Here is a 72,089-nt window from a genome sequence, read left to right on the forward strand (position 1 = left end):
AGTCTGGCGAGGAAAGAGTTAAATCTGATGAATTCATTCTGACATGTTTCCAGTGAGAGTATTTTCTTAAGTAGTTACATTGATCAGGTTGTTTGTTCCTGTAGAGTTTGTCCATACTACCTGTCACGCACACTTAAACAACACGCTGATGTCATCTTCATGCCATACAACTACCTGCTTGACCCAAAGGTGAGACATTTATCCTGCTGATATCATCACTTTAAATACACTACTGTTCTCTTATACTAAACAAGACCTTGATCAAACTTGGCTTGCTGTGCATCGGCTTGAGCTCAGAGTTCAACCCCCCCATTACGGCGCTACATAGAGGGAGTATGACAGAATAAGGAGGAGATGGGGAGGTGGAGGGGTGCTGGAAGAATTGTCACTGTCTGTTTTATTCTAAATGGATTTTTGTTGATTCGCAGAGTCGAAGAGCACACAACATAGAGCTGAAAGGAGCTGTGGTTATTTTTGATGAGGCTCATAATGTTGTAAGTGTCTTAATGTTTTTTTGTTTGTTTTTTGAGACCTCAAAGTCATTCAGCATGTGAAATGATGCAGTTCTGTATTCTTGTTTTTTCATATTTATATTCTACTGTTTTTCTCCATCATCAGGAGAAGATGTGTGAAGAGTCCACCTCGTTTGACCTCACCCCATACGACCTGATTTCTGCCATTGAGGCTGTGGATCGACTGCTTCGGGAACAAGCCTCAGACATCAGCAAAGCAGATTCTGCTGAAGATTTTAATGTGGAATCACTGAACTCTGGTCAGTGTATATCTGTTAGGATTTTCTTTTACTTTTTTACATTTGTTTCTTTTCAAAGTATTGTTTGTGTTTTAAATATTATAAACAATTATTTATGTATGTTTACATTTTATATACACACACACACAAAGGTTATATACTGCTAATAATGAACTCCCTTGTTTTTATCCAATGTATTATTTTTCAGGATTGAAACTGGATATTACTACAATTGCAAAGATAAAACGTAAGGTTGCATTTTAAAAGTTAACTTAGTATTACAGAGTTGTTTGGAATCCTTTTTTCAGTATAAAGAAAAACATTTTCCTCAACACACAACTTAATAATCTTACAGAAGTTTTGATGGATCTGGAATCTTCCATAAACGGTTTTGAGATGCCAGCAAATAATCAAGGAATCACCAAACCCGGCAGGTCAGTGGAGTTCAGTGCTGCGAACGTGTGTCCGTGACCTTGATATATCGATGGTAAAAATACACACCAGCTAATATTCTGTCTCTCCTCTCTTAAAGTTTCATATATGAGCTTTTTCAAACAGCTCATGTGAACTCTGAAACTAAAACGGCTGTGGTGGAAGCCATGGAGCAGATCACTGGATATTTAGCAGGGAGTGAGTGTTTACAAATCCTCAATATAATCGACTTTTCCTGTTTATTAGCACAGCTTTGATGCACATATGTCATCTTTTGCAGGGCCTGGTGGTCTTTCTGAACACTAGCGGACTACAGAAAGTGGCGGATATAATCCAGGTCAGGAGTTTGTTCAAGAGATCAGATGACTGTTTCCTGTATTTTTTCCCTATATTTATTATGTTTGTTTCTTTATCCTTATTCAGCTGGTGTTTGGGGCTGAACCTCCAGAGGGCAGCAAGAAATCACAGATTGGAAACAGCATGAAGGAGTTTAAGGTTTGCTCCAATTGATTTTCAGCACATGAAGTTGTCAGAGCACATCAGGTTTTAGGTTTTCTCCAGTCAAGACCAATGGTACATTAATATCTCTGATTATTTTAGGAGTGGAAATGTTGGCCGGTTCAAGTTGTGGTTTTGTGCTGAGTTTTAATGGGAAATTCCATCATGCATCCATCCCATTCCATCCTTCTTTTGGAAAGAAATTAATTTTTTTTTTTTGGCAAGGATGAATTAAATTGATCAAAAGTAATAAAGGTATTTAGAATGTTACAAAAGATTTCAATTTCGAATAATTGAAAAAAAGCCAAGATAAAAACAAAATCCAAGCAGCCAAACTGTTCTCAATATTTATAGTAATCATAAATGTTTCTCGAGCAGCAAATTAGCATATAAGACTGATCGCTTCAGTTCATGTGACACTAAAGTTGAGTAATGATGCTGAAAATTCAGCTTTGCCTCACAAGAATAAATTATATTTGAAAGTATATTAAAATAAAAATCTTAAACTGTAATGATATTTTTCACGGTATTAAAGTTTCTGCTGTATTTATGATCCACGTTGAGCATAGTCATTGTGTTTCACTTCCAATCTCTGCTCCTGATTCTTGAATCTGTCTCATATCAGGTCCACATTCATCCAGACACCAGCAACTTCAAGAAGAAGCAGGTGACTGATGTATGGGCTTCCTCCTCTACCAAAAAACAAGGTATCATTCGGTCTCTGAGAAGCCTCACGTTTAATAAACGCTTTTTCAAAAGGAATTTGATATTCCTGAGTATATTAGGTATATTATATTCTGAGCTATAAAAGACTGAAAGTGTGTTTGTGTATTTTCTAGGGAATGTGCTGAGTTACTGGTGTTTTTTCGCCGGGGTTCAGCATGCAGGAGTTGCTCAGACAGGAAGTGCGCAGCATCATTCTGACCAGTGGAACTCTCTCGCCTCTCTCATCCTTCACCTGTGAAATGCAAATGTTAGTGCTGTTCTCCTCTAGCTGTCCTCACTGAGGTTTATGAGTTGATGCGGGTTGGGTGCTAATTCTCTGCTGATCTTTCTGCAGTCCTTTCCCTGTATCCTTGGAGAATCCTCACGTCATCCAGCGTGATCAGATCTTCGTCAGCGTCATTGAAAAAGGTCCGGATGGTGTGCAGTTGAGCACAGCCTTTAACAGGAGGTGAGTGTTTTATCAAGGGTTGTTGTGACACATTAACATCATGCTGAAGGGGAAGAAGTCTGGAGCTAGTAATTTAGTACATATATTTAGCAAAGACAAATTAAATTGATCTAAAGTGCCAGGAAAGAGATCTACAGAAACTAAAGATATCTGTTACAAATACTTTTCCTTTCAACATTGATAATAATAATAGGAAATGTTTCTTGAGAAGCAAATTTGGATTTTACAGTGATTTCTGAAGGATCGTGTGACACTGAAGACTGGAGTAATGATGGTGAAAATTCAGCTGCACATCACAGGAATAAATTAAATTTTAAATGTCCATGTTATTGAAGTTTTTTTTTTTTTTTTATTCTAAAATTTATTTCAACTAGTTGCCAAGGCAAAGTATCTTAATTTAGTTTAACATGATGTACTAAAATAAAAACAGATATATTAATAAAATATATATAGACATATAAAACTGCAAAAAATGACATGCACACAACAACCAAATTTTGGTACCAAAATTGTATATACAATAAAAATGTGTAATATAAAATTTATTTAATATTAATAAAAATATAATAGTGTCTGATACTGTTATTATTAGCTGAGATGTGATAATTATATTGACCATGGGCTGTTAAAACACAAAAAACACATTATAAAACAGGATTATTATAGTTAAATAAAATATATTTTTTTTATATCATTTTTGTTATTTTAAATAACTAATATTAAAATAAAAATTCAGGGACAAAATTTTTAGTTTAGCTGTGTATACTTAAATAACTAAAACTAAAACTGAAAAAAATATTTAAAAAAATATATATGGATATTAAAAACCTAATAAAAATGGCAAAAACTCAAAAAATTACTAAAAGTTTAATAAATAAAAAAAAGGTAAAAACAGAAGAAATATAACTATAGTAGTTTCTCACTGATCCTAAAATAACATTGCTGTAGAAGCAGCTCATGTGACATGTTTGCTACATTTCAAGTTTCTGAATCCATATGACTGGTGAAAATGTGTGAATATTTAGCATGTGAACATGGCTCTCTTTGGTTTTTGAAGGTTTGTTCCTGAAAACATGTCGTCCATGGGAAACACTCTGGGTGAGAGATCCTAGCACAGAACAGCAACTGATCTGATGATCCGCACGGTAATCAATCTAATGGTTATTATTGGCTTTGCAGTAAATCTGGCACGGGTGGTGCCTCATGGATTGCTGGTGTTCTTCCCCTCGTATCCAGTGATGGATAAGACTCTGGAGTTCTGGAGGGTGAGCTTGTATTCCCAAGACAAATATGTAGCTAATTCAGAAAGTCTACATTTCATAAAGTCATGCCATTTAAATGTTTCATGAAATGCACGTGTAGAGTGAAGATTTTAAATATTTTTTTGAGAAACTGAACACAGTGAAGTGAGTTTATATTTAAACCAAGAACAAATATCTATCAATCGCTTATTAAAACTTGTTTTCCCTTTGAATTAAGTAGATTCTTCTGAGCCCACTGGCAGATATTTGTTCTTGTTTTATTCATAAACCCAGCAACATTTTGATCCATTTGTCATTAGTCAAGACTTCTTTCTTATATTTGCCCTGAAAAGCAAAACAAAAATACTGAATGTCACCTGTTTGCAGCGTTATCAGAAAGTACAGTAAAAACGATTTGCCTAATAACGTTTGGCAAGTCTAAGTTTTAGTACTATGACTTAAAAAGTAATGAAGAAATGTTGACAGCTGTATCAAAAGGTGTCAGAAAGGTTATAAAAGTCTTAAATTAACCTTCATAAGACCTGCAGAAACCCTATTTATTGTGAAATAAATGAAAACAACTATTTTTTTTTATTTTGTGATTACCTTGTTCCTCTTTTGCCAACTGTAGCATTTAAGTGATTATACACCTCTCCCTTCACTCTCTCAGGCTAATGGACAAGCGGATCGCATTGAGCATGTGAAGCCCATGTTTGTAGAAACGAGGGGGAAAGGCACTTTTACAGAGGTAACCGCTGTCACTATCAGTCATATTATAACTGTTCACTCAGTATGAGTTGATAAAGATGCTAACACAGCTTAATCTGCACAAGCTGTCAGTCAGTGCCGCTCTGAAATTGGATTCTGTTGCAGGTGATTGATGGTTATTATGACAAGGTGAACGACCCAAACTCCAGCGGAGGCAGCTTCTTCGCCGTATGCAGAGGAAAGGTGAGTCTATAAATATTGAATGCAATAGAAAATAATTTATTGTGAACCAAGACCGGTAATATCAACACATTTTTTCTGTTTTCCAAGGCGAGTGAAGGGTTGGATTTTGCAGACACGTACGGTCGAGGGGTTGTGATCACTGGGCTTCCCTTCCCCCCCAGGATGGACCCCAGAGTGGTGCTAAAAATGCAGTATCTGGACGAGATGTGCAAGAATAAAATTAGTGGAGTGAAGGTACCTTTAATTGAATTAAAAATCAGTTTGTTATTCAAACCTATTATTTATATTTATTTTATATTCATATTTTATAAATGAATACTTATTTAACAATCATGCATTCAGTTGACCAAAAGTAATATGCAAATCAGCATATCAGAATGATTTCTGAAGGATCATGTGACACTGAGATTTGGATGCACAGAAGATAATTCATACATATAATGTAAATACATGCAATCTTTTTTTTATTTTTTATTATTTTATTCATTTTGATATTTGGGGCATAGCGTGAAAATATCAGGATGGTACACCTGTCCTTTATGATATCTTAATGAAGATAAATTCTTTAGTAAAAGGATCAAATTCTTTAAAAGTAGTTTGTTATTGAATATTATATTTATTATTATTTCTTAGGGAAAAAAACATGTCCTTTTGACCTTTAATGACGTGGAAAGGTTAGTTCAGGGTGTAAATATGTCATATAATATTGTGACCCTGGAGCACGAAATCAGTCATAAGCAGCACAGGTATATTTGTAGCAATAGTCAAAAATACATTGTATGGGTCAAAATTCTAAATTTTTCTTTTATGCCAAAAATCATTAGGATATTAAGTAAAGATCGTGTTCCATGAAGATATTTAGTACATTTCCTACCATAAACATTTCAAAACTGATTAGTAATATGCATTGCTAAGAACTTAATTTAGACAACTTTAAAGGGTGATTTTTCTCAATACTTAGATTATTCTTTTTCTTTTCTTTTTTGCACCCCCACAACTATTGAAAAATCTGAAACTCAGCCAAATATTGTCCTATCCTAACAAACCATAAATCAATGGAAAAATGGACACTTACGACTGGTTTTGTGGTCCAGGGTCACTTTTATGCATTAATAATTCACACTGTTTGTGAAATAAAACTGACCAATACCTTAAAATATTTGTAAAATATAATTTTATTTTATTTTAAATATTGTATTATTTAGTACATTTGTAATATTTTTATTTTCAATCTTTTTGGGAAATAATGATGATGGTGTGTACACTCATGTTGATGTATTCCGGGTGTAAAGCGAACATGCAGTGAACTGCACATGGTTCAGGTAGAGCTGTGTGTTCTTATGGTCTGTCTGGTTGTGTAGTATCTGTCTGGGCAGGAGTGGTACAGGCAGCAGGCCTCTCGAGCTGTCAATCAAGCCATTGGCAGAGTGATCCGGCACAGAGAAGACTACGGAGCTATCTTCCTCTGTGATCACAGGTCAGTGCTAATTACTACAACTGCAGTTCCCAGTCTGACTGGAGAGCAAGTACACAGATATTAATCTTTATTAATGTTAAATTCCAGGTTCAAAGGCACCGAAGCCCGTAATCAGCTTCCTTCATGGGTGAGGCCGTATGTTAAGATTTATGATGGCTTTGGGACCATGGTCCGTGATGTGGCTCATTTCTTTCGGACAGCGCAAAAAACTGTAAGTCCGTTTCTTGTTTCTGTTTTCCTGTTCCATGAACCTGTTTTTACTCTAATATGAGCACATTTCTTGCTCGATTTGTGTATCAGAGACCAGTTCCTGTTAGGAAAGACAAAGAGGCCTGTAAAAACCAGACAGACACCGGGCCGCTCCACACAGGTTCCAGCTGTCCTGCTAAGAGTGTCTGTCTCAGGGACACCTCTCAAAAGGCTAAAACACTAGACTCACACGTCCCCAGCCTAAAGAGGAGAAAATTAGGTGAGCTAACCTCTATGCCTCCTCTTTTTTTTTTTTTTTTTTTTTTTTTTTTTTGGGTCTTTTAATGAGGTCTGTGGCTCCTGGATGACTGTTCATTAAGACATATTTCACATCTTGGAGGTTTTTGCCTCTAACTCTTATTAAACTCCTGCTTGAATCTACTGTATTTTTTTTAAACAGTAATTGATTAAAAGACAAGCAATGAATTATAATTTTGTCTCATTCTGAGACTGATTTATAAAAAAAAAATCCCAGTTGGACCAATTAAACATTAACATCAGACAATGCTTTTTTTAAATGTTTTAAATTAAGATTTAAAATTTAAAGATTTTAAGATTTAAAAGATATTTTATGCTCACCAATGCTGCATTTATTTGCTCAAAAATACAGAAATAACACTAATTTGGTGAAATATTATTACAATTTAATAATTTAAAATCTAAAATGTTTTTTTTTGTAATATATTTTAAAATAGAAATGATTCCTGTGCTGCGCAGCTGAATTTTTAGCATAATTACTCCAGTCTTCAGTGTCACATGATCCTTCAGAAATCATTCTGATATTCAGATTTGAATTATTATTTTCAATGCTGAAAACGGTTGAGGTTCTTAATATATATACTGAAACCATGATTATACTTCCATTCAAATTGTTGGGGTTTGTGTGCATATTTTTAATAGAAATTAATGCTTTTATTTTACAGATATGCATTAAATAAATCAAAGACATTTATAATGTTTAAAAAAAATCTATTTGAAATAAATGCTGTCTGAACTTTGTTCATCAAAAAAATCCTGAAATTTTTTTTCATAAAATATTTAGCAGCAAAAATGTTTTTTAACACAGTCTTAAGTGCCATTATTAATAATTGACCACTAAATTAGCATATTACTATGATCTCCCAAGAATCATGTGACACTGAAGACTGGAGAAATGATGCTGAAGATTCAGCTTTTTATCACAGGAATAAATTACATTTCAAAATATATTCAAATAGTTATTTCAAATTGTAATATTTCACAATATCACTGTATTCAAATAATTGCAGCTTTGGTGAGCATGAGAGACTTCATAAAAAATATTTTACAAATCATTATGTTTTCAAACTTTTGTACATTCAATGCGAGTCAATTAAAATGGCCGTGATGTTTTAGACTCAGAAGAGCATTCTGGGAGGGATGGAGCGGCCAGACTTTGCATTCAATATGAGATGGAGATGACCAGTAACAGGAAACCAGTCAGCCTGCTGGATGCCCTGGATGACACAACCAACAAAGGAGGAAGGGAAGACTTCATGGCTGGGGAAGAAAGAGTGAGACAAGAATTAAATCAGCAGACAAATCCTTTAGTTGCTCTCTTTCCAAGTCAATTTTATTTTCTTTCTGCCATTTAGCACACAATGAGATGTAATGCAGAATGTCGGAGCAGCTGTTTTCCATATAATGAAATTGCATGGGGATGTATATGGCAATGGCCAAAAGTAGTCACATGCGACCTGTGCGCCCTTTTTCCAGGTCTTTTAAATTCATACGAAGGTGAAGGCAGTGATTTCACATTTCTCAGAGAAATTGGAAGTGAATAACCTAGAAAATGACTTTTTTGTTGAATAAATGAGAGATGAATGGTGAGAAAATAACCTCATAAATCATGATCAGGGTTTTGAATGACACCATGATCTCTTTTTATCTTTCTCAAATCTTTCTACTTTAATCAGTTAAGCTCTTTGTGCAGATCATGCCGTAAAATAACTGTGATCAAATCTTTTTGCTAATTTTCCCTTTCTCTCATTGGTCTTTGACCCTGCAGGCGAGTCGCTTGTCGACTCTTTCCCTCCAGCATGACAAACGTCTGGATGATGAATCGAGGGGAGGGAAACGGAAAATTAAAGTGGTTCAAGAGCGGGTGAGGGATCTTGATTGAATTTTTACGTGCTGTATGCTTTTGGTGCATGTAGACCTTATTCTGTTGATTACAAGACTATGCAAAAATGTATTCATGCAAAGCTTATCATCAGTGTTAAAAACAATGAAATCAGTGCTGATCTTTTTTTTTGAAGTTCTACAGCCTTTATTTGAATATTTGTAACATTAGTTAACCTGTCACATTTGGTAATTTAATGTGTCCTTGCTTAATAACTAAATACATTTCTTTAAAAAAAACAAAAAAACAATTGACAATTAAGCTATTCATAGGTTTCCTCAAAAACTGACATTATATTTGCAATTTAAAATTTGGTGACACAGAAATGACACACTTATAAATTTAGTGGATTACTAAAATGGATTTGTGCATCTCCTTTGTTCATTTGCATTAAATGTGTTTTATGTCTTCTGCTGGCTGTGCTTTAGAAAACAGTGGCTCCCTGTACTGAAAAAACAGGCAAAGCTTTCATGATGGAGCTGAGACGGTGCCTGAGTCACGAGAACTTCAAGCTCATCATGGAGGCGCTGCAGTCCTACAAGACATCCGATGACCTGAGTGACCTTCTTACTAATGTGACCGAACCGCTCATGCAAGACCCCAACACACACGGTCTGCTCAGAGGTGCAGAATCACGACACATTCTTCAAGCCGATTACATTTCCACTGCTAGTTCAACTAACATGCCTTCTAACATGTGAATTCCCTTCACTGATCTCCGATTGTCAAAACTGGCCGATAAAGAGCACCATCTTCTTTTTCTCAAGGTCTTTATCAGTTTATTCGACCACACCATAAGAAAGAGTTCGATGAGCGTTGTTTGGAGTTAACAGGTGAAGGCTGTGGCTATAAACAAGAGCATTCGCTGTCCAGGGAGGAGCGAGATGCTCTCAGGCAGAACACCGGTAACGTCTGACTTCTATATTAAATTAAATGTATGCATTTAGCAGACGCTTTTATCCAAAACGACTTAGTGCATTCAGGCTATACATTTTTACCTATCAAACCCCCAACCTTGCACTTCATAGCTCAATGCGTTACCACTTGAGCTACATATATATATATATATAGATATATATAGATAGATAGTGTGTAACCGTTACAGGAAACATTTAGAACCTATTTTTTTCTCTCCATAATAATAAACAACATTGTTTTATGTTTTCCTTTTCTAGCAAAAAGTGAGATGTCACCTGTGAATCCACCCAGTGAACAGCTGAACAAAGGTGGTTCTCACCTGCTCAGTGGTGGAGATGGTAAAATTGGAGGTATATTGGAGTTTATTGGTATTAACTGCAGTTAAAAAGGTTTTGTATAGGGTAGGGTGGCCATCCATCAAGTTTTAGATCAGACAGTCAAGTTATTAAACTACTGGATGCTGGAAACGCTCATTTATCCTCTTTATAAGACTACGGTTTTATATTTTATACAATGGCCTATATTATAAATAAATAGTTTTTTTTTTTTTTGTTCATGTTAAATTTAAGCTACACGCTGACTATCAGTATGGCTTTTTTGCTTCATTTTGCCAACATTGCATTTTCGATCAACACATTGTTGTGTATCTGAATGATTCAACGTTTTGGAGTCAGTGATGCAATAAGCCATTCATGAAGACAGCTGCTAAATTCAAAGGTCCGTACTAGTTTACCACTCTTACTATTTTAGCTTATCCTTCTATGTCAGAAATAGTAAAAGTAGTATGCAGGTCTGAAATCGAGGCTCTCTTTGAACGAATTGATTGAATGAGTGAATTAATGACTGCCTTAATATGACTTCTCGCACCTACTGATGGTTTTAGTTTCATATTTACATTTTCACAATTCTGTATTCAGTCCATTTTTACATTTAACACATTCATCTTCTAACAGTATTTATGAATTTTAGGTAAATGCATTTGTGGAATCAACATTGAAAACAGTCTGTGTAAATGCATCTAAATGTCACTTCAGATGCACTTTTGTGGTACAAAGATAATTTCGTTGATTTCGATGCCCTACTGTCTTATTATTCTGATGAAAGATGATGCATACATTTAATAAGATTAGAAAATTTGGCCTTGTAATGGTTAAAAATGTCCCTAAAAAAAAAAAGTAAGGGGGTAAATATGTAAAAAAAAAAAAAAAAAAAAATTGTTTTTATTCTGGCTTCAAATCCTGCATAGTGTCCTCCTTTTTGGTGTTATAGAAATTTCCACCATTGTAGACATTTGTACATTTGGAACGTGTTTCTTTTTTACAGTGAAGGTGAGAAGTGAAGTCCAAAAGCCAGAAACATCCATCAAAGAAGGTCTGTCGTGCTCCTCTTTGCTGTCGGACATTAAACAGGCCATCGGTGCAGAAAAAACCCGACAGATGTTTTTGGCCTTGCAGGCCTATAAAACATCTAACAATTATGAACAGATGGTGCCAACTGTTGTGAGTTTATTGACAGAGAGAGATGAAGACATTCCTCTACTAGAACGTTAGTCTGTTTCTTTTAGATTCATCATAACTTTTTACATTTTTATTTAACTGGGTATCTGTTGTGAAAGAGGCTGAATTTGTTGGGTCTGGTCTAGGGTTGTCTGTGCTCATTCGACCACAGCACAGGAAGCAGTTCGGTGAGCTGCTAAAATCCTTGACTGGAAATGATTCTGTTGCAAACCAGGGTTCAGACATGGGATCAAGTCAACTAAATCAAGGTATTTTTTGTAATAATTGTGTGTAAATATTGTATTCAGCTACAGGGATGGTAGATAAATATGCTAATCATTCTTATTATTTTTCATTGCAGCATCTCCGTTATCTGCAGGAAAGACTCAAAGCAAGATATCATCCTTCTTTTCATGAATGATGCTCTAAAATATTGCTTTAAGCTGCTCTAAGATATCAGTATCTTCATATTTTCTTTTTTACATATACCATGCATGAATAGATTTGAACAGGAGAATGTTGGAGGAAACAATTGCACAACTGATATGTATGTTGTTATATTTTGTCAAACACTTTACATTAATTTCTTTAATAAATAAATTAACTTTATACTTCTTTTAAATAGTGTTTTTTTTTTCAAGTTCTTTTATATTATTAATGTTAAAAAATTTACAGGAAAAATAGTATGAGTGATTTTGCATCTGAAAATTACCATCAAGTAGCACTATTTTAGTGTATGACTATATTTATTATTTTATTTATATTTTACGTTTTTATTTTCAGGATATAAAAGATTTATAAAAGGAATCCATACAAATCTGAGAAAATCGCCTTTGAAGTCCAAATAAATTCAAAGCAGTGCATATTACGAATCAAAAAATAAGGTGTGATATATTAACAGTAGGAAATTTACAACATATCTTCATGGAACATGATCTTCACTCAATATCCTAATGATTTTTGGCATAAAAGAAAAATCGATCATTTTGACCCATACCATTTTTTTTTTTTTTTCTGGCTATTGCTACAAATATACCCCAGCAACTTAAGACTGATTTTGTGTTCCCGGGTCACACACACACACACACACACACACACACACACATATATATATATATATATATATATACTTAAATATAAATGTGTCTTTTACAGTCTTTTCATGCAAGCTCAAGAACGTCCAGACTATAGGACGGCTTGGGAAAGGCTGCTAACTTTACAAGAAAAGTTAAGGAAAAAGGACATCGGCATGGGAATGGAATCTGCTTATCTTGGTCCGTTGCATTGTATCATCCCCTTTTAGACAGTTTTCAGCCAGTTAAATATAACATGACAAGCTCCACTGCTGCATATCTAACATCATCAGCTCTCTCACGTCTGGAGACTCAAGCAGACCAGCTCAGGTCATACCTGTGGGAGGACTCTTCCAGTATTACACCTCGTGTTTATCGACTGGCCTTCTTTCTCTATCTCAGAGGCTTTCTGCCAGCATTGATCAGACATGCAGCCCACATCCAACACAAGGATATCAGTCTTTATGGATAGAATTTTAAGGTAAATCTCAGTTTTTCCGAACACAAACGACAGATCCACCGGATGATTTGTTTGCTTGTTTGTCACCACATCCTTATCTAACTGGAGAAATGTATTGTGTAAAAGGTGCTTAACATGTAATTGGTAAATATTTAGCTCTTTACATGTCTAGAAATCTGAAATAGATTATTAAATAATTGTCACTATCGTTTGAAATATAGGTTGAACACATTAATGTTTTTTTCATTTTTGCCACGCTGTTCCTCCGATTTGCCATTATCAAAATAAAATAGCACAATTTATAAAATAAAAAGTTAACTGTGCCAGAATGTGTAGCAAAATAGTGAATTTTGCATAGATTATTTGGTAAGGGATAGCTGGTTTGGGACTAAATTAATTTTTAATAACTGATAAACTTTATATTTACCATGAATTTAAATAAAATTGTATTTTCTGATTTTTTCACAATGCCTTTAGTAAAGGGGTTGAACTGCAACTGAATCTAGCAACTTATACTAGAATAAATTCATGTCATTTTATAGTTATAGTTTCATATACCTAGACCTTTAGACTGAAGGCAGAAGGTCTGGACTCCATCGCAGCTTTCGTTGGCCAAGGACTGACCAAAGGGCCAAACCAATCACAGTTAGTCTTGTTCAGCGCCATGTTTAGGGGCATGAAAATGTAACGTTGATGCCATAATAGACACTATGCAACCAATAAATTCTTTATTCAAAAATGGCATGCAAGTTTACTACAAAAGAGTCTAAGCTGTGAACTTCACATACTTTAAAAAAATCTAGCATTTCGTTGATCCTGATCAGCGATTTTTGTCAATTGAAAACACGACAGCTTTCTTCTTCCATGAGGTGGACTTTGTTCTCAGAATGCAACGAACACCCACGTCTCCCAGAAATCCTGTAGAATTTTAAACTTTTGAAATGGTTCTATGGAGTCAATTTAATGCCGTATACGCAAAAAATTTACGTTTTGCAAAAGAAAATTAAGTTTTGCGAAAGCAATGATTTTGCAATAAATATTTTCCATGGTCACATCTATTAATTTATTTGCAGTGCTGCTTTTATTTTGCGTGTCAGTCTAGTTTGAGCTTGCGATACCATTTTTCCTTTGCGCTTCAATTTTCTGCACGTCTCTCTTTGTGGCACTGTTTTGACGTGGGGGCGGAGTCAATGTATGGGGGCGTGTACAACATGACTCCCTGGAAGTGACGTCATCAGCCCTAGATGCAGTTCACTGATCCAGGCAGGGGGGCAGGGTTTCATTTTTTTTTGAAGCACCCCTGGGCGCCGCCATTGGCTAGTGGACCCCCACCTGCTGTTAGCTTTCCATTGACTCCCATTCATTTTGGCATCAGTTTGACAGTGAATAACTTGGCTCCATTCGTCCATTAATTACTTCTAAAGAAACACGAAAATGTATAAAAGGCTCCATTACCTTGTATCTTACTTTATGTTCCTGTAGAAGCAGTTTTTGTAAAAAATAGGCTAACGATTGCGTCATAACCTGTGACTCTCTGTCGCACAGTAGAGAAATTACCATATGAACAGGAGGAGAAGCTGGCATGCAATCTTTTACTGTCTGTGAGGCTATCGGGGGGGACGTGGAGGTATAAAGTCAAGGGAGATAATTAATCAGAATACTTACCAAAATTTGCTCCTGTTCACGCTCGCCTTCTCTGGAAGATTCGGTGGGTGATTCAGATTTCTCTTGGCACAGCGATTAGAAGACTTACAGGTTGCTCACGTGACATCTACGTCATCAAGCTCAGTTTGAGTCTACGCAGTACCCCCAGGAAGTGCGTGCTTCTAATTGACTTCATTTTTCTCTGTTAATGGGGTCGGTGTGTCCATTTCTTTTACTGTCTATGGATCCAGGTCCTGTCATGATCATAGACAGTAAAAGAAGATGAGCAGAGACCAGGGCAGTATTAAGACAGTGTGGTGCCGGTAATGTTTTATCATGATTCATTTCTCTTAGTTCATGTCAAATGAATTTTGATAGATAAGTCGCACCTGACTAGTCTCAGGACCAGGCAAACTATGATAAAAAGTGCAACTTATAGTCCGAAAAATAAGGTATATACATGTAGGCATACGAGCAGTTAGCACTATATTCAAATGTCTCTATTCAAAATGTACATCAATTCAATGACAGCGTCAATTCACGTTTGCCCCAAAATAATAATAAATCTGTCAGGTTTTTTGCATAAACAGAAATGCTTCTTCCTTTATTTTGCTCAAGCAAATGTGTCAACTACATCCCCAAAGTTAATTTCTTTGACCAAGTCCGATTCAATGGTAAACACAGAGAGTGCAGTTGATAGTTTCTGTGTCATTGTCGTCCTGTGCTCATTCTTCACTCATTTAAAAAAAAAAAACTTTCGATCTCTGGAACATTTTGAATTGGTCTTTCAAGAATTCGCAAATCATTTGAGTCAGTTTGGGGATCGCGAATCATTTGAATCAGTTCGGGAGTTCGGAGCGGGATCGCGAATCATTTGAATCAGTTCGGGAGTTCGTAGCGGGTTCGCGAATCATTTGAATCAGTTCGGGAGTTCGTAGCGGGTTCGCGAATCATTTGAGTCAGTTTGGGGATCGCGAATCATTTGTTCGGGAGTTCGTAGCGGGTTCGCGAATCATTTGAGTTAGTTTGGGGATCGCAAATCATTTGTTAGGGAGTTCGCAGGTTCGCGAATAATTTGAGTCAGTTTGGGGATCGCGAGTCATTTTTTTTGGGAGTTCGTATCGGGTTCGCGAATCATCTGTCATATGAGTCAGATCGGGACTTCGCGAATCATTTGAGTCAGATCGCGACTTCAGAGCGGGTCCGCGAATCATTTGAGTCATATGAGTCAGATCGGGACTTCAGAGTGAGTTCGCGAATCATTTGAGTCATATGAGTCAGATCGCGACTTCAGAGCGGGTCCGCGAATCATTTGAGTCACATGAATCTTTCTTTTACTGTTTTTAATTCAAAGTTTACATTTCTGAGAATGCGTTCACGTGTGTTCTGGAATTTTAAAAGAGGGTTGCTTTTTATCATGTCTTTAACCATGTCTTTTATCATGTCTTATAAACACAAAGATATTTGGAAGAATGTTTGTAACCAAGCAGATATCACAATCTCACAAATCATTAACTGCCATTGTAGAAAAAATTATCATGATCGTTAAGATGACGAGATCTGCTTAGTTACAAACATTCTTCCAAATATCTTTGTGTCAAGCAGAACATAGAACGTTATACAGGTTTGTAGTAACACGAGGGTGAGAAAATTATGACTATTTTCATTTTCGGGTGAACTATCCCACATATAACACATTACAGCTGTTCGGCTCATTTCTTGTGTAACCTCCACCCTCAGCTCTTCTTGGAGCGTGCTTCAGGTGTTCTGCCATTGCTGCATTCACTTCACCTGAAGGGAAGAGAATTTATTTATTTTTAAAATAAAAAAATAAATAAAATAAAAAGATAAATGACATGCACTTATTTTCAAAATATCTTTATGGTCTACAGCTAAAAAAAAACTTGGAACTATGAATGAATCATGAATGAAACATTAGAAAAAGGTAATGTGCTTCTAATCGACTTCATTTTTCTCTGTTGAATCCAATGGGGTCGCTGTGTCCATTTCTTTTACTCTCTATGCTTCAGAGCGGGTCTGAAAATCATTTAAGTCATATGAGTCAGATCGGGACATCAGAGCGGGCTCGCGAATCATTTGAGTTCGATCGGGATTTCATTTTCAATCAGGACTTAATTTATCTGTTGAATCCAACGGGGTCGCTGTGTCCACTTCTTTTACTGTCTTTTAATGCTTCAGAGCGGGTCCGCAAATCATTTGAGTCAAATGAGTCATATGGTTCAGATCTGGACTTCAGAGCGGGTTCGCGAATCATTTGAGTAAGATCGCAACTTCAGAGCAGGGGGAGAGGGTTTCATATTTTTTTAAAGCACCCCTAGCGGACCCCCACCTGCTGTTAGCATTCCATTGACTCCCATTCATTTTGCCCTCACTTTGACAGCAAATAACTTTTTATCTGAGGCATTTAAATAACCCATTTGTCCATTAATTATTTATAAAGAAACACGAAAATGTATAAAAGGCTCCATTACCTTGTATCTTACGTTATGGTCCTGTAGAAGCAGTTTTTGTAAAAAATAGGCTAACGATTGCGTCATAACCTGTGACTCTCTGTCGCGCAGTAGAGAAATTACCGTATGGACAGGAGGAGAAGCTGGCATGCAATCTTTTACTGTCTATGAGGCTATCAGAGGGATGTGGAGGCATAAAGTCAAGGGAGATAATTAATCAGAATACTTACCAAAATTTGCTCCTATTCACACTCGCCTTCTCTGCAAGATTCGGTGGGTGATTCAGATTTGTCTTGGCACAGCGATTAGAAGACTTACAGGTTGCTCACGTGACATCTACGTCATCAAGCTCAGTTTGAGTCTGCGCAGTACCCCCAGGAAGTGCGTGCTTCTAATTGACAATCATTTGAGTCAGATCGCGACTTCAGAGCGGGTTAGCCAATCATTTGAGTCATTTCTGAGAATGCGTTCACGTGTGTTCGACTAGAATGTTAAAAGAGGGTTTCTTTTTATCATGTCTTTATTAATCTTGTCATTGACTTACCCAGTTGTCTTATAAACACAAAGATATTTGGAAGAATGTTTGTAACCAAGCAGATCTCACAATCTCACAAATCATTAACTGCCATGGTAGGAAAAATTATCATGATCGCTAAGATGACGAGACATGCTTAGTTACAAACATTCTTCCAAAAATCTTTGTGTCAAGCAGAACATAGAAAGTTATACAGGTTTGTAGTAACACGAGGGTGAGAAAATTATGACTATTTTCATTTTTGGGTGAACTATCCCACATATAACACATTACAGCTGTTTGGCTCATTTCTTGTGTAACCTCCACCCTCAGCTCTTCTTGGAGCGTGCTTCAGGTGTTCTGCCATCGTTGCATTCACTTCACAGCATCTGAAGGGAAGAGAATATATTTATTTTTAAAATAAAAAAAATAAAAATAAAAAGATAAATGACATGCACTTATTTTCAAAATATCTTTATGGTCTACAGCAAAAAAAAAAACTTGGAACAAGATGAATGAATCATGAATGAAACATTAGAAAAAGGTAATCAACATGCATTAGATTTAATTTTTATTGTATAAAAGATTGTGTGCTTTAATGTGATGATGCCCTTGATAAAGACCCTTAACTAGGTGTGTAACTGTGAGAAAGTGAACAGGACATTTCTGATAAGACAGGTGGGCTGTGATGTCCCCTGAATAATTAATTAAAGCGTACCAATAAAAATTACATCAATATAAGTAACTTTTAGCCTTCTAACGTTAGCTAATTTTAGCCTTACTCAGTGAATTTCAGTTGACAATGTGGGCATCATTCCTCTCGGTTCCTCCTTGTCAAACAAGTAAAACTCAAGCATGTTAATCAAATAATACAAAATGTACTTACCCAACAGTAGATTTTATATAATATACTTACAGGTTGTTCACGTGACATCTGTGTCATCAAACTCAGTTTGAGTCTGCACAGTATGCAGAAGTGCGTGCTTCTAATTGACTTCATTTTTATCCGTTGAATCCAACGGGGTCGCTGTGTCCATTTCTTTTACTGTCTATACAGAGCGGGTCCGCAAATCATTTGAATCATGTGAGTCAGATCGGGACATCAGAGCAGCTCGCGAATCATTTGAGTTCGATCAGGACTTCATTTTTTTTTTTTATTATGTTGCTGAAATGTTCTCTGTCTCTATTTTTCTTATATTTTGTTATTTGAAAATTATTGTTGTGTTCTACCTGTTTAAAATAAAGAAAAAAAAAGTTAGATCAGGACTTTAGAGCGGATTCGCGAATCAGATCACGACTTCAGAGCGGGTCCGCGAATCATTTGAGTCATATGAGTCAGATCGCGACTTTAGAGCGGGTCCGCGAATCATTTGAGTCATATGAGTCAGATCGCGACTTCAGAGCGGGTCCGCGAATCATTTGAGTCATATGAGTCAGATCGGGACTTCATAGCGGGTCCGCGAATCATTTGAGACATATGAGTCAGATCGGGACTTCAGAGCGGGTTCGCGAATCATTTGAGTCAGATCGCGACTTCAGAGCGGGTCCGCTAATCATTTGAGTCATATGAGTCAGATCGCGACTTCAGAGCGGGTTCGCGAATCATTTGAGTCAGATCGCGACTTCAGAGCGGGTCCGCGAATCATTTGAGTCATTTGAGTCAGATCGGGACTTCAGAGCGGGTTCGCGAATCATTTGAGTCATATGATTCAAATCGGGACTTCAGAGCGGGTCCGCGAATCATTTGAGTCATGAGTCAGATCGGGACTTCAGAGCGGATTCGCGAATCATTTGAGTCAGATCGCGACTTCAGAGCGGGTTCGTGGATCATTTGAGTCATATGAATCTTTCTTTTGCAGTTTATAATTCGAAGTTTACATGTCTGAGAATGCGTTCACGTGTGTTCGACTGGAATGTTAAAAGAGGGTTTCCTTTTATCATGTCTTTATTAATCTTGTCATTGACTTACCCAGTTGTCTTATAAACACAAAGATATTTGGAAGAATGTTTGTAACCAAGCAGATATCACAATCTCACAAATCATTAACTGCCATTGTAGAAAAAATTATCATGATCGTTAAGATGACGAGATCTGCTTAGTTACAAACATTCTTCCAAATATCTTTGTGTCAAGCAGAACATAGAACGTTATACAGGTTTGTAGTAACACGAGGGTGAGAAAATTATGACTATTTTCATTTTCGGGTGAACTATCCCACATATAACACATTACAGCTGTTCGGCTCATTTCTTGTGTAACCTCCACCCTCAGCTCTTCTTGGAGCGTGCTTCAGGTGTTCTGCCATTGCTGCATTCACTTCACCTGAAGGGAAGAGAATTTATTTATTTTTAAAATAAAAAAATAAATAAAATAAAAAGATAAATGACATGCACTTATTTTCAAAATATCTTTATGGTCTACAGCTAAAATAAAAACTTGGGACTATGAATGAATCATGAATGAAACATTAGAAAAAGGTAATGTGCTTCTAATCGACTTCATTTTTCTCTGTTGAATCCAATGGGGTCGCTGTGTCCATTTCTTTTACTCTCTATGCTACAGAGCGGGTCTGAAAATCATTTAAGTCATATGAGTCAGATCGGGACATCAGAGCGGGCTCGCCAATCATTTGAGTTCGATCGGGACTTCATTTTCAATCGGGACTTAATTTATCTGTTGAATCCACTGTGTCCACTCTTTTTACTGTCTTTTAATGCTTCAGAGCGGGTCCGCAAATCATTTGAGTCAAATGAGTCATATGGTTCAGATCTGGACTTCAGAGCGGGTTCGCGAATCATTTGAGTAAGATCGCGACTTCAGAGCAGGGGGAGAGGGTTTCATATTTTTTTGAAGCACCCCTAGCGGACCCCCACCTGCTGTTAGCATTCCATTGACTCCCATTCATTTTGCCCTCACTTTGACAGCAAATAACTTTTTATCTGAGGCATTTAAATAACCCATTTGTCCATTATTTATTTATAAAGAAACACGAAAATGTATAAAAGGCTCCATTACCTTGTATCTTTCGTTATGGTCCTGTAGAAGCAGTTTTTGTAAAAAATAGGCTAACGATTGCCTCATAACCTGTGACTCTCTGTCGCGCAGTAGAGAAATTACCGTATGGACAGGAGGAGAAGCTGGCATGCAATCTTTTACTGTCTATGAGGCTATCAGAGGGACGTGGAGGCATAAAGTCAAGGGAGATAATTAATCAGAATACTTACCAAAATTTGCTCCTATTCACACTCGCCTTCTCTGCAAGATTCGGTGGGTGATTCAGATTTGTCTTGGCACAGCGATTAGAAGACTTACAGGTTGCTCACGTGACATCTACGTCATCAAGCTCAGTTTGAGTCTGCGCAGTACGCTTGACCCCCAGGAAGTGCGTGCTTCTAATTGACAATCATTTGAGTCAGATCGCGACTTCAGAGCGGGTTAGCCAATCATTTGAGTCATTTCTGAGAATGCGTTCACGTGTGTTCGACTAGAATGTTAAAAGAGGGTTTCTTTTTATCATGTCTTTATTAATCTTGTCATTGACTTACCCAGTTGTTTTATAAACACAAAGATATTTGGAAGAATGTTTGTAACCAAGCAGATCTCACAATCTCACAAATCATTAACTGCCACTGTAGGAAAAATTATCATGATCGCTAAGATGACGAGACATGCTTAGTTACAAACATTCTTCCAAAAATCTTTGTGTCAAGCAGAACATAGAAAGTTATACAGGTTTGTAGTAACACGAGGGTGAGAAAATTATGACTATTTTCATTTTTGGGTGAAGTATCCCACATATAACACATTACAGCTGTTTGGCTCATTTCTTGTGTAACCTCCACCCTCAGCTCTTCTTGGAGCGTGCTTCAGGTGTTCTGCCATCGTTGCATTCACTTCACAGCATCTGAAGGGAAGAGAATATATTTATTTTTAAAATAAAAAAAATAAAAATATAAATGACATGCACTTATTTTCAAAATATCTTTATGGTCTACAGCAAAAAAAAAAAACTTGGAACAAGATGAATGAATCATAAATGAAACATTAGAAAAAGGTAATCAACATGCATTAGATTTAATTTTTATTGTATAAAAGATTGAGTGCTTTAATGTGATGATGCCCTTGATAAAGACCCTTAACTAGGTGTGTAACTGTGAGAAAGTGAACAGGACATTTCTGATAAGACAGGTGGGCTGTGATGTCCCCTGAATAATTAATTAAAGCGTACCAATAAAAATTACATCAATATAAGTAACTTTTAGCCTTCTAACGTTAGCTAATTTTAGCCTTACTCAGTGAATTTCAGTTGACAATGTGGGCATCATTCCTCTCGGTTCCTCCTTGTCAAACAAGTAAAACTCAAGCATGTTAATCAAATAATACAAAATGTACTTACCCAACAGTAGATTTTATATAATATACTTACAGGTTGTTCACGTGACATCTGTGTCATCAAACTCAGTTTGAGTCTGCACAGTATGCAGAAGTGCGTGCTTCTAATTGACTTCATTTTTATCCGTTGAATCCAACGGGGTCGCTGTGTCCATTTCTTTTACTGTCTATGCTTCAGAGCGGGTCCGCAAATCATTTGAATCATGTGAGTCAGATCGGGACATCAGAGCAGCTCGCGAATCATTTGAGTTCGATCAGGACTTCATTTTTTTATTTTTATTATGTTGCTGAAATGTTCTCTGTCTCTATTTTTCTTATATTTTGTTATTTGAAAATTATTGTTGTGTTCTACCTGTTTAAAATAAAGAAAAAAAAAGTTAGATCAGGACTTTAGAGCGGATTCGCGAATCAGATCACGACTTCAGAGCGGGTCCGCGAATCATTTGAGTCATATGAGTCAGATCGCGACTCCAGAGCGGGTCCGCGAATCATTTGAGTCATATGAGTCAGATCGCGACTTTAGAGCGGGTCCGCGAATCATTTGAGTCATATGAGTCAGATCGCGACTTCAGAGCGGGTCCGCGAATCATTTGAGTCATATGAGTCAGATCGGGACTTCAGAGCGGGTCCGCGAATCATTTGAGTCATATGAGTCAGATCGCGACTTTAGAGCGGGTCCGCGAATCATTTGAGTCATAAGAGTCAGATCGCGACTTCAGAGCGGGTCCGCGAATCATTTGAGTCATATGAGTCAGATCGGGACTTCAGAGCGGGTCCGCGAATCATTTGAGACATATGAGTCAGATCGGGACTTCAGAGCGGGTTCGCGAATCATTTGAGTCAGATCGCGACTTCAGAGCGGGTCCGCTAATCATTTGAGTCATATGAGTCAGATCGCGACTTCAGAGCGGGTTCGCGAATCATTTGAGTCATATGATTCAAATCGGGACTTCAGAGCGGGTCCGCGAATCATTTGAGTCATGAGTCAGATCGGGACTTCAGAGCGGATTCGCGAATCATTTGAGTCAGATCGCGACTTCAGAGCGGGTTCGTGGATCATTTGAGTCATATGAATCTTTCTTTTGCAGTTTATAATTCGAAGTTTACATGTCTGAGAATGCGTTCACGTGTGTTCGACTGGAATGTTAAAAGAGGGTTTCCTTTTATCATGTCTTTATTAATCTTGTCATTGACTTACCCAGTTGTCTTATAAACACAAAGATATTTGGAAGAATGTTTGTAACCAAGCAGATATCACAATCTCACAAATCATTAACTGCCATTGTAGAAAAAATTATCATGATCGTTAAGATGACGAGACATGCTTAGTTACAAACATTCTTCCAAATATCTTTGTGTCAAGCAGAACATAGAACGTTATACAGGTTTGTAGTAACACGAGGGTGAGAAAATTATGACTATTTTCATTTTCGGGTGAACTATCCCACATATAACACATTACAGCTGTTCGGCTCATTTCTTGTGTAACCTCCACCCTCAGCTCTTCTTGGAGCGTGCTTCAGGTGTTCTGCCATTGCTGCATTCACTTCACCTGAAGGGAAGAGAATTTATTTATTTTTAAAATAAAAAATAAATAAAATAAAAAGATAAATGACATGTACTTATTTTCAAAATATCTTTATGGTCTACAGCTAAAATAAAAACTTGGGACTATGAATGAATCATGAATGAAACATTAGAAAAAGGTAATGTGCTTCTAATCGACTTCATTTTTCTCTGTTGAATCCAATGGGGTCGCTGTGTCCATTTCTTTTACTCTCTATGCTTCAGAGCGGGTCTGAAAATCATTTAAGTCATATGAGTCAGATCGGGACATCAGAGCGGGCTCGCCAATCATTTGAGTTCGATCGGGACTTCATTTTCAATCGGGACTTAATTTATCTGTTGAATCCACTGTGTCCACTCTTTTTACTGTCTTTTAATGCTTCAGAGCGGGTCCGCAAATCATTTGAGTCAAATGAGTCATATGGTTCAGATCTGGACTTCAGAGCGGGTTCGCGAATCATTTGAGTAAGATCGCGACTTCAGAGCAGGGGGAGAGGGTTTCATATTTTTTTGAAGCACCCCTAGCGGACCCCCACCTGCTGTTAGCATTCCATTGACTCCCATTCATTTTGCCCTCACTTTGACAGCAAATAACTTTTTATCTGAAGCATTTAAATAACCCATTTGTCCATTAATTATTTATAAAGAAACACGAAAATGTATAAAAGGCTCCATTACCTTGTATCTTACGTTATGGTCCTGTAGAAGCAGTTTTTGTAAAAAATAGTCTAACGATTGCGTCATAACCTGTGACTCTCTGTCACGCAGTAGATAAATTACCGTATGGACAGGAGGAGAAGCTGGCATGCAATCTTTTACTGTCTGTGAGGCTATCAGAGGGACGTGGAGGCATAAAGTCAAGGGAGATAATTAATCAGAATACTTACCAAAATTTGCTCCTATTCACACTCGCCTTCTCTGCAAGATTCGGTGGGTGATTCAGATTTCTCTTGGCACAGCGATTAGAAGACTTACAGGTTGCTCACGTGACATCTACGTCATCAAGCTCAGTTTGAGTCTGCGCAGTACCCCCAGGAAGTGCGTGCTTCTAATTGACAATCATTTGAGTCAGATCGCGACTTCAGAGCGGGTTAGCCAATCATTTGAGTCATTTCTGAGAATGCGTTCACGTGTGTTCGACTAGAATGTTAAAAGAGGGTTTCTTTTTATCATGTCTTTATTAATCTTGTCATTGACTTACCCAGTTGTCTTATAAACACAAAGATATTTGGAAGAATGTTTGTAACCAAGCAGATCTCACAATCTCACAAATCATTAACTGCCATGGTAGGAAAAATTATCATGATCGCTAAGATGACGAGATCTGCTTAGTTACAAACATTCTTCCAAAAATCTTTGTGTCAAGCAGAACATAAAAAGTTATACAGGTTTGTAGTAACACGAGGGTGAGAAAATTATGACTATTTTCATTTTTGGGTGAACTATCCCACATATAACACATTACAGCTGTTTGGCTCATTTCTTGTGTATCTTCCACCCTCAGCTCTTCTTGGAGCGTGCTTCAGGTGTTCTGCCATCGTTGCATTCACTTCACAGCATCTGAAGGGAAGAGAATATATTTATTTTTAAAATAAAAAAAATAAAAATAAAAAGATAAATGACATGCACTTATTTTCAAAATATCTTTATGGTCTACAGCTAAAAAAAAAACTTGGAACAAGATGAATGAATCATGAATGAAACATTAGAAAAAGGTAATCAACATGCATTAGATTAAATTTTTATTGTATAAAAGATTGAGTGCTTTAATGTGATGATGCCCTTGATAAAGACCCTTAACTAGGTGTGTAACTGTGAGAAAGTGAACAGGACATTTCTGATAAGACAGGTGGGCTGTGATGTCCCCTGAATAATTAATTAAAGCGTACCAATAAAAATTACATCAATATAAGTAACTTTTAGCCTTCTAACGTTAGCTAATTTTAGCCTTACTCAGTGAATTTCAGTTGACAATGTGGGCATCATTCCTCTCGGTTCCTCCTTGTAAAACAAGTAAAACTCAAGCATGTTAATCAAATAATACAAAATGTACTTACCCAACAGTAGATTTTATATAATATACTTACAGGTTGTTCACGTGACATCTGTGTCATCAAACTCAGTTTGAGTCTGCACAGTATGCAGAAGTGCGTGCTTCTAATTGACTTCATTTTTATCCGTTGAATCCAACGGGGTCGCTGTGTCCATTTCTTTTACTGTCTATGCTTCAGAGCGGGTCCGCAAATCATTTGAATCATGTGAGTCAGATCGGGACATCAGAGCAGCTCGCGAATCATTTGAGTTCGATCAGGACTTCATTTTTTTTTTTTATTATGTTGCTGAAATGTTCTCTGTCTCTATTTTTCTTATATTTTGTTATTTGAAAATTATTGTTGTGTTCTACCTGTTTAAAATAAAGAAAAAAAAGTTAGATCAGGACTTTAGAGCGGATTCGCGAATCAGATCACGACTCCAGAGCGGGTCCGCGAATCATTTGAGTCATATGAGTCAGATCGCGACTTCAGAGCGGGTCCGCGAATCATTTGAGTCATATGAGTCAGATCGCGACTCCGGAGCGGGTCCGCGAATCATTTGAGTCATATGAGTCAGATCGCGACTCCGGAGCGGGTCCGCGAATCATTTGAGTCATATGAGTCAGATCGCGACTCCGGAGCGGGTCCGCGAATCATTTGAGTCATATGAGTCAGATCGCGACTCCGGAGCGGGTCCGCGAATCATTTGAGTCATATGAGTCAGATCGCGACTTCGGAGCGGGTCCGCGAATCATTTGAGTCATATGAGTCAGATCGGGACTTCAGAGCGGGTCCGCGAATCATTTGAGTCAGATCGCGACTTCGGAGCGGGTCCGCGAATCATTTGAGTCATATGAGTCAGATCGGGACTTCAGAGCGGGTTCGCGAATCATTTGAGTCAGATCGCGACTTCAGAGCGGGTCCGCGAATCATTTGAGTCATATGAGTCAGATCGGGACTTCAGAGCGGGTTCGCGAATCATTTGAGTCAGATCGCGACTTCGGAGCGGGTCCGCGAATCATTTGAGTCATATGAGTCAGATCGGGACTTCAGAGCGGGTTCGCGAATCATTTGAGTCAGATCGCGACTTCAGAGCGGGTCCGCTAATCATTTGAGTCATATGAGTCAGATCGCGACTTCAGAGCGGGTTCGCGAATCATTTGAGTCAGATCGCGACTTCAGAGCGGGTCCGCGAATCATTTGAGTCATATGAGTCAGATCGGGACTTCAGAGCGGGTCCGCTAATCATTTGAGTCATATGAGTCAGATCGGGACTTCAGAGCGGGTCCGCTAATCATTTGAGTCATATGAGTCAGATCGCGACTTTAGAGCGGATTCGCGAATCAGATCACGACTCCAGAGCGGGTCCGCGAATCATTTGAGTCATATGAGTCAGATCGCGACTTCAGAGCGGATCCGCGAATCATTTGAGTCATATGAGTCAGATCGCGACTCCGGAGCGGGTCCGCGAATCATTTGAGTCATATGAGTCAGATCGCGACTCCGGAGCGGGTCCGCGAATCATTTGAGTCATATGAGTCAGATCGCGACTCCGGAGCGGGTCCGCGAATCATTTGAGTCATATGAGTCAGATCGCGACTCCGGAGCGGGTCCGCGAATCATTTGAGTCATATGAGTCAGATCGCGACTTCGGAGCGGGTCCGCGAATCATTTGAGTCATATGAGTCAGATCGGGACTTCAGAGCGGGTCCGCGAATCATTTGAGTCATATGAGTCAGATCGGGACTTCAGAGCGGGTCCGCGAATCATTTGAGTCAGATCGCGACTTCAGAGCGGGTTCGTGGATCATTTGAGTCATATGAATCTTTCTTTTACTGTTTATAATTCGAAGTTTAGATGTCTGAGAATGCGTTCACGTGTGTTCGACTGGAATGTTAAAAGAGGGTTTCTTTTTATCATGTCTTTATTAATCTTGTCATTGACTTACAGTTGTCGTATAAACACAAAGATATTTGGCAGAATGTTTGTAACCAAGCAGATCTCACAATCTCACAAATCATTAACTGCCATGGTAGGAAAAATTATCATGATCGCTAAGATGACGAGACATGCTTAGTTACCAACGTTCTTCCAAATATCTTTGTGTCAAGCAGAACATAGAAAGTTATACAGGTTTGTAGTAACACGAGGGTGAGAAAATTATGACTATTTTCATTTTTGGGTGAACTATCCCACATATAACACATTACAGCTGTTTGGCTCATTTCTTGTGTAACCTCCACCCTCAGCTCTTCTTGGAGCGTGCTTCAGGTGTTCTGCCATCGCTGCATTCACTTCACAGCATCTGAAGGGAAGAGAATATATTTATTTTTAAAATAAAAAAAATAAAAATAAAAAGATAAATGACATGCACTTATTTTCCAAATATCTTTATGGTCTACAGCTAAAAAAAAAAACTTGGAACAAGATGAATGAATCATGAATGAAACATTAGAAAAGGTAATCAACATGCATTAGATTTAATTTAATTTTATTGTATAAAAGATTGAGTGCTTTAATGTGATGATGCCCTTGATAAAGACCCTTAACTAGGTGTGTAACTGTGAGAAAGTGAACAGGACATTTCTGATAAGACAGGTGGGCTGTGATGTCCCCTGAATAATTAATTAAAGCGTACCAATAAAAATTACATCAATATAAGTAACTTTTAGCCTTCTAACGTTAGCTAATTTTAGCCTTACTCAGTGAATTTCAGTTGACAATGTGGGCATCATTCCTCTCGGTTCCTCCTTGTCAAACAAGTAAAACTCAAGCATGTTAATCAAATAATACAAAATGTACTTACCCAACAGTAGATTTTATATAATATACTTACAGGTTGTTCACGTGACATCTGTGTCATCAAACTCAGTTTGAGTCTGCACAGTATGCAGAAGTGCGTGCTTCTAATTGACTTCATTTTTATCCGTTGAATCCAACGGGGTCGCTGTGTCCATTTCTTTTACTGTCTATGCTTCAGAGCGGGTCCGCAAATCATTTGAATCATGTGAGTCAGATCGGGACATCAGAGCAGCTCGCGAATCATTTGAGTTCGATCAGGACTTCATTTTTTTTTTTATTATGTTGCTGAAATGTTCTCTGTCTCTATTTTTCTTATATTTTGTTATTTGAAAATTATTGTTGTGTTCTACCTGTTTAAAATAAAGAAAAAAAAAGTTAGATCAGGACTTTAGAGCGGATTCGCGAATCAGATCACGACTCCAGAGCGGGTCGTGAATCATTTGAGTCATATGAGTCAGATCGCGACTTCAGAGCGGGTCCGCGAATCATTTGAGTCATATGAGTCAGATCGCGACTTCAGAGCGGGTCCGCGAATCATTTGAGTCATATGAGTCAGATCGGGACTTCAGAGCGGGTCCGCGAATCATTTGAGTCATATGAGTCAGATCGCGACTTCAGAGCGAGTTCGCGAATCATTTGAGTCAGATCGTGACTTCAGAGCGGGTCCGCTAATCATTTGAGTCATATGAGTCAGATCGCGACTTCAGAGCGGGTTCGCGAATCATTTGAGTCAGATCGCGACTTCAGAGCGGGTCCGCTAATCATTTGAGTCATATGAGTCAGATCGCGACTTTAGAGCGGGTCCGCGAATCATTTGAGTCATATGAGTCAGATCGCGACTTCAGAGCGGGTCCGCGAATCATTTGAGTCATATGAGTCAGATCGCGACTTCAGAGCGGGTCCGCGAATCATTTGAGTCATATGAGTCAGATCGGGACTTCAGAGCGGGTCCGCGAATCATTTGAGTCATATGAGTCAGATCGCGACTTCAGAACGAGTTCGCGAATCATTTGAGTCAGATCGCGACTTCAGAGCGGGTCCGCTAATCATTTGAGTCATATGAGTCAGATCGCGACTTCAGAGCGGGTTCGCGAATCATTTGAGTCAGATCGCGACTTCAGAGCGGGTCCGCGAATCATTTGAGTTATATGAGTCAGATCGGGACTTCAGAGCGGGTTCGCGAATCATTTGAGTCATATGATTCAAATCTGGACTTCAGAGCGGGTCCGCGAATCATTTGAGTCATGAGTCAGATCGGGACTTCAGAGCGGATTCGCGAATCATTTGAGTCAGATCGCGACTTCAGAGCGGGTTCGTGGATCATTTGAGTCATATGAATATTTCTTTTACTGTTTATAATTCAAAGTTTACATTTCTGAGAATGCGTTCACGTGTGTTCGACTGGAATGTTAAAAGAGGGTTTCCTTTTATCATGTCTTTATTAATCTTGTCATTGACTTACCCAGTTGTCTTATAAACACAAAGATATTTGGAAGAATGTTTGTAACCAAGCAGATATCACAATCTCACAAATCATTAACTGCCATTGTACAAAAAATTATCATGATCGTTAAGATGACGAGATCTGCTTAGTTACAAACATTCTTCCAAATATCTTTGTGTCAAGCAGAACATAGAACGTTATACAGGTTTGTAGTAACACGAGGGTGAGAAAATTATGACTATTTTCATTTTCGGGTGAACTATCCCACACTGGGGCGCTGTAAAGGGGGGTAAACGATGACGATTCTCGGGGCCCATGACTAAGAGGGGGCCCAGAGAAGCCCCCAATAAAATTGTGGTGCTAAAAAAAAATATTTGATAGTAAAAATTATTAACTTTAAATTATTCTATTTGCGGTTTCCTGGTGTCAAAAAATGTATTTGTTTAGGAAACACAAACGTCCGTGGGCCCCTCTCCCCCTCTCGATTATCATAAAATGGTTTAGTCCGCCCAAATTGTATCCAGTAACCAAGGCAACACAATAGCACCGGCAGATTCAACTTGACAGAGGATGTGAAAATGCCTGAAAAATCTGGAAGTCAAAAACGGAAAGAAAAAAATAAGAGAAGTGAAAGAGGCAAAGGGTCGACAGTATGTTACCCAACATTTCACAAGAAAAAAAGTGGGTTTGTAAGTAGGCCTAAATTGTTAGTGGACCGCCCGTGACAATGATCGTAACCTACGGCACTTTTCTGTGCGTACGCACGCTTTGTACATGAGGCCCTAGGTCTCTACGGTAGCATTTTTCGATAAGTTGGCACGTTTCGATAGAGCAGGGTGCAGAGGGTGCACAGCTTTGCCTCATATGCAGCCGGTGTCGGCATCTTTGTACGAGGCGGCGCCCACTTTCAGCACCCTGCTGCGGTCCACGCTGTTGCACCTGTCTTGCAAGCAGTAACTTCATGAACTCGAACTATCAGCTGTTTGTGAGGTTTCAGTGCCTCTCTTGAAGATGATGTGGAGTTGTATTACTACACTGTCCCCTATATTGTCAAATACAGCATGATTCATCTCTGCCAACCATCTTCACATAATACTTTCACATTATCTGATCCAGACCGTGGGCAAAACTCAATTTAAACAGCGCAAAATCACTGCCTGTGGACGTTATAGATAGAAATTATTATATTTCTGTTTTTATTCACACAATAAGTATTTAAACTAGTTTTAATGAAAATTCGTGTAGTTTTAGGAAAAGTCAGGGAGCAGCAAGGCTTTGTGATTTATTTAGACAAAGTTACTGACTATGCAAATTTCAAAACGGTCAAAATGATGCCATGTTCATTCTAGTGTTAAAGATAATTACCATAAGTTTAAATGTTGCGGTTAAAATGAATGCTGGTGGCTGTTGGAATGTTAAAAGTGCATGATAAGGGAACTCAATTTTCTCAAACGCACTTCAGTGTTTCCGTTACATTTCAACTGTCATGTTAAAAATATCAGGTTAGATTAGATTAACTTTATTGTCATTGCCAGTGTACAGTACAAATATTCATACAAATATAAATATATGTGAATACCTATCTATATATATATAGATCAGTGGTGAATACACTATATTACACATGTACAGCTATGCACAGTATATACAGTCTTGTTCAAAATAATAGCAGTACAATGTGACTAACCAGAATAATCAAGGTTTTTCGTATATTTTTTATTGCTACGTGCAAAACAAGTTACCAGTAGGTTCAGTAGATTCTCAGAAAACAAATGAGACCCAGCATTCATGATATGCACGCTCTTAAGGCTGTGCAATTGGGCAATTAGTTGAATTAGTTGAAAGGGGTGTGTTCAAAAAAATAGCAGTGTGGCATTCAATCACTGAGGTCATCAATTTTGTGAAGAAACAGGTGTGAATCAGGTGGCCCCTATTTAAGGATGAAGCCAACACTTGTTGAACATGCATTTGAAAGCTGAGGAAAATGGGTCGTTCAAGACATTGTTCAGAAGAACAGCGTACTTTGATTAAAAAGTTGATTAGAGAGGGGAAAACCTATAAAGAGGTGCAAAAAATGATAGGCTGTTCAGCTAAAATGATCTCCAATGCCTTAAAATGGAGAGCAAAACCAGAGAGACGTGGAAGAAAACGGAAGACAACCATCAAAATGGATAGAAGAATAACCAGAATGGCAAAGGCTCAGCCAATGATCACCTCCAGGATGATCAAAGACAGTCTGGAGTTACCTGTAAGTACTGTGACAGTTAGAAGACGTCTGTGTGAAGCTAATCTATTTTCAAGAATCCCCCGCAAAGTCCCTCTGTTAAAAAAAGGCATGTGCAGAAGAGGTTACAATTTGCCAAAGAACACATCAACTGGCCTAAAGAGAAATGGAGGAACATTTTGTGGACTGATGAGAGTAAAATTGTTCTTTTTGGGTCCAAGGGCCACAGGCAGTTTGTGAGACGACCCCCAAACTCTGAATTCAAGCCACAGTACACAGTGAAGACAGTGAAGCATGGAGGTGCAAGCATCATGATATGGGCATGTTTCTCCTACTATGGTGTTGGGCCTATTTATCACATACCAGGGATCATGGATCAGTTTGCATATGTTAAAATACTTGAAGAGGTCATGTTGCCCTATGCTGAAGAGGACATGCCCTTGAAATGGTTGTTTCAACAAGACAATGACCCAAAACACACTAGTAAACGGGCAAAGTCTTGGTTTCAAACCAACAAAATTAATGTTATGGAGTGGCCAGCCCAATCTCCAGACCTTAATCCAATTGAGAACTTGTGGGGTGATATCAAAAATGCTGTTTCTGAAGCAAAACCAAGAAATGTGAATGAATTGTGGAATGTTGTTAAAGAATCATGGAGTGGAATAACAGCTGAGAGGTGCCACAAGTTGGTTGACTCCATGCCACACAGATGTCAAGCAGTTTTAAAAAACTGTGGTCATACAACTAAATATTAGTTTAGTGATTCACAGGATTGCTAAATCCCAGAAAAAAAAATGTTTGTACAAAATAGTTTTGAGTTTGTACAGTCAAAAGGTAGACACTGCTATTTTTTTGAACACACCCCTTTCAACTAATTGCCCAATTGCACAGCCTTAAGAGCGTGCATATCATGAATGCTGGGTCTTGTTTGTTTTCTGACAATCTACTGAACCTACTGGTAACTTGTTTGCCACGTAGCAATAAAAAATATACTAAAAACCTTGATTATTCTGGTTAGTCACATTGTACTGCTATTATTTTGAACAAGACTGTACATTATACAGTACTGAAGAAGTGCAGTATTACAGAGGACAAATTACAGGTGTGGATGGACATGGGATGGAGTTCAATTGTCTGATTGACTTAAATATATGAGAATGATAGTCAAGATACCATAAAAGAGCATGGTTTTATGTAAATTAATATGAAAAACTCTCAGCTGTGTTGGGGGCCCTGTCAAGATTTTTTTCATGGGGCCCAAAATCCTCAGCAGCGCCCCTGATCCCACATATAACACATTACAGCTGTTCGGCTCATTTCTTGTGTAACCTCCACCCTCAGCTCTTCTTGGAGCGTGCTTCAGGTGTTCTGCCATTGCTGCATTCACTTCACCTGAAGGGAAGAGAATTTATTTATTTTTAAAATAAAAAAATAAATAAATAAAAAGATAAATGACATGCACTTATTTTCAAAATATCTTTATGGTCTACAGCTAAAAAAAAAAAACTTGGGACTATGAATGAATCATGAATGAAACATTAGAAAAAGGTAATGTGCTTCTAATCGACTTCATTTTTCTCTGTTGAATCCAATGGGGTCGCTGTGTCCATTTCTTTTACTCTCTATGCTTCAGAGCGGGTCTGAAAATCATTTAAGTCATATGAGTCAGATCGGGACATCAGAGCGGGCTCGCGAATCATTTGACTTCGATCGGGACTTCATTTTCAATCGGGACTTAATTTATCTGTTGAATCCAACGGGGTCGCTGTGTCCACTTCTTTTACTGTCTTTTAATGCTTCAGAGCGGGTCCGCAAATCATTTGAGTCAAATGAGTCATATGGTTCAGATCTGGACTTCAGAGCGGGTTCGCGAATCATTTGAGTAAGATCACGACTTCAGAGCAGGGGGAGAGGGTTTCATATTTTTTTGAAGCACCCCTAGCGGACCCCCACCTGCTGTTAGCTTTCCATTGACTCCCATTCATTTTGCCATCACTTTGACAGCAAATAACTTTTTATCTGAGGCATTTAAATAACCCATTTGTCCATTAATTATTTATAAAGAAACACGAAAATGTATAAAAGGCTCCATTACCTTGTATCTTACGTTATGGTCCTGTAGAAGCAGTTTTTGTAAAAAATAGGCTAAGGATTGCGTCATAACCTGTGACTCTCTGTCGCGCAGTAGAGAAATTACCGTATGGACAGGAGGAGAAGCTCACATGCAATCTTTTACTGTCTGTGAGGCTATCAGAGGGACGTGGAGGCATAAAGTCAAGGGAGATAATTAATCAGAATACTTACCAAAATTTGCTCCTATTCACACTCGCCTTCTCTGCAAGATTCGGTGGGTGATTCAGATTTCTCTTGGCACAGCGATTAGAAGACTTACAGGTTGCTCACATGACATCTACGTCATCAAGCTCAGTTTGAGTCTGCGCAGTACCCCCAGGAAGTGCGTGCTTCTAATTGACAATAATTTGAGTCAGATCGCGACTTCAGAGCAAGGGGCAAGGAACTCGACCGGAAGTTGAAGTCGGGAGGGGGCTGCCATCTTTTAGCAGAACTTCACTTGCGTTAGCATTCCCATTGACTCCCATTCATTTTGGCGTCACTTTGACAGCGAATAACTTTACATCTGAGGCGTTTAAAGACTCTGTTTGTCCATTATTTATTTCTAAAGATACACGACAATGTATAAAGGGCTCCATTACCTTCTATGTTACATTATGGCCCCGTATAAACAGTTTTTGTAAAAAATAGGCTAACGATTGCGTCATAACCACTCGGCTCGCTGTCGCATTACCGTACAGACAGGAGGAGAAGCTCGCAGGCAATTAACTTAATATGGCGTACTGTCGTTACATTTTAAAATACTATACAAAATAATTAATCAGAATACTTACTCCTACTCACTCACGACAAAGAACCCCCCGCTCAAGCTCGCCGTCTCTGCAAGATTAACGATGGCAGTTTGCACGCACAGCTACTAGAAGACTTACATCTGCCAGACAGGTTGCTGACGTCGTCAAGCTTCGTTTGAGTCTGCGCGTCAGAAACGGAAGTGCCAAAAAACGCTAAAACTGGGCTTCATTTGTCTCAATTGAGTTTCAATGGGGTCGCTGTGTCCATTTCTTTTACTGTCTATGCTTCAGAGCGGGTTAGCGAATCATTTGAGTCTTTTCTGAGAATGCGTTCACGTGTGTTCGACTAGAATGTTAAAAGAGGGTTTCTTTTTATCATGTCTTTATTAATCTTGTCATTGACTTACCCAGTTGTCTTATAAACACAAAGATATTTGGAAGAATGTTTGTAACCAAGCAGATCTCACAATCTCACAAATCATTAACTGCCATGGTAGGAAAAATTATCATGATCGCTAAGATGGCGAGACATGCTTAGTTACAAACATTCTTCCAAAAATCTTTGTGTCAAGCAGAACATAGAAAGTTATACAGGTTTGTAGTAACACGAGGGTGAGAAAATTATGACTATTTTCATTTTTGGGTGAAGTATCCCACATATAACACATTACAGCTGTTTGGCTCATTTCTTGTGTATCTTCCACCCTCAGCTCTTCTTGGAGCGTGCTTCAGGTGTTCTGCCATCGCTGCATTCACTTCACAGCATCTGAAGGGAAGAGAATATATTTATTTTTAAAATAAAAAAAATAAAGATTAAAAGATAAATGACATGCACTTATTTTCAAAATATCTTTATGGTCTACAGCTAAAAAAAAAACTTGGAACAAGATGAATGAATCATGAATGAAACATTAGAAAAAGGTAATCAACATGCATTAGATTTAATTTTTATTGTATAAAAGATTGAGTACTTTAATGTGATGATGCCCTTGAGAAAGACCCTTAACTAGGTGTGTAACTGTGAGAAAGTGAACAGGACATTTCTGATAAGACAGGTGGGCTGTGATGTCCCCTGAATAATTAATTAAAGCGTACCAATAAAAATTACATCAATATAAGTAACTTTTAGCCTTCTAACGTTAGCTAATTTTAGCCTTACTCAGTGAATTTCAGTTGACAATGTGGGCATCATTCCTCTCGGTTCCTCCTTGTCAAACAAGTAAAACTCAAACACGTTAATCAAATAATACAAAATGTACTTTCCCAACAGTAGATTTTATATAATATACTTACAGGTTGTTCACGTGACATCTGTGTCATCAAACTCAGTTTGAGTCTGCACAGTATGCAGAAGTGCGTGCTTCTAATTGACTTCATTTTTATCCGTTGAATCCAACGGGGTCGCTGTGTCCATTTCTTTTACTCTCTATGCTTCAGAGCGGTCCGCAAATCATTTGAGTCATATGAGTCAGATCGGGACATCAGAGCAGCTCGCGAATCATTTGAGTTCGATCGGGACTTCATTTTTTTTTATTATGTTGCTGAAATGTTCTCTGTCTCTATTTTTCTTATATTTTGTTGTTTGAAAATTATTGTTGTGTTCTGTTTAAAATAAAGAAAAAATTATTAGATCAGGACTTCAGAGCGGGTTCGCGAATCAGATCGCGACTTCAGAGTGGGACCGCGAATCATTTGAGTCATATGAGTCAGATCGGGACTGCAGAGCGGGTTCGCGAATCATTTGAGTCAGATCGCAACTTCAGAGCGGGTCCATGAATCATTTGAGTCAGCTGAGTTAGTTTGGGGATCGCTAATCATTTGAATCAGTTCTGGAGTTCGTGGTGGGTTTGCGAATCATTTGAGTCAGTTCGGGAGTTCGTAGCGGGTTCGCAAATCATTTGAGTCAGTTTGGGGATTGCGAATTATTTGTTCGGGAGTTCGTAGCGGGTTCGCGAATCATTTGAGTCAGTTCGGGAGTTTGTAGCGAGATCGCGAATCATTTGAGTCAGTTTGGGGATCGCGAATCATAGCTGTATATGGATAGGCATTTTTAACTAATTTAGTAGCTAGTTCCAATTACGTTTTCCAAGCGTGTTTAGGTGTGATATGTGAAATCGTATTTTTTGTTTTAATGATGTACCTTTTAACAGTATCAAGTATATTCAAAAACTAAACAAATTGTGCCTTAAAAGTGCACGCATCTAGGCTAATGTAAAGTTACATGATGAAGTACTTGTGTGCGTGTGCATTTTGAGTGCGTTCTTTCACTGCATTATTCGGTGGATTCAAATGCATTTATGAATGCATGTGAATGATCACAAAATTCAAGATATGAATGAATGAATGAATGAATAATAGCCTAAAGAACCTTTGTGCCAAAAGGGTTCTTTCTTGTCATTATAGAACCTTTTTGGCATAAAAGATTCTTTGGAGTTGAGTAAAGAACCATGGTTCTATATAGAACCCCAATGAACCCTTTTTTCTAAGAGTTTGTTGTCATAACGTTCACCTTGGAGATTGAAAATGTTTCTTTTTTGAGACACCAGGAGCCCAAATTCAGACCCAGAACAATAAAACACACAGAAAAGGTGGGAGTTCAAATGAGGAATCTTTATATTACCAATCTGCAGGGAGAGGAAGAGTAGATATAAGTCATGATCTGCAAGATTAACCACAATCTGATGTGATCCAACCACCTCAGAGAAAACCAGTGTTGAGCTGCTGCAAGACCTTTGAAAGCACAGCAGTTGTGGTCAAAGAGTTCTCATGTGGTCTGATTGGTGGATGATGATGATGAGTGGATAAAGACTAGAGCAATCAAATAGTGAGAGAGTGATCTGCTCACCTGGTTATGTTCATGGATGTTTCGACGTGGAAAGCAGTTTGGAATGGAAATATTGATATTTTATTTGTTAACAACATACTTTTCGTACCTTAATTTCAGTAAATGTTATGAAATTAGAGAACTAAGCCAATAGTAGCATGGAAGTATCATTTGATTTGGATGGGAACTTCATATTGTGAATTATTTGGGTCAGTTCGGAGCGGGTTCGCAAATCATTTTATACCGCGTTTCCATCGAAAATTACCCGGGACATTTGTACCAGGAACTTTTTTCCCAGGAACTTTTTCCCCCCAGACCTGTTGCTTTCTGCGTTACCACCGTGGTGTAAAAAACAGGGAAGATTAGGCAAATAGACTGACGTAGGTCTGCGCACGTTTCTCAATACAAAGCATGAGAAATATTAAACATAATAACAGCTGCAGAAATGTACTTAGCTCAGGGAAATGTGTATATACAGTCATTACAATGAAACTAAATATTTCATTGTTTCATATAAATTTGCCTTTTTTTATTTTCATTTTAACATATTGATAAATTGAATACAGACCAAAGATAACCTGTTAGATTTACCAAAAACGAATTATATGTTTTTTTTAACCACTAAAGAGACATCAGAGCCAATGGCACACATCAGAAGGTCTAGCCGAGGTGAGGCTGCTCTCAGGGGATGCATGAGGATTGAGCTCCCGCTGATTGCATGGAATTCACGTCTCCGAGATTGGCGAAACACATTTTATTTTCATTTTAACATATAGATAAATGGAATAAAGACCAGAGATAACCTGTTAGATTTACCCAAAACTAATGATATGTTATGTTTAACCACTAAAGAGACATCAGAGCCAGCGGCACATATCAAAAGGTCTAGCAGAGGTGAAGCTGCTCTCGTCGAATACCTGAGGCCTGAGCTCCTGCTGATCGCGTGGAATTCCCGTCTCCGAGATTGGCGAAACACATATTTAAATAGGCACTGTCTTTATAAATAAACCACAGATTTGAGTTTTAAACAACTACATTCTCGCCTGAAATACTTTTAAAATTACATTTCATGACACAATAACAGTAATATTTTGAAAATGATCTGAATAAATGATGGTTGAACTCAACTAACGCTGCGTGAACTCAGCCAATCAGGATGTTTAGCGCCCAAGTCCCGCCCCCGAAAGTTCTGGAACTTTGAAAAAGCACCACCTCGCCAGCAGGTGAAGTTACATGATGAAGTCATACTAGTGCGTGTGGCGTGTGTGCATTTTGAGTGCGTTCTTTCACTGCATTATTCGGTGTATTCAAATGCATTTATGAATGCATGTGAATGATCACATAATTCAAGATATTGGGGTTAGAAAATGTATATATTTATATCATTTTATGTAGTTAATCAATATCACACGAAAAGTGCCATTTCAGTTTTTCTCCAAATATCAGCATGATTAAAATGTGATATTAAGTTACTACAAACAATAATTTAATTACAAATACAAAATGTTGCAGAATAATGTAATATATCAATGAATAATAGCCTAAAGAACCTTTGTGCCAAAAGGGTTCTTTCTTGTCATTATAGAACCTTTTTAGCATAAAAGGTTCTTTGGAATTGAGTAAAGAACCCTATGGTTCTATATAGAACCCCAATAAACCCTTTTTTTCGAAGAGTTTACATTTGTTAATAAAGGAAATAAAATGAAAACATAAATGTTTTAATGCTACTGAATAAAAATAAACGATCCACTCGTTTTGATGGTATCGCAAGCTCAAACTAGACTGACACGCAAAATAAAAGCAGCGTTGCAAATAATATATATATGTGCCGTTAAATTGACTCCATATGGTTCCCATTTTGGGTGCTTTTATACGTTAGACGTTCAGCCGACGTTACATATGCATGAGACTATGTGATAGTTTATCCAACATATAGTTCTCACCTCAAAAAAAAAAACAATGGTATAAAAAATAAGACTTTACTGATAGTTATTATTGGTAAAATCATTATTTATTAAATGTAATACTAAATATATGTGGCTTTTTCTGCAGATCATTTATATTTGGCTGGTGGACATTTAAGTATTGATGAACCAAAGCTGGATGAACTGCCTTTGCATATTGGTTTTGCTTTAATTCACCCAGCCAACTTTCTTCAGCAAATCTTCTTTGGAACAGTATATACTATATATTATATGAAGCTATGAAATTGAATCTCTGGTATGCTACATTTAAAATTACAAAAACAAACCCAGTAGATAAATTACATTTATGCATTTAGCAGACACTTTTATCCAAAGGGACTTACAGTGCATTCAGGCTATCATTTTTTACTTATCGTGTGTTCTCGGGGATTCAAACTCCCAACATTACATCGCAGTGCTCTACCAATTGAGCTACAGGAACACTAAAAAATTTATAAAAGGAATAACAATTAGTACACGTTTTAAAGTGTCTGCCTAACTCTTTCATGACTGTGTGGATGGTGAAATTCAGTATCGGCGCTGGAGGTGTGTGATGCTCTTGAAGAGGACCACAGGTTCATTCTGACAGCCTGAGCTTTCCATCTGCCCTGAGACACGGATTTAACTCAACCTGTGACCTCTTCTCATGTAGGTCAACTCATCCACTATCTGAGAGGAGAGAGGGGTATTAGAGAAGATTTTCCTTGACAGGTATTTCGGTATTGCTCAGGAAGTTATCAGAACATGTCTTACTAAACCTTTTATTGGAAAATTTCAGCATTTAATGGCACAATCTTAAATCCATCACAAAATAGTTGAAAGGCAGACTTGAAACACAAATCTCATGTGGTTTTCGTTTGCTATAACTGGACTCATTTCTTGTCTTCTGAAGACTTTTCATCACTCGTCCATATGGCTTTTTTAATTTTAACATTCAGCTAAATCATCTCACATTTATTAATCCCATTTTTAAAAATTTCAAACAGTCATTCTTCCTGTTATGAATAGCCCCTGCAAATTAATGTAGTTAATAATTTTGCAACATTTGACATACTCATTTTTTTTTTAAGTATTTGTTAAAAGCTGTTACTGAAATGCGGACATAAATAGTGTTGGTACAAATTAAGATGTACCTGCTTCTTAGAGCGTCTTCATTTTTTATATATTCAGGTAATATTGTATACAGCTGAAATACAAGCAGTCCTTGGGAAATGATCTTTCTGAATTCATATTACGTTCAGGACAGACTTGAACAAATGGCTGTCACCTAGTATGTTACCTTCCAGAGCTGAAATCTCCTCCAAGTCATTCTCAGACACTGAAATCCATGTGCGATTGGCCCTTCGCAGGGAGCTTGATTGACAAGCGATTTGACCAATCATGATGCCAAATACACTATTTTGTCTGACAACCCTGTTGAGAAAAAACAGCATAAGCTGGTTAAGTACACAAACATGGCAGCTGGTATAAGCTGGTTTGCACAGGACCAGCTCAAACCAGCTGCTATGCTTCAAAACATACCTAACCAGGATATGCTGGTTTTTTTTTTTTTTTTTTTTTGAATCATGTTAATTTCATACTTTAAGTAAATATAAAAAGAAGATCAGTTCACATGCCGTTTGAACTGAGGCGCTACAACGATCTGTCAGGAAAGTATGGAAAGCATCGTCAGAATAGTCCATCTGCTATCAGTGATTCAACCGTAATGTTATGAAGCGACGAGAATACTTTTTGTACACGAAGAAAACAAAAATAATGACTTTATTAAACAATTCCTCTCTTCTGTGTCTCTCCAAATCAGTGTAGCACTATTTTGGCAAATCTGAGCTGTATGCCTTTAAGTAATCTGCTCTGTCTTGTCTGTCGTCACATTGTCAGTGTCCTGTTTGCTCCACAATGTATTTTTCACTAAAAATTTCACATAATTTTGTTATGACAAAGTTTCAGCTTTAAAATTTCTTCATTTTTAAAAATAGAAATACCAAGAAAAAGTACAGTTTTGTGGCTTTCTCATGTGTTGTGACCGATCGCTCCGCATGAACTGTTCATCTATTTTTATTAACTGCACGGCATAAACTTGAATACATATTAGATGTTTCAACCACAGAGAGTCTTCAATACACATTTCAAGTTCTATGATTGGTCAGATCGCATGTCAATCAAACTCTCAACGAAGGGTGAATTCTCAGAATAGGTGAAAATATTGATGTAAATACTTTACATCTATTCTCTTGTAAACTATTCAAGTAGATGTATTCTTTGTTTATGTCTGTGTTTTAGATATGTATATAGTGACAGATTGAATCAACTCACCCAGTTTTCTTTAAAGGAAGGTTCCAGGTTAAATAGGGCAGGTTACTGCACACAGACTGATGACCTCAGAAAACTCGGAATATAAAAAATGATGACATGATGACACAAAGTCATAGTTCACTCAAAAATGATTAATGATGAAGAAAATAGTATGAAAGTCAATGGGGACCAACTGTTTGGTTACCCACATTCTTCAAATATCTTTTGTGTTCAGCAGAAGAAAGACACACATACAGGTTTGGAATAAGGTGAGTAAATTAAGACAGAAATGGTGAACTGTTAAATCTCGCTTCATTGTATTTGTATGGAAGAGAGAAATTCCACAGGATAAAGAAAATCATTGATTTTGAAAGAGTAAATGGTCACATCAGTTTCATTTTATTTTATGTCATAATTTTTCATGAACTTGCATTTAACCCAAAACAGTCCTTAAAGTGCACAGAATCCCACTACTATCTCCCTGTCACACTGAGAAGCAATGACATTAAACATCACTTAATTTCCATGACAGCAGACGTTTAATGAGGTCACTGAAGTCAAGTGTGATTGACAAGGCCATTCCCCACCCACACAGATCCAATCGGTGAACGTGATTCCACCAAGCACAACATGTTCCTTGAACAACATTCCAATCAACCAATCAGAATCATGGGGCGCGTTTTGAAGACATGTCAGTTTTAGGCTTACATTCAGGGTTTGATGCTTGTACACCCTTGTTATTCACCTTTCATTTCTCTCTGATTTTAGGAATTCATTGTGGGTGGGGTTAGGTTTAGGGGTAGGGATTGGGTTAGGTCTATATTTTTGGTCAGTAATATGGATCCTGGAACATGTCTTCCTTTGCAAAATCACGACGACCGAGCAAAGAGTCAAGAGACTCCACACAAGGATCTAGATCATTCCAGCCAGCCACGGTGGGAGGAAAAGTCCGACGGTTCCCAGAATGCACACCAGCACAAACATCCAGAGGAATATTCTATCAATCACCATGGCAACGTATTTCCAATCTTCCCTCACCTGGTGGGAAAAAGGAGATTCATTCATTTCAGATATCATGATATATTTTCCACTCATGCCTTTCCCTCTCATAATGGAATTTTTTTTTTTTTTTTTTTTTTTTTTTGGGATGACTACTTTCCTGTGAGACCACAGTGTTTTCTGTTTTTTTTTTTTTTTTTTTTTTTGTATTGTAGCAAGAACAGTGATAAAAAAATAATACTAGTATCAAAGGCCAGTTCAAAGTGCCTCAGAAGAATCTCTTGCTAAAGAGGAATCTAATGTTGTAAGGTTTTTATTGTAAGTTTTTCAATCCTGGATATTCTTTGTTACATTCTTTTTACCTTTAAAGTTCTTTTGTGTTTGTGTTTACTCTTATCTTTATTGCATTTTTTCCCCAGGATTACTAAAAACAAATGTATTTCTTACCTTCATGTCATTCCTAACACATATGAGTTTAAACAAGAATGTAACCATACAGCAAAGCTTCCCGCACCGTTTTACATCGGGTCAGGATGGTGTTCATATATAACACATCATTTTTTCCATTAATTTTCTATTTTCCATCAAATGAATGCATTAAATCCACTGCTTTAATGTGAACATTTTTCAAAACATCTCTTTTTGTGTTCCCCCAAAGAAAGGAAGTGACACAGGTTTGGAATAACACGTCAGTGATAAAATAATTGTCATTTGTCCTGAAGGTGAACCACTTTTTAAATAAGTAATACTTACTGAAAAGTCTGAATCCTCTGCTCTCAGATGGTCAGCAATGTACTGAACTCCTTCCAAGGCTTTTATCAAGGACTGCGACAGATCAGTAGTGCTGTCTTTGTTAGAGCTGAAGATCTGGGCGCTGGGCAAGTTATGTGTAGTACACCTCCCGGCTTCCTCCTGATCAAGCTTCTGCAGACTCGTCCTCTCAGATGTGAGACAGTGTTGACAGCTCTCTGCTCCCAGAACTCTCTCCTTGGCTGCGATGGAGATGCCCTCGGCACTCCGGCCTTGGATATCACATTCTGTAAACTTGGCTCGTTCCTGCGTCCCGCAGGTGTCTAGCAGAGTACCAAGGATAGTACCTGGAAATGAAGTTGTGCTTGAGGCAAAAATGCTGTTTGTGAATGCACACGTATAACCGAGGGCCAGCGTTTGAGATGTTTGCAACGTTTCCTCTTGCAGGATGGAATACTGGCTGCTGGGAGAACTGCAGAAAAACATGGGTTTGGGGGAAGAGTCCTGCTGAATTTGATCCAACTTGGCAACCGAGGTCACGTCCGAATGAGGGAGCGGACTTTGCGGAGAAATATCCAGAATGTTGTTCCGCAGGAACATGGAGTGTGACGCCATTGGCTTGTGCATCATCTCGATCAGTTTCCCACAGTTCCTCTTACCCGAGGCAGGCGGACGTTTCATGAACAGGTAACGGGGCACCAGGTGTAGAAAGAGCTGGCGGACCCAGTGGGGCATGCTGTGCGTGCGGGATGAACGGTGGTGGACGTTGAGCACAAACACTGTGATGATGATGGAGAGAGTGACGAAGATCATGGTGAAGAGGAGGTACTCGCCAATGAGCGGGATGACTAGCGAGGTCGAGGGAATAATTTCGGTGATAAGCAGGAGGAAAACAGTCAGAGAGAGGAGGACAGAGATGCACAGCGTGATTTTCTCCGCACACTCTGAGGGAAGGTAGAAGACCAGCACGGTCAGGCAGGATATAAGCAGGCAGGGGATGATTAGATTGATGGTGTAGAACAGGGGCAGACGTCTGATGATGAAGGAGTAGGTGATATCTGGGTAGATTTCCGTACAGCACTCATACTTCTTGATGTTGTAAGTGCCGACGGCGTTTACTATGACCCACTCCCCGCTTTCCCAGTAGTCCATCTGGTCTACGTCACTGGCCATGCTGACCAGGTCAATCTTTGCCCGATCGTACGTCCAAGAGCCGAATTTCATCTTGCAGTTTTGCTGGTCGAAGGGAAAGAAGGTGACATCGATGCTGCAGGAGCTTTTATAAATGGCAGGAGGTTTCCACTTGATCCTGCCGTTGTAAAACACCTGGGCTTTAGTCAAGTGAGTCACCGCAAAGTCTCCATCCGCACTGCAGATTAAACACAAAACTGTCAGACAGAACCAGCAATGAAATATCGTTCAAACAATGTGAAAGACCGCTTTAGTGGTGTCAGAGTAAATCACAGTGAGCCAAAACATCATTAAAGCTGTGACGTCTTTGACAATTGCTTAACCATTCAACTTTCAAAACTTTCTTCTTAATAAAGCAAATATATTTTATATTATATTATCACATCATTGGACTGAAACCTTATGACGTCCCTCAGACAGCATATTACGACTAACAAAAAAGCATGATATGTTTTTCCTCCCACTTTGTTACACGTGTGATGTTCCTGGTCAAAAATGACTTGGCCTACAAAATTTTCAAATATAATATTGCATTCAATCTTCAATCAATACAATTTTCACATGAGTGTACGTCAATGAAACTAACTGTAACTTTGTTGAAGTGCGTCAGATGTTTGTTGATTCTGTAGAAGAACCGATTCAGAGTCATTTGTTGGAACCGGACAGCGTGAACGACAGGCTTGTTTTCTTGTCATTATTATCTATTATTATTATCGTTTTTCAAACTCCAATGAATCAAACAGACGTGGAACAATATCAGGGCCCATTAAACAGTGAAATAATTTTTCATTTTGTGATCATAACAGAATTAGATGCTGAAAGTCATAATTCTGATAGTTTTATGAAGTCAGTGTGACATCAAGGTAAAAAAAAAATCCTTACATTACCTTACATTACCTTATGCTAATTTTGTAGATTTGAGAAATAATGTTAAAGGTTACATTTCTAAAACAGGCAACCAATTATAAAGCATTTCTGATCAGTAATTGTAATGTATGAGATGGCTTTCACTAAGTGCAAAACCAGCACACCATGCACCTTTATAAGTAGGGCTACTCTGTCTATAATTTTATTCACTTCAACCTGGTATCTTATAAGGGCAGCACAGATCAAAACTCACAGCCTAATTCCCATGTCATCTAGTTATCACTACATGAACAGAAGACATACAGAATTAAGATTAAATGGGGATTAAAGAGTACAAATTTTATGCACCCGTTTCCTCTGTAAGAAGCACATCACCCTGAGGAAAAGAGTTAACTAACAGGTACCCAAAGAATAGCGTGAACACCTTACAAGGCTGGAACTGCAGGAGGATAACAGTGTTTGAGGATGTCGATTTTTAAGAAATGGATTTGGCTGAATTCCGGATTGTTAAAAGCTTCACGCACTTGTTATAGAGCACGATATCTGGTCTCCAGATGATCTCGGAGGGGATCCTGATGGAGGTGACATTCTCATACTCCTCTGGGTTCCAGTGCAGCTTGTAATCGCTCCACTCCTGCAGGGAAACGTGTGCTCATCACTGCTCACAACCAGCAGGTATGACAGGGATGGAGAGTGAAGCAACAAGAGCCCAGATCCAATTACAAATCTCATTAATGCCCAATTATTTTTTGATGAAAACCTACCTGTTTCACCCAGACGTTTGTGGTCATCATCTGATTCTTCTCATCCTGGTTTATTATGAAACAAAATAGAACATCCATGCATAAGTGAGTAATGAGACAGGTGGGTAACTTTACAGTTTTTTAGGATGTTGCTGTGCTGGAGTGTATCTGAGACTCACCACATCGATGAGCTGAGCAATGGACAGGCCAAAGTGGACCAGAACCACCTCTGAGATGTTTGCCACTGGACGAGAGAGCTTGTTGTAGTTTCTAAACAAAGACCGGATAAGTCTTTCTTCCGCAAGGGCATGAGCTGGAGTGCTGGAAAACACTGGTGAGAGGATAAAATACATAAACTAGTTTCCACAGTGCTGGTTAAATCTGCCTTAAATTATGAAAATAGGATAAAAGCTGTTTCCATTTGTAACATGCAGAACTTGCTGTTTATTGTTATTTCAAATAATAGTTATACTATTATAGTTATAATAATTATATTATTATTAAGAATTATGTTATTATAAATATAGAACTATTATTATAGTATATCATAAAGGGAATAAGCTAAAAGAGAGAGTGATAGTGTCTGCACATTATATATATATATATATATATATATATATATATATATTATAAGTATTATTTTTATAGTTACTTTTTTTTTTTTTTTTTTGTGGCAAAACAGCCCCAGAGCTGCTCTCACCCCCTCATTCACACTGCATCAATACATAAATAGGAAAGCTGTGCATTGTGTAACTGCAGCGAGTTACTTTTAAAGTTAAACTGAAGGTCAGACTTTACCATATGCCTGCTGCAGACAGACAGAAAGAAGAAAGAAGACACTCCTCGCTGCTCTCATCTTGTCCACCTGATGTCAGATGATAACCCTCTCTGCAAGAATTTCGTCACCGGAACGCAAAACTATTTCCAGTTGGGCTAATATAAGTCAAAATCACATAAAAAACATCCCTGAAAAGCCCCGTAGACCATCTATCCTTAAACTGAAAAAAGACCCCCAAAAGTTAAAGTTGAAAACAGCCACAAAAAGTCATTCAGTGTCCAAACCTCTTGTAAAAGTGAGGGGTTCCTCAGAATGCATCTCTAGCTGTCATTAGACTCTATTCCCTCCCACTTCCTCTCCTACCATCTCTCCCTCTCTCTCTCTCTCTCTCTCTGTGTTTGTTTTGCTGTTTCACTCTCAGTATCTCTACTCCCCGGCCCCTGCACTTTCCAATCTCTGCTTATTACGATGAGTAGATGTTATGTGCCGGAGGCTGCGCTTTATACCTGAGAATGTGTCACACAGAGAGAGAGAGAGAGAGAGGGCAGGAAGATATTGATTAGGGACAAAATCCTTAAAATGATGTGGCTAAATGCATTATTTTAATGTCTTTATTACATGAGCTAGTTACATTTTTGTATTATTTTTTTAATTTTTTTTTATGTTAGGATTTAAAGAAATTTAAGATAGCAAAAATCCAGCATAAAAAGAGCAAGCAGGTGTGTGGGTGAGAGAGAGAGAGGATGAAAAGTCAAAGGAAAGGAGACGTAAACCGACTGAAATATGTCTGGAAGTGATCTAGCGGTGCAGATGAGCATTGGCAGCCAAACTCAGGATGCTTTCTGCCTATTAATTACAAGAAGAGACGCTCAGCGTTTGTCCCTGATAAGATGAACCTGAATTGTTACACTGTGTGCTTTTAATATATTATTAATATAATTATTAATATTATTTAATATAACCTTTTAATATATATATAATTACAATTATCACAATTTTTTGATAAATTAGCCCTTTAAGAAAACCATAATGCATGTCTAATAAAGAACTAACCACCAAAAGTTGCTGTCAGGTGTAGATTAACATTTTAAAAGAGAGTAAATAGAATATTTATCCATGCTGTTTCCAATACAGCACACACCTGCAATCCACCAAGAAACTGATTAACCATCTGTCTGGAGAGGCAATAAATCAGCCATGGATGACCTGCAATTTCCCTGTGAGTAATACAGATATGAACTGAACATGCAGGGAAAGCTTGCAACACATTTTCACCATACATAAAACACCCTGGAGTTGTGAAACGAAATGTTTTCCCCTCACAGTTGACGAATGATCCCTTTACCTAATAGCAAGACCGTATAACCTACAGTATCTGTTTACCAACAAACACTAATTGTTGGACGCAAACCAGCTGCTAAGAGCTTTTTTCTGATTGAGAACGCATCGCAGTTATCAACATTCATAATTTGTTTCATCAGATGCTATTTTCAAATGCCCATCGAGAAGGTGTCCATCCACGCCATTGAATTTAACCTTGAATCACAATATCCAAGACTTTCATTAAAGTGCTGAGAGAAAAGACCTGACTGAGACATCCTTTTCTCTCTCTCTCTCTCTCTCTCTCTCTCTCTCATTCACACACACACACACACACACACACACACACACACGCTTAAACTCAGACATTTAGGATCAATATCATCCACACCCTGAATGCTTATCTAATGTAACCGCTTGTAATATCATGTCAGCTTTTATCAATAGGCATATATGGATTGCATAAGAACCAGGAACCAGGATTGCATAAGAGAGAGCAATTCAGTGGTGCTTTAATAGACAGAAATATGAGTTTTATATACAGAATTGTATCATATAAAGCTAAATTTATGTCCAAGCAAGCATACAGCAACACTCATAAAACAAGTGGAGTCCCTGAATGTCATGTTCACCTTGAATTTACTGAGCTACAACTAATACAACTAATAACTAATAACTAATCAATACGGTAGCAGATCTATTATCCAGTCACAACACCTGTCCACATGTAAGCCTTCCGTAACCCATCACAGTTATTTCTGGAATCATAATTACATAGGCCCACAAGCAGCACATCTGAGCCCATGTATGACCTCTGACCTCAGCAGCGCTCCATACTCTCTGATTGTATGCATAAACATGTGGGTCAGTGAGTAAAGACTTGTATTGTTAGAAATAATCCCTATTTTGAATAAATGGTGTTCTTTTTATTCATCAAAAAATCATACAAATATCGCAGTTTCCAAAAGATATTACACAGTCTCAATACTGATAATAAATCAGCATAATAGAATGATTTCTGAAGAATCATATGACAATGAAGCATGGAGTAATGGCTGATGAAAATTGCTGATGGCTAATAAAATAGCGCAGTGTCACAGAAATCAATTATATTTGAAAGTATATTCAAATAGGAAACCCATATTTGGAATATTTCACAATTTTACTGTTTTTTCTGTATTTTGATCAAATAAATACAGCCTTGATGAGCATAAAAGACTATTAAAAAATATGAAACATATACTGATCCCAATGAATTCAAAAATGTATGTTTTACATCACAAGACATGAGGATGGCAATACTTGTTGTTTACACCGCACAGAAGTATTAGGTAAAAAAAAAAAAAAAAAAACGTTTTCCAGAACTATATGAAATGAATACATTTCTAAGAATTTGGTGTATTTTAAACTAGATTTTACTTTATCTTGGATACTTTTTGTTTGTCATGTGTCACTGGAATATATTCCAACTGTAGTGGTTTAAAGGAATAATGCACTCAACTAAGATTTAAAATGCTTTAGTGTGAAAGGCTATCTTCTACATAAATCCAATCCTAGTCCAATCTGATTACATGTTAAAATAGTCACTAATTTCTTGCTGAGAAGCAAATTGGTTTTTACGCCTTTGCAACTCCATCTTTCCCCTTTACCCTTCATCTTTTCTTTTGCCTTGTTGGGATTTTTAAGCATGGCTCTCCCTATGGTATATAACCTCACACACAAAGACAGTGAAGCAGATATCATTAAATCTATATGATAAAGGAGCTGCCAATCAAACGCTGCTACAAGGACTTTTGTTTTAAATAATGCAAGAGCTTCTTTATAGAAATATTCTGCCCTCTGTGATACAATCTGAAACATTCAGTATATTATTGAATAATTGTATTTAGTTGCTTTTCATTCTGTAACGTATTTCATACCATAAATGTGAAGCTTCAGTGAATTTCATTATTCAGGATTTATCTGTTGATTTAATGTTAATTTGTATAACTGCTGGGTCTTTTAGGTTCATTAGATTCTCTTGGATTTCATTTACACACCGATAAGTGCATAATGCATTTAAGTCCATTTCAGCAGATTGTATTATATGCATCAGAATCACAAATGCCCTTTCATCTTTCTCCTGCATGTGATGAAAGTATGGCCACCTGCTGCAATACTGATGAGGTTGTTAGTTAAGGTCCAGTTGTATGAAAATACATCCGTGATGATTGCAGGAATACACGATTTAAGACGTTTAGCTCAAATCTTTCAGCTGCAGACCCAGATATCAAATGAGGAGTGTCTTTCTAAAGCTTTAAGCTATGCATTGTGGGCTTTGGATTCTTTCCTGACCTTGACAAACAGCATTAACAGCATGGTCTGTTCTGACCGTGTAGAAAACCAAATTATGGGCTTTAGGATTCTGGTTCAGATGGGCACTTTTGATAAACTGAAATATGTAATTGTTTTGGTTCTCCAGAGAGATTGGACTTTTCATGTTGCTGCTACCAAATTTGCACAGTGAGTAGGATGATGGTGGACCAAATGAACTGGATCAAACGCTACAGGTGAGAACCAGCAGACATGGACTCAACACTGAAGACATTTAGTCAAACTCCCTGTGTTGCTATCATAAGCTTTCTTTAACGGGGGTCAACTAACGACATTGTTGAGCCACAGTGTTTGAAATGAGTTGAAGAAAACTTCAACTTAAGGGTCACTGAAAAACAAAACTTAAGTATTAATATTATTATAATTGTCACAGTGTTGGTCTGGTTACTGAGCACATTTATAAGTTGCAATTGAAACCCCCCCTAGAAGGACCTCTAGGTTTACATACAGGGAAAAATTATATAATAAACTCATTATAACAGGTAAATACAGGTAAGATAGTAAAAACAACTCCACATCCAGTAATTATCTATTTGGATATTTAAATATAAATATATCTGTCAGCAAAGTGCCACAAGCGAGCGCCCAGGAGGATGAAACACTTCTTATAGAGTGAGCTTGCAACCTGAGCAAGCAGGGCACACGCTGTGCCTGATAAGTCAGGGTGATGTCATCCACTATCCATTGGGCCATCCTCTGCTTTAGACAGCATTACCCTTCTGCCAGCCTCTGGCCTTTCAAGGCTCGGATGTTATTTAGGATTTAACCCTCTCAACCCCTAAGGAACATGATGACCAGATCATGCTTCCCTTTTTATTTCCCTTCCACAGGGTCGTGGTTAGCAGCAATTGCTGCAAAATAAACTTTAAGGATGGAGGGAGACAGCCCTTGCTCCAACCCCTGCTGCAAATTGTGGGCGGACTGAAGAGGAGTCTGAGTGTGCTAACTACGCCTGGCTCCAAGGCGGTGCTTGCCCAGAGACTACTGCGGATGCAGTCTGGGGACAGATGCAAGGGGCCACCCTCAGCGACGAGCAGGCTGGGGCTCTGCAGAGGGACACAGGGGGCCTTTAGGAACCAAACTTTCTCTGCAAACCTCATGTCGACCAGACACAGCCAGATGTGGCACTCCTGGACCACAAGTGTTTACAAAGCATGACCCAGAGACCGAGAAGTGACCTTCGTCGCATATAACGCAAGGTCAGTCACTGTTTATTTATCTAGCATACATTTTTTTCTGTTTTCTGAACTGTTTAAGGATGCCATGAATGGGTTCACCACAATTAATTATTTTGTATACATATAATTATTATTCCTGCTTTAAGTATGCTGGAGTGCCAGACAGCAGGGATTTGTCAAACTCAGCTGGTCTCATTAACATCAGCCCTGGTCTGCACTCATGAATCCCCGACTGAATATGCCAGCAGGCCTATAATACATTTCACTACTTGTGAAAACATTTTGAAATAAGAGTGGCCGAAGGCAAGGAAAACGGATCTCCATCTAAGACCACTAATTATCAATTATATATGATTATTTTAATAAATGATGAATATATTTGCAACCTTGAGGATATCTGTGATGGATGAGCTGCCAGTTGTTTTGCTCTACACTATATGATTATCAATATCCTAACCAGCTTCTCTGTATTTTAGCTCTGTTAAACACGAAAAAGCATTGGGTTTTCCCGATGACCTCTGGCGAATCTGCAGGGTCATTGACTCCAATATCCCGCCAGACGATAGTCAGCAAATATCAAAGCTCTCATGTAACTGATTCCAATAGAGGTGCAATGACCCAGCAAGGACGTTAAGTAACAGAGAGAGAGACAAAGAAGAAGACACAGAGAGTGTAAAATGCAACTCTGAGGAAGGATAGAGTGAAAGATGGCTGATTTGTAGAAGTTTGGTCGGAGAAGAGCATCGGATGTGGAGTGTGTTTTCCACAGATGTACGTTACTGTAATAAAGGCAGGAACTCTGTGTCTTTGCTCTTGTGTTTTGGACAGTGGTGACAGATGTTTCAAAGAGGTGCTTCTTTCCTTGCCCTAATAAGAAACAGATCAAAAGTATGACATATTTTAAACAAAAGCAATATCAGCTCAAGTACACACATGCACATCCCACACTGATGATGTTTCTGAAAGTTCTTATGGTTTTCCTATAATATGAGTTTCTGCTATCTAATTAAATGACAAAATAGATGGTGTTGTGAGGTGTAAGTTCTCAAACTGATAATAAAAGCTCAAGATGTCCTGTGTAAGACCCTTCTCTTTTCCTTTCTGATTGCATTCTGAATTTGAAGCTAGCAGCTGGAATATTAGGCTACTACGGACAATTGGTGGATGTGATTTATTTGTCTTTTATCAACTCAACTCAAGTTAAATCCTGAAAGTGTTATTGTGAAAGAAAATAAAATCCTGCATAAATTGAATTTATGTCTTTTTACATTTTTTCCATACTATGGAAGTTGATAGGGAAAAACTGTTTGACAAATTTGAGTAAATGATGACAGTATTTTCATTCTTGGGTGAATTATTCATTTAAATCTGATTACTGAATCTCTGGATATATTTTTAATGGGATACTTGCATACCACATATATATATACTCCTTATAGCTTGCTAACTTTTTAAAGTGCAGCAGTGTGTGTGCAGTGCTAAATATAATAGTTTAAATAGTATGCTTCAGTGCACTGTAGTGATATCCATTTATCATTTACAGTCAGAAAGAAGAAGAAAAAGCAAGAACAGCTTGCTTGTTGAATTCTGAGACTTTTAATGCAGTTTGCACCACAGATTTTGTCAAATAGTATGCATATTATATTTTTCAGAAATAGATTTAGAGTACTGTTCCAAAAGCTGTGTGAAATTATGGGATGATCAAGAAAAGGAGGTTAGGCAGAAGTTTCACTTACTTCACTTACTCTGCACTTATATGTATAAAAAACACTATATTCTTGCGCTTCTTGTTAAATCCTAACTGCATTTCGTTAGCTCTGTACTTGTATTTTATTTATTTATTTTATTTAACCTTTATTTAACCAGGAAAGTCCCATTGAGGTTAAAAACCTCTTTTTCAAGGGAGTCCTGGCCAAGAGGCAGCAAAAACACAGTCAATTACATTTATAAAAGTTATACAATACAAATAATTAAAAACATTTGCAATTTAAACAGGTCATTTCAGGTTCTCTCAATCTGGACTTAAAAGCATTTAAGGAAATGAGTTCAGATAATTTCAAGTCTTTTTGCAAAAAGTTCCATGCAGAAGGAGCTGAGTAGACAAAAGCCCTTTTTCCCAGTTCTGTACGGGCAAATGGAACAAAGAGCAGCAAGTGATCATTTGATCGCAATGAATAAGAATCAACACTTCTCCATGTGATTAAACTACAGATGTAGGATGGCAAAAGACCAAGCATGGCCTTATAGATAAAAGTATGCCAGTGCCCTGATCTCCTGTTGGACAATGATGGCCATCCCACTCTGGAATATAATTCACAATGATGGGTCAAGTTTTTACAATTCGTAATAAATCTCAGAGACGCATGATAAACAGTGTCAATCTTATACAGACATTGTGCTGAAGCGGTCCTATACACCAGGTCTCCATAATCTAAGACAGATAAAAATGTTGCAGTGACTAGCTGCTTTTTTGCTTTAAAAGAAAAACAAAATTTATTTCGAAAGAAAAAGGACAGTTTAAGTTTGAGTTTCTTCACAAGGTTGTCTATATGAGGCTTAAAAGTGAGAGCATCATCAAGCCAGATACCAAGGTACTTATAAGAATGAACCACCTCTATGACACTTCCAGTCAAAGTGAACACAGGAGGAGGAGCTTGAGAAACCTTCTTAGTATTTCTAAACAGCATCAGTTTGGTCTTATCAGCATTGAGAACCAGCTTAAGCTGCATAAGCGTACGTTGAACCACATCAAAAGCTTTCTGCAAAGACTCAACCGCTTTAGCTGGGGATGATCCAAAACAATAAATAATCGTGTCATCAGCATAGAAATGCATATTAGCATCTGACATATTGTGGCCTAGTTCATTTATATACATAATAAACAATAGAGGACCTAATATTGAGCCTTGTGGCACCCCCTTTTGGACCTTCACTAATGCAGAACATAGACCATCACATTTAATGCACTGAGTCCTGTCACTCAGATAATTCATGAACCAGGAAACTACACAATCAGACAATCCCAGACAAAGAAGCCTTTGCTTTAAAACAGCATGGTCCACTGTGTCAAAAGCTTTCGACAGATCAAGAAAAAGTGATGCACAGAATTGCTTTCTATCAAGAGCGACAAGTATGTCATTAATTACTTTTGTAACAGCAGTGATGGTACTGTGCTTTTTCCTGAAGCCTGACTGCAGTTTAGAAAGGAGTTCATTTGAGTATAAAAACTCTTTTATTTGGTCTGAAACAAGGGATTCTAAAATTTTTGACAAAACACACAAATTAGATATAGGTCGATAGTTAGTTAAAACTGCTGGATCACCTCCTTTAAACAAGGGAGTAACAAAAGCTGACTTCCAAACTGATGGTATTTCATTGTTTTGAATTGACAGATTAAAAATAATTGTAAGGGGCTCTGCAACAAAATCAGCCGCCTTTTTCAAAAAGTAAGGCTCTATTAAATCTGGTCCAGGAGGTTTTCTGTGATCTAATGCTTTAAGAGCTCCATGCACCTGCTGCACAGTAAAAGAAACAAAATTAAAAGGCTCTCCAGAAAACACTGATGAGTATGTGCATGGAGTGACAGCGACTACTCCTGTCGACTCGGACAGAGAACCAACTGATACAAAATGCTCATTAAAGCAATTTAAGACATCAACTCTGTCGTAGACTGGGAGAGAGTTTTTTAAGACAAATTTTGGGAGGGCTTCATTACTTTTATTCACAGAAAGAGACTTGATGACTTTCCAAAATTTCTGTGTATTATTGAGGTTTTCACTTGTGACTGATAAATAATATTCTGATTTAGCCTTTTTGATAAGAGAGGTACATTTATTTCTTAGTTGTCTGAAAATGGACCAGTCAGTGGCAGAATCACCATTTCTAGCTTTAGCCCATGCCACATTTCGCTGATGGATAATGTCTGACAACTCTGGAGAAAACCAAGGGTTTTCCCGTCCCTTCACTCTGTGCTTTGTCCAAGGAGCATGTTTATTTACAATTTTCTCAAAATTCTCCTTAAAAAGTGTCCAGGCAAGCTCAACGTCAGGCAACAGGCCTAGCTGTCCCCAGTTAATCAAAGATAGATCATGATGATAGGCTTGTTCATTAAAATTTTTCAAATTCCTCTTTCTAATAATTTGTGATTTACATTTGGGTATTTTACTGCCTCTCGAAGTAGCAATAACACAATGATCACTCAGATCATTACAAAAGACACCCATGGATAAAAATTTATGAGGGACATTTGTTAGAATCAAGTCAATTAAAGTAGATTTATCTGGATATTTGAGATTAGGCCTTGTAGGTACATTTACCAACTGGCTAAGATTGACAGAATCACAGAAAGATTTAAATTCATCAGAAACAACATTTAGCCAGTCCCAATTCAAGTCTCCGGCCAGTAAAAGTTCCCTATAGTTTAATCTGGACAAAAGAAGCTTTAAAGATGATAAAGCCTCCCTGGAGGCCGATGGAGGTCTATAACACCCCACAACAGTAATTGAAAGGGACTTAAATATTTCAACATTTAAGGCCAAAAACTCCATTTGCTTACAGAGAGACTCAGACAGAACAACTGATGCACCAAATCTTGACTTAACATAGATAGCAACACCACCACCTTTCTTGGGCCTGTCACTGCGAAAAACATTATACCCATGCACATTTATATCTTCATTAGTAATTGATTTCGTCAACCATGTCTCCGAAATTATCACTATGTCTGCATCTGTAGATTCAATCCAAATTCTAACCATGTCCATTTTGGGTAGTAAACTGCGAACATTAAGATGAACAAATTTAAGTCCAGGCATTGATTTAAATTCAGCAGGGGTCAAGACACATTGCAAACCGGGGCCAGGATTGGGCTGCACATTTCCAGATAAAAGTAGGAGTAGTGTAATAATCAATCTGCATTTCACAGTATATTTTGAAGCCGGCCTATCATATGCTGAAACCAGGCAATGCCTGTCATTAATTGAGAAAGACAAATTATACAAAGCAAAACAATTTTGCAGTTTAGGCAAATCCCAGTACAGATCCATCCAGAAATCCAGGTTCCAACAAAAGTGTAATGGTTCCTGGTGCATGTCAATACTGGTTTTTGTGCCACTATAGTAGGTATCCTGTATGCCCACCATATTATTAAAACAACTCACCCTAGAATCAGTGTCCGGTTTCAAGTTCCAAGTGACCAACAGGGATAAGAAAATTAAGAAAAATGCCATCGTCATTAATTTACTAATAGTAAAGTTGACTAATAACAGTACCAGTTTATCTTGTAGAGTATGGCTCAGCTTCCACAATGATGTTGCAGGCTTAGGCTTGTTAACCCAAGCTCCAGGAGAATGTAGCAGGCCAGGCCTGTTAGCCTAACTCCAGGAGTATGTAGCAGGCCAGGCCCGTTAGCCTAGCCTCCAGGATGATGGGTGAGACTCAGGCTGGTTTGCCAAAGCTCCAGGAGAATGAAGCACGCCAGGCCCGCTAGCTTTGCTCCAGGGGTATGTAGCAGGCTCAGGCTGGTTTGCCAAAGCTCCAATGAGGTTGTAGCAAGCTCAGGCTGGTTAGCCAAAGCTCCAAGAGGATATACCAGGATCAGGCTGGTTAGCCCAAGCTCCAAGAGGATATACCAGGATCAGGCTGGTTAGCCCAAGCTCCAGGAAGATGTAGCAGGCTCAGGCTGGTTAGCCCAATCTCCAAGAGGATATAGCAGGCTCAAGCCCGTTTGCCTAGCTCTGTTTAGCCTGGGCTAATAGGATCAGTTGGATCAGGATCAGGTTAGCTCAGAGCAGAGGTAAAGTGTCATTTTTAAAGTGTCATTTTAAACTCATAGTAGTCCACAATCTTCTTAAAAGTTCAAGATGAAATTTCCATATAAATAACTTGTACAACTTAAAAACTACAACTTAAAAGGAGTAAATACTATGAAATCCATTTAAATGCAATCAGTCCAGAGAGAGACACTGAGCAGATCTTAGATAGCTGCCATCTTGGATTTTTCAAGGCATCTGTAATTTGCATAATGACAATAACGTTTAATCTAAATCTAATCTAATTTTTTACTTACATGTCTGTTACATAGACAGACTTTGCCCTCTAGTGGCTATTCACTTGCTTACAGGAATGAAGATCTCTGAAAGTGGACCCATAGTTGTTTAGTTAGCATTTGATTATATCCAAAGTGATTAAAATACATCACAATAGAAAACAGTTATTTTGAATTTTAATAATATGTAATAATATTACTGTTTTTAATGTATTTTCGATCAAATGATTGCAGCCTAGGTGCGCATAAGAGGATTCTTTCTAAAACATAAAAAAAAGCTATGCCAAACTTTTGACCGGCAGTAATGGATACATTTTATTATTATTATTATTATTATTATTATTATATATTTGCATTTTTCTTGAATTACGTTTAAATGATTTATAGTGCACATACAAAATAGGATTCCAGCAAGATTAATTAACAGACATTTTCTTCTTCTAGATTAATAGAGTCTGGAGAAATGAACAGCACAAAACCACACTCCAGTTGTATGTGTTACAAAGAGGAAAGCAGCTCATCTCAGTGTGTGCTTCTGCTCTTTCAGAGTTTCTTTCTGACCTTCCCTGAGAAAAACGGCCTCACTAATACACTCTCAAGAGAGACATTCTTCATTCTTGCTTTCAAGGCTTGAGGACTTGTAGGTCATGATTCATTTTAGTATTACGTACCTTGTTCTCTGCTAAGGCACATATATCCTCTCTTTCTGTTCTCTTAGTGCTCTGTGTTATGGTGCAAATCTGTACTATCTGTATTTCAGAGCCAGAGGTGTCTTATTTATTTATTTATTTATTTATTTATGTTTGTCCTTTTTATTCACACTTCTTATTTGTTTCTAGCCACACTGTTTTACCAGAAGCAATCCAGTTAGTATTGAAAATGGCCTTACTTTCACAAGATGAGATGCTTCCATAGATTTATTTTTAGGTTTCTGTATTTACTTTAGGCCACTTACAGTAGAAGCCTTTTCTGGTGAGTACAACCTGCCACAAAAAATATATTGCCTAGTCCATCATTTTGTCTGAGATGGTCCTTCTTTGGACCCATCAGTTTGCCTTGTTATCATAAAGTATTCATTAAAACAATTTGCAGCTCAGGTTTCTTCAGTACTGAAATCTAGCCCTGATTAGAATAAGTTACATTTTAGTTGGACTTTGGTAGGGTGTTTTTAAAAACTGTAATGAGGCAGAGGATTAAACAACTCATTGCTTTTTCATGCAGGCGTAATGACTTTTCCAGTACATGCTGTCCTTGGATACACCTGTTTTTTAGAGGTTGCTGAAAAAATTAGGAAGACATTTGGAATAGTTCATGCAAAATTGAACATTACCTGAAATGTTTCCTGCCCTCAGGCCATACAGGATGTAAATGAGTTTGTTTCTTCATGGGAACAGATTTGGACAAATGTAGAATTATATCACTTCACTAATGGATCCTCTGCAGTGAATGGGTGCCATCAGAAAGACAGTCCAGATACCTGATCACAATAAATCACAAGTACATGACATCAGGCCATCAAAAATAAACACATTTTAGTTTTTAATAAAACAATCCATCAGACATTTTTAACTATTTACAGTATAATAATGCATTTTCCAGGGAAAAAGTTGCCTTGTCTGAATCAGGAGAGAAATATGCACAGATCAAGCACTGTTTACAATCAAAACAGTCCTAAATGTTCTAAACAATCATCTGGGTGGAATTTGATGTGAGAGGACAGCAGGATAACTTTTTTTTCTGGAGGAAGTGTTATTATGGGCGGGAATTTTGGCCAGAAGTGACAGATGCCATAAAGATGGATTTTTTTTTTTTCCCTAAAGACATAGCTTTTCGTTCCACAAAACATTAATTTGTGGACTGGAGTTGAGTGGATTACTAGTGGATTATTGTGATTTTATTGGCTGTTTGGACTTTTATTCTGACTGCACCCATTCAACTGCAGAGGATCCGTTGGGGATCCATTTCTCCAAATCTGATGAAGAAATAAACTGATCCACATCTTGGATGGCCTGAGGTTGAGCACAATTTCAGCAAATTTTCACGTTTAGATTAACTGTTCCTTTAAAAGTTACGTTTTTTTTTTAAATCTGGTAAATAAAAATTATGAACATTTGTTTAACCACTATTGCAGCGTTTCATGCTAAAAACCTTTAAAACAGAATTGTACTCTGTAAATATCAATAATAACATCAAAAACATCAGACAGAACATGAAACACCAAATTAATCGATTCTATGCACAGGAAAAGATGTGGTGCATCTTTGGGATTTATCACTTTGAGTCTAAAATAAACTGCTTTCAAAATTTGGTTTTCCAAAAAAAAAAAAGTTGTCTCTTGGCTCAAATAGCCACATGATGCTTCTGATAAGGCATGCTTCTGATTCTGCATTTTCAGCTCATGCTATATCAAAGGAAAATAAATTCAATAAAATGACTTTTTAAAATCCATGTGTGTGCCTTGTGATGGACTGGAACCTTACTTGCGCAGGGAAACACAATTTCATAAAAACCTCAATGGCCAATTTTCAGGGGAAAACATAATTCAAAACACAGAAAAAAGTTTGGTCTAAAATGAATGAAATGTAACACAGAAATGCAATAAAATAATACTTTATAATCATAAGAAAGGGTGATCCACTGGATCAAATTACCCCACACCTACCATTTTAACAAACTTGTATTATCCAACAGTATAGCCTCTGATTATAACTTCCCAAAGCACAAGCACGGGGTTTTCCCTGTTTGTCTGTAATTGTTCAGAAACAAGAAGCATGAGTTATTGAACATTAAAAAATCACTTTGAACAGCATTTAATTTTTTTATGTAAACCTCGCTAATCCCTAGTCTATATAAAATAAATATGCATTCATACGGTCATACTTAACATGCAATCAACAGATTAATGTTAGCTTTATTCTTTTTATTATTAAAGCCGAGCCGCTAGAGGGCAGCATCACTGTTGTTCGCGCTTAAAACAACAAAAACAACGTGACGTTTTTAGTCTTTTAGTCTGACTACTTCCGCCTTGTGCTTTCAACGCATGTTTCTCTGAGCAGCTGTGTTTATCAGGTCAGTAACGAACACCGTTATGAGTTTATTGTAAATACACATCCAGAATGATTGCGTTGTCGATCAGGCGTCTGAGCGCGGTTTGTTTGTTGGTGACGTGAAGGTGAGATGTGCGCGCGCGCGTGTTATGCTGAAGTGATGCACTCAATCAGATTATGCACAGTCAGGGTTTGTCTTTATTCTCCATCACTGCGACATGCGCAAGGGACACTAGACACTATAGCATGGAAATGTCCTCAAACCGACGACTGAGAGTTTTTTCGTGATTCTTTCACCAAACACCATCTTTTCCGTGTCATCTGAGGGTTTGTAGCCTGCTGACACAGAAGAGCACAGTGTGTGCTGGACTAACGTTAGTTAGTTACAGTTCAGATGTTTGTGTACTAAAGTAATAACTATATACATTTTTTGAAAATATATTTTCATGGAAAAGCCATTCAGGGCATCCATACCAAAATATAATTGCCAGGTTTGGTAATGTAAACTTGTATATGTGTGTACACACACACACACACACACACACACACACACATATATATATGTATGTCACTTATTCTTTACAAGTGAAAGCAAAGTTTCTTGCGGAGGATCTAGTTCTTCTGTGAGTGAACGCAAAGAAGTTAGGGGCTTTATATAACAGAATAAATAATTTGCTAGAAGTTCTAGAAGAAATCTATTTAAATGTTTAATTAGTCAAAGATTTTATCTGTTTGTCTGGATGGGGTGTGTGTGTGTGCCAATTCTGTCTTACCTGGTGCTGTAGTCAAGAAAGCACATGGCCAAATGAGTAAAAAACATTAAAACTAAAGAAATGTACTATTTCTTTATATAAGATATCTTCCAAAGTTCCAAGTTCCAAACGATCAAAACATTGACAGCCAATCAGAATCGCTCCTGGTTTAAAGCGCTCAGGCATTTAAAGTAACAGACCACAAAACTGCGGCAAATACTACATCAACCTGAACATTATCATGCTTTGGTGTGAACACGTTTTAGGCTCGGTTTCACAGACAGGGTTTAGCTTAATCCTGGACTAGGCTTCAATCAGATTAAGGTGTTTACGCAGCTTTTATAAATCTTAAAAGAAAACCAAACATCAACAAAGGCACTGACATATTTTACTAGTAGCAATAGCTCAAACATGCATTTTAATCTGGGACTAGTTTTAAGTCTGGTCTGTGAAACCGGATGACAGTGTGTATATAGTATACTATATAGTATATAGTGTTTTTTTTAGGTGCATTTTAAAGCATTTGAATAATGAAGGATTTGTTTGCTTTTAGAAGTCAGTATGAACCAGGAGAAATTGGCTAAACTTCAAGCCCAGGTCCGGATAGGGGGCAAGGTAAGAAGTATTATGAACAAAAATGATTGTGGATATATATTATGGTTTTGCCATCGTTATTGTTTTTCTGTCTTCACTCAGTTTCGATTCGTTTTCTGTAGGGAACGGCGCGCAGGAAGAAGAAGGTGGTGCACAGAACAGCAACAGCTGATGACAAGAAACTTCAAAGTTCGTTAAAGAAGCTTGCAGTCAATAACATAGCTGGCATTGAAGAGGTAGATCAGTAGCTCTCTAGTCTCATCGCATTCTGTCCTGTTCAGAGAGGATTGTGAATTCGATCTTGTTTTGCAGGTGAATATGATTAAAGATGATGGCACAGTCATTCACTTCAATAACCCCAAAGTGCAGGCGTCTCTCTCTGCCAATACGTTCGCCATCACAGGCCACGCAGAGACCAAACAGCTTACAGAAATGCTCCCGGGAATCCTCAGTCAACTTGGCGCTGACAGTCTCACAAGTCTGCGCAAACTCGCCGAGCAGTTTCCCAGACAGGGTTGGTATAGAGGCGGCTTTGAAAAAGGGATGAATTTACAGTTTGGTATAGATGCTGACATTCTGTTTCATTGCTTTTTAAGTTCTGGACAACAAAGCTCCGAAAGCTGAAGATATCGATGAAGAAGATGATGATGTCCCGGGTATGCAGCTTTTTATGCAGTTTTTCTTTTGAACAATCTGTAAAGTGTACAATGCCGATTTAAGTCATGTTATCCTTTCTTCACAGATCTCGTAGAGAACTTCGACGAGGCATCAAAGAACGAGGCAAACTGAGCACCTTCCGTAAATGCTGTTCAGAAGTCTCCTGCAGTGTTTTTAAATCAGTCACAGACATATCATTTCAACACTATTCAATGAAACGAGACTTTTATATCATAAATTGGCCATTCCTGACCCTTCTCCTGCATTTATACAGAACGACGGACAGTTAATTGAATGCTCACTGGTTCTAAATCTTATCATGTTGCTAGTTGAAATGCTAGTTTTGACGGCGATGGTTATAAAAATAAGTCTTAATTCTTTTTTTTCTGTTTATTAAATAAAAATAAAGCTCATAAAACTATTTTATATGGTGTTTTTCCTGTAGATGCTTAAAAGGATTTGTCATGGGGTCTATAGTATTATTAGGCATATTATTATTATTATTATTATTACAAGAGTAAAAGGTGTTGTCCCTTTGAAATTTTTAAAATGCTAACTAGATTACACCAAAACATGCAAAAATTGTTGTACAGTCGATTAATATCCTCATTTTTATTTTTACCTATGCAGTGTAACAGCTACCTAGAAACTGTTTACGTTAAAAATGTCAGGAAAGTCATAAATAAAGATGGTCAGTGATAATTAAATCTGCAAATGACGATATTCTAACAGATGCAAACACGGCGGAACGAATTTGTGTGAGCAGATTAAACTCAAAGCAAAATCTGATTGTGTAGAAATCTTTCCCCTCAGGATTTTCACATTAGCATCGACTCTTATTGAAGTCACTTGATTTTGCCCATGAAAATTTGTCAATTGAGAGTAAATGTGACTGCACCTTAACCATAGGCTTCATTTGGGATTTAAATATGATCCAAAACAATACCTAATTTCTATACATTTTTGTATGTTTACCCATGGTCACTGTTTTTTTTATTTTATTTTATGTTTTAATAATCATAACATTTACAGTGAGTTAATATGCAGTAACATTTATGTGTTTTTGGATAATTTTAACATGCAAAATCCAATCATTTCAATAGGAATCCATTTCATATGCATATTTTGCAGGAAATTGCATATACGATTTTGTCACTTACCAACTCAAATTTGCTCTGATTAAACCGACTTTTCTCCGTGAGTTGTGCTTCATACCTGGTTCCTGTATTTTTAAACCTTTTTGCCGTCCATATGTGACCCTGAACCACAAAACCAGTCTGAAATAGCACGGTTAGGACCTATATTTGTAGCTATAGCCAACAATACATTGTATGGGTCAAAATTATCGATTTTTCCTTTATGCCAAAAACTATTAGGATATTAAATAAAGATATTTTATAAATGTCCTATCATAAAAAGGTTCTATCAAAACTTAATGTTTGATTAGTAATATATGCATTGCATAGGGCTTAATTTGGACAACTTTAAAGGCGATTTTCTCAATGCTTTTTATACATACCCAGATTCCAGATTTCCAAATAGTTACCAGCTAAATATTGTCCTACACATACAAACCATCAATTGAAAGATTTCAGCTGATTTATAAATCTAAATGTTTAAAAATGGACCTATATTTCTCTAATGTGACCAGCTGTTGTTGATTAAAGACTTGTTTATCTATAATAATGAGAGATTGTGAACCCAAGTAACAGTAACACCCAAACAACGATTGATTATATTAATAATGTGAAAAAAGAACACATTAGAGAATATTAAACGTGCTCACATCGCTGATAAAACTCGTCGCAACATTGTGTCCCTCTCTGACTTCTCAAGTGATTGCGACGCCCTCGTGAACGCGCATTGATCTCGCGCAGACCTCTGATGACGAGCGCACAGAGGTGGCGATGGGATACAGAGATCCTGGTAATTATTTACATTTTTCATATTTATTCCTTCGTTGTATAACTATATAGCGCTGAAAATAATCTCTGATTCTTGTCGGAGTTCTCGGGGATTTATTTTGAGATGATTATATAGTAAGTGAGGATAATTGGCTGTCGTTGACGGTACTGTGTCGCATTGCTGTAGTCCCCAGCAGCCACAGGCGAGAGTGATGCACATCAGCCATATATGAACACATGTGCGTTTGCGTTGCTGCTATCCAGAAGTGATGCTGCTGAATCACCACGGGCCGTGTGTCCGTGTCAAACGCGTTGAAGATGTTGTCTTGTGTGAAGATTGCTGCGGCTCTTCTGCAATGCAGTGCTGAGAGAATTACAACGCGTATTCAGTCTTCTGTGCGGTAGCAGATGCAACACTAAGTTTTTGGCCACAATTCCGGAGAATAGACTATAAACTATAATGCTGTGATGTTGCGACACAGACTAGAAGGCTCAAATAATTGCAAGCGCGCGACGCGTTCTAGTTTGTCGCGTCGCGTTGCTGACACTAGATGAGGTGAGGCGACAAACTCGGACTTCAAATCAGAAAGTAGTTTTTTTTTTTACAGCTGTTATTGTAGTTCTGTATCTGAATTTGTGTAAATAATATACACTCAAATGCCTTAGTGTTTGCATTTAGTTACGTTCATGCATGATTCTGATGTGTATCTGCATATGCACCCATGCAGACGAGCCTTTCTGCACATTCAGCAAATCCTCACTGTGAAGTAGTGATGCAGGATCTGTGTCTGTGTGTCTGAGATGGTGGCATATAAATGCTGGAATGCCTTTAGTTTTTGTGCATATACCATGTTAGTACCATGCTAATAAATACCAACCCCTTTGAGGCCAAGTATATAATATGCAATGATGTGCAATGTATTTATTTACTTTATTTGGGATGCAACAATGCAAAATTTAGTTTAAATATAGACTTGGATATTCATCACAAGAAGCTTCTTAAATTTTAACCCCGTTAAGCAAAAATCAAATTAGACAAAATCTAAAGCAAACGTTTGCTTCATATTTGATAAATCAGGCTCATAATCAAGTAGCAAAAAGCAGTTTTATTCAGTGGCTGAAACTGAGCCAAAATATTTGCTAGAGTTTAAATTGCCGAAAAGGAAAATGAAATGCTGGTAGCTTGTGATGTAAATAATTATTTTTTTAAAATAACAGTATAAAGCAGACTTTTTGTCACTATATCTCCCAATAATAGTAAGATGATATTGAAATGCTTGGTTTTATGATCACTGCTGTTGTGTCAAAACATATAATGCAATGCAGTACAATGATAATTTAGAGATGAACAAATAACCAAACTTGATGGATCATATTTGGACTCACGGTCACATTTTAACATGTAAAAAAAAATTATAACAATAAACTGAGGTTGATTCAGTCCAGCATCTTCATCTTAATTTTTTTTAAATGGATTCTAATGTTTACTTTTTTTTTTTAAATAAAAAAAGCCAAGCATCCCTGACACTGGGCTGCCGGAAATGAATATAACTGACTCATCTATTGGCAGGACATTGTGTGGGCCACGTCGTGATGGTTTAAGGCTAAAACAAAGCTCATGGTGGGCTAAAGTATGATCAGTAACCCTCTCGCTTTGAGCTCCCTCCACTGAGACTATGAGGCAAGCAGTAACCGCCAGTCTGTCTGTGTGGGGCGAGAGGCGTTTCGGATACTCCACCCTCAAGGACTCCAGCGAGTCGCTGCTGGACGAGCGCAAGCTTAGGCCTGGACTGAAAGAGGACTCTGTCATCGAAGAGAAAGAGCGGGCTGAGAATGAGCAAGAGCAGCTGGAGGCTGTGCTGGGACTTCCATCCTCTCCTGTGGAGGACACCCACCAAACAGACAGCATGGAGCCCTCAGACCCCACCCTAGACTGCATGAAGGGTGGTGGGATGGAAGCGTCTCTAGTGTGTGGTGGGAGGAAGGGTTCACTTGGTGCTCTGCCCATGCAGCGCTGCAGTTCTCTGGGCACCACGGCTCCACAGTGGGTCCCTGATTCTCAGGCACCAGCATGCATGAAATGTGGATCCAAATTCTCCTTCACCAAAAGACGTCATCACTGCAGAGCGTGTGGGAAGGTGAGAGATGCATGTGGAAATTGAACAAAGTTTAAAGGGATAGTTCAATCAAAAATTTTAATTCTATCATGATTTACTCACCCCTTTCTTTCTCTCTTTCTCTCTTTCTGTCTTTCTTTCTTTCTAACACAAAATAAGATATTTTGAAAAATGTTGGGAACCAAGCAATTGTTGATTCCCATTGACTTCCATAGTATGGGGGAAAAATATGCTGGAAATTGATGGCTAGCATTTTTTTGGTTACCAACATTCTTAAAAATAAATAAATAATAATTATACAGGTTCACCTTGAACCATAGCACTCTAAATAATATGGACTAGGGCAAACTTAAACTAAATTGCTTCAATCACATTAACTTTTATGAGTTTTTAGAACTTTCTCTTTCTTTTGAGTTTACATCACTGATGTATTTAAAGTAATCTGAATTGTTTCATTATTTTTTCAGTTTAATGGACTTATTTGATTTGTTCACAATAAAGCATGGCCTCGAGAACCTTATTGCTTACACACAACAGGTTTAGAAATGCTTCTCATTTCACTGCAGTGGGTGAAAAAAGCGGTACTGAAAATTCCGCTTACTTAAATTTCAAATTTATAAACTGACAACATTTTGATGTAACTGATTGCCTCAAATTTTTTGAGTTTTAACAACCTATTTAGGTGTACAGTGTTTGGGAGTAAAAGATAACAGAATTTTCATTTTTGTGTGAACTATCCCTTTAAGATGTCATTCTCCTTAAAACATGAACCTGTTTTTGTTTCACAGGTGTTTTGTGTGGTGTGCTGTGACCTCCGATACAAACTGACTCATCTCGGCGGGAAAGAGGGACGTGTCTGTGTCACCTGTCATTCAACTTTGATGAACCGTGAGTGTGGCGGCGGATTCCACTGCTTATGAGCTTGAACACATTAGTTATAAAGTTACTATGATGCTGTTTCATCAGGGACGCTTCGCAAGGACCAGAAGAAGGTCTGGTTTGCAGATAATCTTCTTCCTCAGTCTGAGAGTAGAAGTGCCAACAGCTCTCCTCTTCACAGGAGTGTGTCCCACACAGAGAGGGCTGAGCTCGCTCAGGCCGTATGACCGGACATCTTTCTGCTTCTTTGCTTGTCTATTCTATTTTATTTTCCCTTTATTTTTTTTAAATAACTTAATAAAACCCTTGTACAGTGACCATATAGAGAGGATTTTTTTTTTACTTTATTTTATTATTTGTTTATCTTTGTGAAGATGTTTTACAAAAAGATTTTTGCACTCTGGTCATGAACCTATAGAGAGGATATTAAATTTATTTTATTATTATTTATTATTATTCACAAAGACTAAATTTCCCTTCAGTCTTTGTGAAGAAACTTTAAAAATTAAAAAATTATTGGGAGTACATTTTATTTATTTTATTTCTAATTATCTTTGGTCTTTGTAAAGTAACGTTTATAAAACACTTATACACTCTTGTAATGACACCCTAGAGAGGATAATTTATTTGATTAAATGTTAATTTTATTTCATTATATTTTATTTTTCATTATTTTAATAATTATTTTAAATAGTTTAAAACTCTTATAAGGATATTTATTTTTTTATTATATTATTTTATAAAAAAATAAAAATCCCATGAATCTTTTCTAAAAATACCCTTGCAATCTTATATCGATTTTTATTTTATTTTTCAGTGTTTTATTTTATTTATTTTATTCAATATTTTATTTTATCTTTATTTAAATGTCCCTTTATTCTTTGTGAACTAACCTTTAGAAAAAAATTTTTTTATTACATTTTGACTTTTTTTTTATTTTTTTATCAGCGCTCTGATTGTCAATGATTTTACACTGTAGGAAGTATCTGAGCTCAGAGCTGGAGATGAAGTCAGCAGCAACTCTACAAAACCCACTCCACCAAAGGACCTTCCCCCTATTCTGACCTCAACAGGGGTCAAAGGAGGTATGTGTCCTAATAAGCACACTAGTTCTGACTAATTAGGCTTCACACAGAATATTTGTTAACTGTTTTCTTTGAAAAAAAATATTTTCAGGTTTATTTGTATAGTGCTTTTTATGACACAAATAATTTCCATATAATGAAAGCATACAATGAACACAAGCAGCTAAAAGTAGTCCTTTAATGCTGGGAACAACACAAGGGTGAGTAACAAAAAGAGTCAGTATGAGATGTCCTCAATACTTCCAATGCATTTCATGAGTGAGTTTGAGATCTCAGAGGCTGGATCTTGTGTTTATTTCTGCAGACTACACTCTGGAGGAGAAGAGAACGGAGTCGTCGCTCTTAGAGGAGCTGGAGAGAGGTCTTGCAGCGCCTCTGGTGTTTGTGCTGAACGCAAACCTGCTGGCCGTTGTGAAGATTGTCAGCTGTATGTCGCTAATGTCTCATTCCACTGTTATTGCATGTTCGGTTTTGCTGATTTGACACGTGGAACTTGAGTGAATAGGTATGGTGTATTATTTTGTGATTGAAGCTGTTCTGTAGTCTGTCACTGAGTGTGTGTGTGTGTGTGTGTGTGTGTGTGCGCATGTGTGTTAATGATAAGCTCTGGATGTTTTTACCTGGTATGTATTCATCTAACAGCTGATGAATGTGACATCTGTCAGTCAGTGTTCTGTGTGTCTCTGTGTGAATGGGTTTCATCTACTACACACACTCAAACACACGCGACGCTCAGAGTGTTTTCAACCTCTGAGACATGAACACACAAACTCTCCAGAGCTGCTCTTAAAAAAAAACTTCACATGCTTTCCATCGTTTCATTTGAGAAAAAACTACCAAACACACTGAAACTCAAAATAAGTTTGGTTTAAGAAATGTTTTATTGTGTGCTAAAGCTTTACGTCTCAAAATAGTAATGATAATAATGTTATTATTTTTAGGTAATTTGGTGCAACAAAGATATGTAACATTCATGATTTAATTACTGTAAGTGCATCTTATTTGACAACAAATAAAAATAGCTGTAAATTAATTGTTACATTTTAGTTTCAATCTATAAATAGATTGATTAAATTGTGAGTTTTTGTATTATTATTTTTACTATATAACATTTTTTGATGATCAATTTGTGTTGAATTAAATTAAAAAGGAAAACAGAATCTAGGGGAAAATAAAACCGATTTCATCGGGTGAAATTTTAAATTAAAGCTCTGTGGAGTTTATTTGTGAACAAACAAGTAATGTTTACATTTATTCTTAAGGTCTTACAAACATGTGGAATGCATTTCCTTATATTTTATGATTTGTAAAAGCTATAATGCTAAAAAAAATAACTAAATCCACATTGCCCAGCCCTAACTTCTGATAACAATATGCAAGTGTGTGTTTATGTGGTCACGAAGGGTTTTTGTGCTCCTATAGATGTGAACCGGCGGTGTTGGTGTGTGATGTCGAAGGGCATGCATGCTGTGGGACAGCCAGAGGTGGTCATTTTACTGCAGTGTTTGCCTGAAGAGAAGAGATTCCCCACGGATATTTTCAATCATTTCATTCAGATCTATTGGGATGCCCAGACAGGTGAATTTTGCACAGGATGTTACTCAACCATAAAACTAAGCCCAAACATCTCGATAGTTCTTGATCTTGCTCTTTCTTCAAGCAGCAGGAAAGCTTCTGAATCACCTGAGTCACTCTTTGGTGTCCCGAGGGTTTCTGGGTAATAACGAGCACGCTGGATTTCTTTACGTGCGTCCGACGTTTCAGTCTCTGGAGGGCCTGCCTTTGCCTGCGCCGCCCTTCCTGTTCGGGGTCCTCATGCTCCGCGCAGAGGCTCCATGGGCCAAAGCCTTTCCCTTGAGACTCATGCTGCGTTTAGGAGCGGAGTACAGATGTAAGGAAACGGAATAAACCTAAGATTAATATACACTGCCATTCAAAATGTTGGCTCTTTATGATTTTATGTTTTTGAAAGAAGTCTAACCAAGGCTGCATTTATTTGATGAAAAATGCTGTAAAAATGGTAATATTGTGAAAATAAGTTTTCTGTTTGAATATATTTTTAAAATGTAATTTATTCATGTGATGGTAAAGTTACATTTTCTGCAGCCATTACTCCAGTCATATATATATATATATATTCTTTTTTTTTTTTAAGAAAGGACACATTAAATTTTATCAAAAGTGACAGTAAAGACATTTAATGTTACGGAATATTTGAACTTTCTATTCATCAAATATCTTGAATAAAATTGTAAAAAATATTAACTGTTTTAATATTGATAGTATCACATGTTTCTTGAGCAGTAAATCAGCATATTAAAATGATTTCTGAAGGAACATGTGACACTGAAGACTGGATGAATGATGCTGAACATTTAGCTTTGATCACAGGAATAAATAAAATAAATAAAAAAATATTAAAATAGAAATCTGTTATTTTTAATTGTATTATATTGTTTTTTAGCAAATAAATGTAGCCTTGGTGAGTGTAAAAACATTTAAAAATCTTTCTGATCCCAGACTTTTAAAATGCTAGCATACTATGATTTGGGACAGCTACTTATTTGGCGTACTATTTAGTGTGAATAATATGCAAATTGAGATGCAGTGTTATGATTTCTAAGATCTTTATAGCTCTTATTTTTTGGTCTTTTTTGTTATCTGTTAGCTGTCGTTCTTACAAAATTTAAAAAACTAAACTGAGAAATGTTCTAATGTCATTTGTTTTCTCTGTATGCATCAATGTATGCTCTCAGTAATGTTTTCTGCTGTCCTGTAGTCTATCCCTGTCCCTTGTTCAGTGTGCGCTTCAGAGAGCCTCTCTTCGGACCCGTCAACAACAGTATAATGAGACTCTTAGTGGTGAGACTTTCTCTTTCTGGTCATACTGCTTCCCGTTTAGTTCATCTGATGT

General features: G+C 37.6%; 4 protein-coding genes across 6 annotated transcripts in view; 3 read left to right on the forward strand and 1 right to left on the reverse strand.

Moving 5' to 3' along the window:
• Positions 1 to 104: 104 nt before the first annotated feature.
• LOC113081974 (regulator of telomere elongation helicase 1-like) lies at positions 105 to 11,936 on the forward strand (the record flags this gene model as incomplete). The annotated part of the gene is given in 29 exon segments (XM_026253873.1): positions 105 to 189; positions 429 to 494; positions 619 to 772; positions 960 to 998; positions 1,107 to 1,185; positions 1,284 to 1,381; positions 1,464 to 1,471; positions 1,473 to 1,520; positions 1,607 to 1,678; positions 2,307 to 2,388; positions 2,521 to 2,543; positions 2,545 to 2,654; positions 2,742 to 2,855; positions 3,913 to 3,953; positions 4,035 to 4,120; positions 4,767 to 4,844; positions 4,970 to 5,047; positions 5,135 to 5,281; positions 6,409 to 6,524; positions 6,612 to 6,735; positions 6,825 to 6,993; positions 8,148 to 8,305; positions 8,800 to 8,895; positions 9,342 to 9,537; positions 9,681 to 9,818; positions 10,089 to 10,181; positions 11,155 to 11,376; positions 11,474 to 11,596; positions 11,689 to 11,936. Coding segments are annotated over 29 exon segments (2,899 nt in total), but the record flags the coding sequence as incomplete, so codon positions are not given.
• A 30,494-nt stretch (positions 11,937 to 42,430) lies between these two features.
• Positions 42,431 to 47,580, reverse strand: LOC113081976 (neuronal acetylcholine receptor subunit alpha-2-like). The gene is made up of 6 exons (XM_026253875.1): positions 47,244 to 47,580; positions 46,625 to 46,776; positions 46,467 to 46,511; positions 46,227 to 46,336; positions 43,648 to 45,013; positions 42,431 to 42,933 (listed from the first exon to the last, which is right to left on the reverse strand). The coding sequence occupies exons 1-6, from the start codon at positions 47,299 to 47,301 to the stop codon at positions 42,808 to 42,810; spliced, it is 1,857 nt and encodes a 618-aa protein (XP_026109660.1). The 5' UTR covers positions 47,302 to 47,580; the 3' UTR covers positions 42,431 to 42,807.
• A 13,531-nt stretch (positions 47,581 to 61,111) lies between these two features.
• On the forward strand, positions 61,112 to 63,611 carry LOC113081975 (transcription factor BTF3 homolog 4). The gene is made up of 6 exons (XM_026253874.1): positions 61,112 to 61,209; positions 62,493 to 62,554; positions 62,656 to 62,769; positions 62,846 to 63,047; positions 63,130 to 63,189; positions 63,276 to 63,611. The coding sequence occupies exons 2-6, from the start codon at positions 62,501 to 62,503 to the stop codon at positions 63,320 to 63,322; spliced, it is 477 nt and encodes a 158-aa protein (XP_026109659.1). The 5' UTR covers positions 61,112 to 61,209; positions 62,493 to 62,500; the 3' UTR covers positions 63,323 to 63,611.
• Positions 63,612 to 64,988: 1,377 nt separating this feature from the next.
• Positions 64,989 to 72,089, forward strand: part of LOC113081972 (zinc finger FYVE domain-containing protein 9-like) — a 15,232-nt gene continuing 8,131 nt past the window's right edge. The window contains exons 1-9 of one of the 3 annotated variants that reach the window (XM_026253869.1): positions 64,989 to 65,116; positions 66,606 to 67,232; positions 68,000 to 68,099; positions 68,178 to 68,311; positions 69,070 to 69,175; positions 69,480 to 69,602; positions 70,598 to 70,753; positions 70,836 to 71,066; positions 71,955 to 72,037. In XM_026253869.1, the coding sequence (XP_026109654.1) occupies positions 66,771 to 67,232; positions 68,000 to 68,099; positions 68,178 to 68,311; positions 69,070 to 69,175; positions 69,480 to 69,602; positions 70,598 to 70,753; positions 70,836 to 71,066; positions 71,955 to 72,037 (1,395 nt within the window). In that variant the 5' untranslated portion in view covers positions 64,989 to 65,116; positions 66,606 to 66,770. The remainder of the gene's footprint in view (positions 65,117 to 66,605; positions 67,233 to 67,999; positions 68,100 to 68,177; positions 68,312 to 69,069; positions 69,176 to 69,479; positions 69,603 to 70,597; positions 70,754 to 70,835; positions 71,067 to 71,954; positions 72,038 to 72,089) is intronic. The other 2 variants (XM_026253868.1, XM_026253870.1) reach the window with 2 other exon arrangements.

Source organism: Carassius auratus, unplaced genomic scaffold, assembly GCF_003368295.1.
Source record: "Carassius auratus strain Wakin unplaced genomic scaffold, ASM336829v1 scaf_tig00035394, whole genome shotgun sequence".
Taxonomy (NCBI): domain Eukaryota; kingdom Metazoa; phylum Chordata; class Actinopteri; order Cypriniformes; family Cyprinidae; genus Carassius; species Carassius auratus.

What these genes read in the sequence shown, in the direction of transcription:
- LOC113081976 (XM_026253875.1), bottom strand. Translation starts at nt 47,301, where the DNA reads ATGAGAGCAGCGAGGAGTGTCTTCTTTCTTCTTTCTGTCTGTCTGCAG. An exon ending in TTGCTCAGCTCATCGATGTG is followed by an intron (nt 46,512 to 46,624) that starts GTGAGTCTCAGA and finishes ATAATAAACCAG; the next exon opens with GATGAGAAGAATCAGATGAT. An exon ending in GATATCGTGCTCTATAACAA is followed by an intron (nt 45,014 to 46,226) that starts GTGCGTGAAGCT and finishes TTTAATCTGCAG; the next exon opens with TGCGGATGGAGACTTTGCGG.
- LOC113081975 (XM_026253874.1), top strand. Translation starts at nt 62,501, where the DNA reads ATGAACCAGGAGAAATTGGCTAAACTTCAAGCCCAGGTCCGGATAGGG. An exon ending in ACATAGCTGGCATTGAAGAG is followed by an intron (nt 62,770 to 62,845) that starts GTAGATCAGTAG and finishes CTTGTTTTGCAG; the next exon opens with GTGAATATGATTAAAGATGA. An exon ending in CGAGCAGTTTCCCAGACAGG is followed by an intron (nt 63,048 to 63,129) that starts GTTGGTATAGAG and finishes TTGCTTTTTAAG; the next exon opens with TTCTGGACAACAAAGCTCCG.